Here is a 71,282-nt window from a genome sequence, read left to right on the forward strand (position 1 = left end):
CATGTTATATGCAACAACATGGATGAACTTCACAGACACATTGTTGAGTGAAAGAAGCTAGACACAAAAATGCACATACTATGTAATTCATCCACAACGAGTTCAAACATTGGTGATAGAGGTGAGAAGAGTGGTTACCTTTGTGGGACTCTGGATGAGAAGGGGCATGAGGAAGCTGGAGATGTTCTATGTCTTGATCTGGGTGGCAGCTACATGGGGATACACATACGTAGGAATTCATTGTTCTGTACACAAAGCACTTTACCGAATTTGTACCTCAAAAACAAAAAGTTTAAAAAAAATTAGACCATCTATCCTGATCCCTACAAGCGTTCACACCGATATCCTATCTCATTAATATTCCAGGGGACCTCCCTCTCCCCAGGGAAGGCATATACTTGAGAACTCTATCCTGGCAGACGTTGAGAACATTAATTTCAGGCAGGGATGGAAAGGGCTGGGTAGAGAAATACTTCATCTAGGAAGTAATCTTTCCTCCCACAACCTAATACAAGATCACTACAAGCTCAATAAACGTTTATTGATAAATAATAGCAACTACAACTTGATATAAATAACAGTCACCACACACTTTATATCAGGCACTGCACTAATAGCTTTCCATTATCTTACTACTTATATAACCCTAAAAAGCTGTCCATTTTTAGTCCCACCGTACAGGTGAGGAAACAGAGACTTATGGAGGGTTGGTTAAGTTACTTGCCCAAGCCCTTACAGATAGTTAGGTGGTGAATGTAGATTCCAACCCAGGTTAATCTGAATTTAGAACCAGGACTCGAAACCATTTGCTACGGAGTGATTGGACGGTGTCCAAGCCCCGCCTGCATGTTGTATAACATACACAACTGAGCTCTGTGACATTCCGAGTCGGGCTGAAGCTGTCACGGTTGCCAGACTTGGCGATGGATTCCTCACGGCTCTTAGTCCCACTAACTGCACACAGGTGGTAACTACGCCGGAGAACCAACGGTGCCTGCCCTTTCCCCAATGACCTCCAGCCAATTTGTTTGGGGAATCAGGAAGGCTCGACCCGCTCAGAAACCAAAAGTTTTTTCCGACTTCAAAACACACGTCGGAGGTAGGCTTGGAGATTTCACTCCCCACTCCTGGAGAGAGAACTAAAGCGAAAATCCCCAGAGGAGCAAAAGAAAAACAGGCCTGCGCGGGAGCGGAATAGAGACGGGAAAAACTTGGGCGGGATGTGGAGGGTGGTGGAGAAGTTATGTGATAGGAATGGCAGAAAAGAGCGTAGTGAAAAGCAGAAAGGAAGGGAGTCCCAGCAGCTCCAAAGTTAAGGGGGTGTCGACGCAGCCCCTCTCTATTGCGCCTGCGTAGTGCTACTCCCTTTGGCACCCCGGCCCCTTCTAGCCGCCGAAGATTTACTCGTCTCTCGGCAACCATTCACCCGAGGAGCCAATCAGAGGGCACCTTTCGCCCTGCCCCCGCCGTCAGCGCCCAGGCGGAAGGATCCCTTGGGCGACGGCTCCGCCCCGCCCCGCCCCTCGCTCCCCCGGGAGGGCAGGCTAAGGGGCGGGGGTTGGGGCGGTCGTGGCGGGCGGGGGCGTGGTCAGGTCGTTTAAGAACGGAGGGGGCGGCGGCAGGACGGTTCACTCTGTGCCGCTGCCTGGGGGCTGTAGTGAGCGCGCCGCTCCTGCTGGGGGCTGCCCACGCCAAGGACCTGCATCTGTGGTCTCCTCCGCTGCCGCCCGGGTGAGTCCACGGCCCCCTCCTCTAAAGGTGCGAGGATGCGCAGTTCCGGAGAGCCGCGAGTTCTGCCCTCGGGGTGGGGTGGGGGGGTTGGGAAATCTGCCCCGGCCGAGCGGAGCTCCAGTCTTCTCCAAGCCTGGTGGGGGCACGGCGGCCAGAGGCGAGGTGCGGACAGGTGCCGGGCCCCTGTGCTCCCTTCCCCTCCAGCCCCCGCGACGTCACCCCCGCCCCCTAAACAGCCCGCCCCCGAGGGCCAGGCGAGACGCTCCGAGAGGGAGCTACAACTTTCCAGAGACTTCGGCCGGGGCTGGCAAACTTCAGCGAGTTCCTGCTCCGCGCATCGCGCAGGCTGCGCTTTGGCCAGGCGCGGGCCGGGCGGCCGAAGAGTGTGTGATGGGGCCCTTCAGCACCTTCCCCGGGTCCGACGGCGCCCGCCCCACCCCTGCCTTGCGTGCGGTCTCTCGGGCTCGCCCCGGCGCTCCCGCGGGCGCGCACACCTCGGCCGGTCGGCCGGGCGCAAATTCGACGGCGGCGGTTTCGGAAGGCGCAGTTGGAGACGCGGCGGTCGGGGGCTGCATCTGGCCGGGGAGGGGAGGGGTGGTCCCCAGGCTCGGAACCTGGGCCGGGGTTTTGAGGAGAGGGCGGAGATCCCTAATTTTTCCTGCACTCGCACTAGACTGGGGACACCGAGAGCCGCAAAGTGATCCAAGCGAGTGACTCGTGCGCTGCGCTCCTCTCGGAAACTTCTCAGGAATACTGCGTCGGTGACCTGGTTCCTCCCCTTTGAGGAGTGAAACTTGCTTAACCTGTAGTCTGAAAGCCACGGCCGTTAAGTGGAGTCGGCTAGCGGGGCCGCGGGCGGCTTAGAGGCACGGTGCCCGGGAGGTGTCGCAGTCCAGATCGCGGCGGTGGGAGGGAGTCGGAGGAGGGGGACGAACCTGACGAGTACAGGTTGGTAGCCTGTACACCTAAACGCAGAACGCCCGGAGAAAACAAAACGACGCTGCCTCGAAGGAAGGGAGGACTTCCGGGGAAATGCCTGGCGAGTTTCTCTGGAGAACGCGACTTGAGCAGGGCTCACTAGAACCGAATATTAGAGCTGGACCCCGCGGCAACGATCAGCTCGGTCCCCTTCCGCTCCCCCCCCCCCCGCTTTTTTTTTTTGTCCGGAGGAAGACTTCTGCGGGGCTGACTAAATCTTTGTCTTAAGTAGGGACCTGCTGCCTTTTAACGTTTGTTTATCTGTTATGGAGTTATAACGTGCAAACCGTGGACTCTTCAAGTGCACTTATTACAGTAAGCGTTTATAAAGACTTTGTAATCATTTGTATTGTGACAGTTGGTATTCAGGATATTTGGTAGGTGGGTTGGGAGCCTGAACCTCCCCAGGAAATAAAGTGAAGATTATTAAATCCTCCTGAAGTAGACTTCTGGCTTGGCCCAGCTGCCCTGCAGGGGGGATGTGAGTGGCCGTTGTTGGCTACACTAACCTTTCAACGTGAGTAACTTGGCAGGGAAGCAAGCCAGGCAGCCGTCAGGGTGGTAGGAGCGCTTACCAGGAACTGTGCCTTCTTAAACCCCCAGAGGTGTTACTGGGGGAGTGAGACCCTGCCATCCAAGGGGTTGGGGTGGGGACTAGAGAACGCTGACTTTTCTCTTCCCTTTCAGGGAAGCTCTGAGCTGGACCAGCAGGGGTTCTGCCCTTTGACATTCTTGTTTGGGAAGATGGAGAGCTTAGTATCTCTGGAGTCAAGCTTTTACTTGAGATAACTGAAACCTTGTGTCTTAAGGTATACCCACATCTTTAGAGTCCATTTATTCTCAATAAAGAGTTTTTAGAAAGCAGATTTTGGTATATTATATATAATTTTTCAGGTAGCTATGGGTAAATTTAACCTCAAAGTGAAAAAAAAACTTTTTTCTCTGCCGGAAGGCCTCTAAATTGTTACCCCAAACAAAGGTCCCTAATTTCATAAGTTAGTGTGTGTCCACAGAGCGAACAGCAGCACTTTTTATGTTGAATTTCTTCCACAATACCTGCCTTGTATCCAGAGATTAAGTTGGGGTAACTGAAGGAAAGGACTGGCGTTTGGCCTGTTTGTCAGAATGACCGTGATTTGGTTGAGCACCTATGGCTCTGCCTACTAATGTGCTCAGCTCTCCTGTGCGTACAAGTAGCCACCGAAATCACATCCTGAGTTGCAGCAGCTCCCCTGCGCCGCCTCTCAGTGCCGCACTGGGCCTGCGTCCCGCAGTGTTCAAGGCCAGGCCAGATTGTGCACGTCTTGCACTGCCCATCAGAACAGAGAAGTCCTCACACTTCTGAGAGTCCGAGGAACTGCCCAGCAGTAAAGATAACTTAGAGTGGACTGTAGCGTCCTTGTTCTCCCAGTGCCAGAAACTGGGCACATTCGATACAAAATTAGAAAATGCCATTATTTTTTCAACCGCTCAACTAAGTAGTACCGTGTCTTCATTTTCACCTTTGATATGTTGTGTGCATGGTGTCAGTCACTAAAGAATGACAAGCCAAGAGCAGTGAACGGACGTGGTAAACCCTTGTTGTGTTGCCGAGAAAACATCTTATGGATGCCCGGGCCTAGTTTCATGAGTTGAGTTAAACTAGTGATGTTGTGTTTGGGTTTCTCGGTCTCACACGGGGCTCTGGGGTGTATCTGTTGTTGTTATTGGGGGGTGGGGGTGGGGCGGGGTTTAAGGGGAAGCAGTGCAGAGTCTGAGGTGTTACTTGGGATAAAATATTACTCTGGTTAGATAAGGTCCATTGCTTTTATGTGTTGTCACTGAGGTAAACAAGGCGATATAGAAAAATGCTTTCTGCCATCTTGGTGTTTTGACTGTAACATGTTAAATAAATGGGCATAAGCAGTATTATGATGAAGCAGACACCTCTGTGTTTAAAGAAGTGTTCATGTGTTTAAAGCCACTCGGGTACAGCAGTCGTGCTGATCTCTTGTGATGCTTCTGGAACTTCTGGTTTCAAACGTTTTTATCCTTTCACTACATGCATTAATAAGGACGCTTATATTTGGAATTTAAATGGTTTAGAGGAAGCATCTTTGTGTAGCCCAACTGTGTAAGGAAGCCTTATGAATTGTTTAGAATTAATAGATTTTGTACAGCTGGGCCCTGTAGCCTGTTCTAGAACTGTTTGCAGAAACTCTTGGAACAATAGGGGAAAACTAATGTGAAGAAATAATTGCTGATGTTAAGCAACTCTCTGTGTAGGATGTTTTTTAGTCTCAGAGCCTTTGGGAGTCTTGGTCACCCAACTGTGTAAAGTGTTTATTTCTTGGATAACAGTGACTGAGTCCGTAAGTGGTTAAGTGCTTCCTAGGTAGTAGTTTGTGCCAGGTGCTTGATGGTATGTGAAAAGGCCTGTGGAAATGCTCTGGATGCAAGAGGAGCTGGGTCCACCTCAGAATGTCCTTGAGGCACTTGGGTTTTGCCGGTTTGTCGCAGCCGCTGGCCTGTGAGCCCCAGGAAGGCAGGGGTCTGTGCTCATTGCTGAATGCCCAGTGCAGGACCTGGCACTCAGAAGGTGTGCCTGTTAACTGGATCCAGTGCTCTGCTGGCATCCGACTGCCATTCCTCTCAGAGAGGGAAGCACACTTCAGGAGATGGCGTCCTGATGGGCCAAGGTGCTGGCACACGTTTTTGGATCGCAAGCTCCGGGCCCAGAATGCTGAGTGGCTTCGGGGCCTTTTTAAAAACGGAGGCCTCTGGTGTAGGTTTGGAGCGAGGAGCAGTGAGGACTAATTGGCCGACAGCTGAAACCCCTCAGGCTGAGCTCCAGACCCGCCCCCTTCGAGCCCTTCCCCCTGCCCATCCACCCCAGCAGAGCCTCGCAACGCGCACTCAGCCTCTCTCTCTCCACATTCACTTGGGTGCTCGTTCTGCTGAGTCTTTCTCTTTTTAACTTTTTGTTTCCCGCTGCCATCGCTGACCTGGTTTAGGGCTGCAGACAGCAGCTCCATGAGAGCTCTGGCCCAGCGCCTCTCCCTGTCTCTGGCCAGCTCTCTGTCCGGGCACCTCCGACAAACACCTTAAGAACTCACGGGAACTGCCCCTCCCTCTAGAAGATGCGCTCCTTTGAGGACCTGTACCTTTCTGACCTTCTGTTCTTTCCTGACCTCCCTTCCTAACTGACCTACCTTGCCTCATGGAATACACACTCAAATATTTGAGCAAGTTAGTGCTCCTTCTTCCTCACCAAACTTTATTTTAATCCAGCTTTGGACCCTCTCAGAGGCGTCTGATCTTACCCCATCTGGGGATCCCCTTATCCCACACCTCTTCTCATCAGTACTTCTTTGCAGTTCTACCTTGTGCCTTATTTTCTAGTTTTTTTTCAAACCTTATCTTAAATTGGATGAGCGCAAAAAGTTCCATATCTGTCTCTCGATTTGCTCCCCGTAAACACATTTTGAGAAGAAAATTATCCATGAATCTTGAACTGCTCCCACCCTGTCGTGTTGTCATAAGCTCCTCTCACCTTGCATAGCCCTTACTAGGATGGGAGAAGGGGTAATCCTCTACCTCGCCTGGCTGGCTACCCCTTATCCTCCAGACACACCCTGTTTATCCCTGACCTGCGACGGCTGAGGAGGTGGGCATCAGGACCACCGCAGCCGGCTGACTCTGTGTGGGCTTGGCCAGTCCTGGGAAGGTTGCTGACCCACATGCAGAGATGAACCGGGTGCGAACTGGGCACCTGCCGTGTGTCCAGGTGCCGGCCCTGGGGGTGTTGGGTGGGGCACTGGCGCTGCTGCTATCTCCCTTGCCCAGACCCTTTGTTGTCTTCATCCTTACCCCCTCCCTGCTTCTGAGGCTGCTTTAGTTGTGAGGACACCTGGGTTCTGGTCCTGGAAGCGCCACTGCCTCTTTCTTTAGGTTCTACCTCTTCAGTTTCTTCACTGTAAGAAGGACAGTAGAAATATGAGTCACAATTAAGTTTCTAGTAGTCACATTAAAAAGTAAAAATAAGCAGGTGAACATAATTCTGTTTAACCCGTCATGTCAAATACTATCTTTTCAATTTGTAATCAATATAAAAATATTAATGAGTTATTTTACTTTTTTCCCCCTCGTACGGAATCCTCAAAATCCAGTGTGTATTTTACGTTCACAGCACATCTCAATTTGGACTTGTCCCATTTCAGGCGCCCAACAGCTTGTGGATACATTATTGTATCTAGACCAGATCTAGACCATCTGCAAAAATGTTTCACTGTTAAATCCTGATTCTCCTCGTGTGGGAGGCAAGAGGTTTTGGAGGAACTGTGTGAGCTAGGACCTATAGGCTCTAAGCTCTGCAGGGGCAGAGATCTTGGTCTCTTGCTTCCCGATAGACCGTAAGCTCCTAGAACAGTGCTTGGAATGTTGTGGGTACTCAGATATCTGAAGGAACGAAAGGAAGCTCAGTCGTTGTGGCCCCCTTGCTGATAATCGTTCACTGTGTGAGTCATACCTGACACCGAAACACAGGATGTTTGAGTCCTAGTCCAGTGCTTGTTCTCTTGTTTGTCTATAGTTTCTTAGAGAATCATCATAAGGTAGTAATAGAATTTCGAAGAACTGAAGATAAAATCTTCTGAGATTGGCAGGGGACCAGGACTCTAACAATTTATCGACAATTAAAATTTGAAAATGGTAGAGAAAATAACTTTCATGTAAAAGGTGTCCACAAGATGCCTGATAACAGCAGCACGTGACTTGGTAGATGCTAATTTGACGACAGGCATCCCAGTGGGCCACATGCAGGGCTTGTACAGCTCACACAGGTGAAGACACCAAAGACGAGGGGGTCTGGCCTCCTCCTGTGCAGTTGGTGCGGAAATAGCTACCACTCCATGGCCTTGCTCCTTCACTTTAATCCTACCCCTCCACTCCTTCCCCCCCTCCCCTGCCCTCCTACCCCGATTTCTGTTCTTAGCAGTATTTTTGATGATGTCAGAAGGACCCCTGAGCCTGGTGATGTTCGCTTGGGCTGCCACCATGCTTAGTACCTGGAGGTCAGGTACCTGCTGTGCGAAAGTTAACTCTGCAGGGAAGGATCTATGCAAAACTACGACTGGGGTGGAACTGGATGTGTAATTAGCATCCTCCCTGAAATGGGGGCGGCTCATGCTCAGGTATCCGTAAAGGGGGGTATATGTCCAAAGCAGGAGAAATGCTACATTTGAGCAACTGAGAGTGCTTGTCTCTTTCCTGATAAGGCCCACGGGTTGCTGCTGGTGATGAGGTGGGGCTTTTAGCTGACTGAGGCCCTCATTTTGGACAACTAACAACAGTTCAAAGCTCTGAACTAGAAAGTTAGATGGTAAATTCGTTTGTGGACACAGCCCTTGATAAAAACCTGGGGGCTGTCAGCCCTTAAACCCTACGGGTTGTATGTAAACTTGTTCATCTTTACAGTAAAGTCTCCTAGGAATTGTCCTATTTTCCTCAGCCTAGTCAGTCTCTAAAACTGTAGGGCCAGCTCTGGGGGTCTCTTTAAATGAGTTCAGACTAGTAACATCTCTGCCTTAGAAACAGGCATTTGGTAGGAGGGAGGGAGGTACCCAGGAGCAGCAAGGATTATTTCCAGTTCAAGTTGAGTACGCAGCGCTTAATCATGCTGACACCTTGGAAAAATCAAGGCTTCTATGCCTCTCTCCCATCCAGAGATATCTGTGTTCTGACCTTGTTAATACTTATATTTGCAACGATTCAGGGTATTCCTTTAAGCACTTGAACTTCTGTGGTGTCCCTGTTACAACATCCGGGACAGTGTTTTTATTCTGTCTCACGTTGTTTTGCTGCCACAGCGTGAGTTCTCCCAGCGTTATCTCTCCAACCACACTTACTTAAGCGTCCTATTTTGAAAGACAGGAAAGAGCTTTCTGTTTGGAGTCGTCTCAGGGCGGGTGTCTGTGGACGGGGCCCAGGCACTGATAACCGTGAAGACTGTATGTTGGCATCAGTGGGGAGGGAGCGCTTGTGAGGGCCCTCCCGCTGGGAAAGCCTGGGCAGAGCGACGGGGCACTGGCCTTTCTTCCCGCTTCTGCTTCCATCTGGGACACTCTTTGCCTTTGGCTCAGGCAGCATCCCTGTTGCCGTGGGAATTGAACCAAATTTTTAGACTCTAGTACACATGAGCGCTGAATGGCTAGGAGGATGCTGCTAACCCTGAGAAAATAGGTTGAGGCCTCTGGCTGAACGTGCTGGAGCTGAGTGAGAAAAGACCACCTGCGGGGTTTGTTGTGTCCCTGACCGAGAGCAGTTTTCCCCGGGCGCAGCTTTGTGGCATGGGGCACTTATATCTTTGGACTGAGGTAGAGTGTGTTTGTGGGTGTTTGAGTGAGCAGCTGTAAGCATAACTTCTTGTAAAAAGTTAACAAAGGATAAATTTTCTTGTCCTTTTAATAAGCGAGGCATTATTTTATCTGGTTATTTTATCTGGTTCTGTTGCTTTGGGCTGTCTACTAATGGAAATTCTTATTCAGGTACCTGAACCACAGGTGTGGTCTCAGTGATCTGTGACTTCATAGTGTGTTTGGGGGCAGCGGGGAGCGTCTCCAGAATGTGGCCTCCTCCCAGGTGGTGGGCTGGGGGCCCTGCCGAGGGGCTGGCAGCTGGCAGACAAAAGGCTTCCTCAGGCTTCCCTCTGGTCCTAGATGACTTTGACCTTCACCTCCCTAGGAATTCAAGGAGTAAGGGAGGATTTCTCTGCAGAAGGCTGAATCCCTGTTGACCCTGGTTTTTCTCCTTTTTGCCCCCTTATCTGCTGCAGCATATATCAAGTCCGTGGTCATTCCTGGCTCTCTCTCGAGGGTGAAAGGATCTCAGGGGTCAGACTGCACACAGGTGGGAAAAGGGGCAGGTGTCCAGTCTTAGGTTCAACGTGCAGGCCTTCGTCAGTCTGTTCCAGGCTGTTTCTGTTTCAAGTCTGTTCCAGCTCTCCTTCCTGTGCCAGCCCTTGGGGTCCTGATCACTTCTTGCCAATCTACCTACCTTCTCTCTGCAGCTCCCGTTGGGTTATTTGTTCTTGGATCTGATAAAGTTACCGTCTTGTCGGCAGGGAGTGTCTTGTTCTGTTGCTTCATCCGCAGATTCACAATCCTGATCTTCCAGCCACCAGAGTGACTCCCAGCAGCTGTTCCTTTATTCTGTGAGCAGGGCATGTGCCTTCGTTGCAGGTCCAGACCAGGATCAGCCCATTCCTAAAAGCTCTCTCCTGTGCTATTATTTTTTCCTCTTAATACTTGCCCAGTAAGCTGACTATCCCAGCTCCTTCCACTCCTGGCTCCTCTCTCCCTTCAGGACTTGCTTTCTCTGAAATCACCACTGCCTCCCAACCTGGCTGGTATCCTGGAGCTTCCTCAGAAATGAGGATCCTAGGCCTTCATCTTTCAGCCATTGTTCCTTTACAACAAACATTCGCATGACTACACTTAATTATGTTCATTCTGGTGGCTCCCATCAGGCTGGACACACGCCCAAATCCGTGACGGTTTTGAGGGAGGGAGTTTCTGTACTGACAGTTGTTAGTTACTTTCATTCTAAATGCTTCTGCCTGCTTGCAGCACTTGCCGTCTGGCCTTACTCCACGCCGGGGGCCTTAACACTTGTAGCCAACTTCTTTCCCACCCTCTGATAACAAAGCTTCATACCTTTCTTCTCTGTCTCCTTCCTACAACTACCTGAACAACCAGCTTACCTTCAAAGCCCTGCCCTCACCCCAACACGGATACCAAAGCTGCCTGCCACCTAGGAAGCCTCCTAAGTCCCACTTCTGCCACTTCCCAGCAGTGCGTCCTTGGACAGTTCACAACGTGTGTATCCTCTTTGTTCTCCAGTTTCCCCACCTGTGAAAGTAGTGAAATAGTATCTCCCGTACAGGCTTGTTGTAGGAACCGGATGGGTTGATCCAGGTGAACTTACAGCACTGTTTCGCCGCCTGTTTGGGACACTGTCAAATAGTTTGGTGGCTCATAGGGCACCTGGCCAAACATCTGGTCACACTTGGCGTCCCCTGGCTGTGGCCGTCTCTACAGGAAGAGCCTGCACTCAAGCAGGCAGTGAAGGCTGGTTGACTGAAGCTTTGCTGTCTTCAGCGTGTACAGTGGGGATAAGGGCCGATGGGAAGGTAAGGCGTCGCAGTCGTAGAGTTGGCAGAAGGTAGCTCCTTTTTTTGGGATAAGACCAGTACAATTTCTGTTTTAGAAAAGATCGCTTTGGTAGCAGTGAGCTCTGGTCATCCCAGTGCACGTGTGGGTTTGTAGCTTAAGAGCTTATTGCCTTCTCCCCGCCTGCTGCCCACCAGTGGCAGAACTTGACCTTGGTGGAAGTTGTTTCCAGTTCCAAGAGTCAGAACATTAGGTCCAGAGCTGAGGATCTGGGGTCAATTTGCTGAATCTTTCCTGATCCTTGTCCTTTGTGTAAAAGGGACAGTTGTCGCTTCCTCAGAGTGCTTGTGGGGATGAATGGGAGTGGACGTGAAGCGGCTTGTACTGAGTACTCTTCTGCCTGCTTGCCCACACACCTCTACGCCTTCATTTTAGAGGAGAAAAAGAAATAGGCCCAGAGCTGTGGTTTCCATTCCGTCAGCTAGATGAAGGAGGAGGTGGGATGGGATGTTACGACGAGTGTTGCCATCTACTTTCACTTCTGCTTAGATTCTCTAAGCTTCTATAGGCAAGGAAGTAGTTTCTTTTTGCTTAAAGTGCCCTCAGTTGTACACGGAGGAGAAGATGATGTGTGGGAGATCGCAGCCACGGGCACATGGGTCCCCCCCTGGGCCAGGAGCCGGGGACGGCAGGGGTCTTTGTGCCCCACACACACCTCCCTTGGAGTCTGTCACCAGTCCACCGCGCATGGCTGGGTCTCTGACCCTGAGCTGGAAAGGGTCACTAGGAAGATCCAGGCCGTTGGGGTAACATCCGGTTAACAGCACATTGTCATCAAAGGAATGCTGTAACGTGTTTGAGTTTCTTTTGTGTTCTTAAGCCCACGGCAGGGTCAGGGGAAGTGGGTGCCGTTCAGTTGTCTGTGGGCTAGATGGGCTGCCATAGCTGAGAGCGCCTCTTTCACGCTGCGGCACTTCCATGAAACCTTCTGGAGCTTCCATGTCAGATGTCACAGGCCTAGGCTTAAATATATACCGTCTTTAACTTCACGGATATACATCTCCACACATGCCAAGGAGACTCTGGGCATTTCTACAGCTAAGGCCGGGCACAAACAAATCAGTGTTGATTTGACCCAAGCCCTCGTCCATAAGGCCTAGACGTATTACAAGTGCTCTTAGCGTTCATCTCCAACCTGTCCATCTGCCTGTCCTCTTGCCTACCCGGAGTCCCCTCGTGCTCTCGTAGCCTCTGTCACTCTTGTTTCTGGGATCTAGATAAGGCAGGGAGCAGCAGTAGAAATAACTTTTTTTTTTTTTCTCTTTTCAATGAGGGCTCAAACTGGTTTTCAGATCAGCCTGCCCCGAGTGTGCCAGGCAGTGGGAAACAAAGGAAAGTTAGTGTGCTCAGGGAGCTTGGTTTACTCTTTGGGCTTAGTTCGTCTTTTCCTCTCACCTTCTGCTGCCATCTCTACAAACTCGTTTTCCACTCATGTGTGTATTTTATCCTTCTGCTGCAGCCAGATGCTAAAAGAAAAGGGAATTCAGGGGAACCTGAGATAGTCATTCATCACAAGTCAAACTTTTTAGAAGATTAAGTAGCTTAAACGGAGCAGGCAGCTGGTCGTCCTCACTTGTAAAAAGGTGCCTGAATTTTCAAATCAGTGAGAAATCACGGTTCCCACCTTTCCCAGTTTCTAGTGCAAAATACAAGGCATCTGCTTCTCAGACAAGTAAAGGGAAATCAAACACTTTAGTCTGAATTTACCAGGCTGCAAGTTAATTTTTTTTCTAGTTACTATTTCGTTAATTCTGCTAATTAGAATTTGCCTTTAACCAGAGCCTTTCATGAATTGAGACTGTGTGTTTCAAGTGATTCTTTTATACGGGGATTATATCAATGTTGATCTCAAGTGGTTAATTAAAACTAAAACCGTTACACGACGCTCTGGTGTGTTATCTAAGCACTAAGGGCCTATGACTTGGATTTATTCTGGTAATACGTTTGTCTAAGTAACCTGTAAATGTACTTTTGATATTTGAAATTGTTTGGATGGGTGAGGGAAAACAAAGGATTCATTTCTAATAGGCACCGATAACTTACGTTGGGCTCTTCTAATAAGCTAAACAACAAATATAACTCAGCCTAAATTTGAGCCTTCAACAGCTTCGAGAGCTGCTCCAGATCTATGGCACAGTAAATTGGGAGAATTAAAAACTATACCATGGACTGGGCACATGTTCTGCACTGTGCTTTTATATAGACTACTTTTTTCTAAGAGCTAACTCCATTATTGATATATGTGTCAGAAGTCGTTGACATGGAAGATGCCAACTATAGGCATCTTAGGTTTCTGAAAAAGTGTTTACTGCATTTATTAAGGTTCTTGCAACTGTAGCCAGTAACCAACAGCACCATGAGGGTAGCTGTAATACGTCTGAAATGAGACATAGTAATTCTTGTAAAACTACAGAAAACATTTTTGGATACTAAACATAGAATGACACTAGATGAGATGACTTATCCATCGTTTTGAAAGTTTTGGGTTTTTTTTTTTTTTGGATAAACAACAGACATCATCTTTTAAACACCGCAGAAGTAGAAAATTGACTAAAAGCCATTCCAGATAAACACTGTCCCTCCTCCTCTGCCTGCCCCTCTAGAGATCGGTTTTTAGGCTTGGAGGGGAAGCTTCTAAGTGTATTCGGTTTTGGCAGGTGGACACAGGGATGGTGGGGAGGGCTAGGAGGAAAGGAATTGAAGGAATTAAACAAGGTAGCAGATTAGACGGCTCAAAGGGGAGAGATTTTGGAATATGGCTCATAAGATTTTAACTTTTTTCAACTAATACATATGTAGGTTCCAAATTCAAAAGAGATAAAATAAGTCTTCTTTGTACCCTGTACCCCAGCCTAGAAGTGGTATTTGGTGTAAGCTGAACTACTTGGATATCCTTCCGGAGATCTTTGATTGTGTAAGCATAGACTTGTGCTTTTACACACGCAGTTTCACACTTGCTTTTTCTTAATCAATCTTGATAAGCGTTTCATATTCATACAGATAGAGCAGCCACCATTCTTTTGGACAACTGCAGGCATTTGTATCCTGTTGTATATATGCATCGAGTCAGTTAACTTCCTTTACCGATGACTCTTTGTAGCTTTATAAGTAATTCCTCAGCGAATATCCTTGCGCATACTTGCATGTATACTCACAGGATAAAATCCAAAGTGGACTTCCTAGAAGTAGAATTGCTATGCCCAAGAGTGTGTCCACTTAAACTGAGGGTCCCATGTTGTTCTTCAGAGAGAACCCGCGGGCAGTGTACCAGAAGTGTCTGCTTCTCGGTCTTTGCCAATCTGATAGGGAAAAATGATACACTGGAGTCTAAATTTGCTCACCCCTTAAGGTGAGTTTGAATATGTTAAGTGTCTGAGCCACTGTTAATGTCCTTTGCCCCTTCTTTTATGTTGGGGTTCTAGTATTCCTGATGTGTAGGAGCTCCTTATTCATTAAGGAAATGACTGCTTTGTCTAATGTGACAAGTATTTTCCTGGTTTTGTCTTCTCACGTCTTTATGGTGTTTTCACCATGTAGATGTTTTAATTTTTATATAGGCAAATGTATCAATTTTTTGCGACTTCTGTGTGATTTAGAAAGGAATACCCATTCTATGTAAATTTACATAAATTTCATGTTTTTCTGGTATTGTTAGGGTTTCATCCTTTTACACTTAAGTCTTTGATTCATCCATCTAGATCTTAGATTGGCACAAGCTAAGGAGCCATCCTTGCTTATTTTTAAAATCTAGAAAACTATCCAGATGTCTCAAAAATTTCCCTTTACTATTTCGAATGCCTCCTTTTTATACACTAAATCCCCTTATGTACTAGATTTTCATTCTAGATTTTAAAAATTCGGTTTCATCTCTTTGTCTGCCTTTTCCTGCCCATATCATTGCTGTTATCGGTTATTGTAGCTTTATAATATCTCTTACCAGAGGCTAGTAGACATCATTCCAATGTTTAATAACTTCTCTGGCTATTCCTGCCCCTCTTCCCATTAGAACCTTACAAATTTTCAGTCTAAAATAGATTCTAACTTTGAATCTACTACAATGTCAGAGATTTTAAAATATGTGAACATTTTCATGCATAGGTACTACACCTCCCAGCCTCCACCCCCGCCCCAAGAATGAGTGATAGCTTTCCTCAGATTCTCTCTGGTCTTAGATGTTCCGCTTCTAATGTTAAGAGCTACTGTTCTAGAGGTGGGAGTAGTCCTGACTTTAGATGACTCTTTTTTTTTTTAAACAAGTCCTTAAAAAAAGGCACGAGTCAAAAGTGATTCCTACAACTATTCTCCTCTACAACATTATCGAGTTTCTTCCTAGAGATTTTCTTAAAATTAATTGTTCCTTCTTTTCCAAGTACTGATTGAATTGCAGCTCCTCTGTGGCTGCGACTTCTTATGCCCACATCAGAAACCCGAGCCTTGGAAGCACGCTAACAACTGATACACAGGGTAAAGCAAGTTGTATTTTTATAGGTAAATCAACACACCTGGCAGAAATCTATGTCACTAAATCATAGTTTAAGAGTGTTTCAAAACAAAGCTGGACCCATACCTTTCTGTAACCATTTGAACTTAATCGTGTAGTGCCCTACACACTTGGCACAAGTGGAACGTGTGCTACGCTCGTCATTAAAGGGGCCACAAAGAACCAAGCGCATATAGAGCACGTTAAAAAGAGATCTCTACTGTCCCAGATCTGACTTGAAACCAAAGGACGGCCTCAGTAAACATCAGGTATTTCATCACAAATTTTGCCTGGTATCCGTAACTTAGAAGTGCTTTGGTAGGATAATCTAGATAGCCTAGGGCTTTCTAACGCTGTCCAAACAGGTTTGAAGGAAAACGTTTACCTTCCCTTTGGCAAGTATTCTTCAGTAGCAAGCAGAAGAGTGCCCATCCCCCATTGGCCTTCCTGGAGCCTGCTTTAATCACGTGATCTACTTTCCCATGGCCGACTAAGCGAATTCAGTCTCTTAACCTACATACTAAAGGGAGCCTGTGATCTGGCCTGAGAAGAGGCGCATGATGGCCGGACTGGACAACTTGTCAAGTCTCGGCTGTCTTCTGCCCCTCAAACCCCAGCTGAGAGCTCTTGTTACCTTTCTGTCAGCTGTGTCCCCGCCCCATAAATGAGCTCCTCTGTGGCCTTCCCGTTCGCCCCAATCAACTGACACTTCTTCTACCTTCATATTACGTTTTCTTTCGCCGACACACTGCCTCATATTGAGACATTGTGTTCTCACCCTCCTCCTTGACGGCCAGCTCCCAGAAAGCTCGTCTTGGTGTGTCCAATGGTGCCCCCAACATGGATCGACAACCATCCCATTGATCTGAGCTCTATAGATAAGGCGAGGGTCCCTGGCGCCAGTGCAGGATTAAAAACCCAAGCTGGAACCCCAGGACCACGCACGCTGGACGTGCTTTCAAAGGCAGCTGCTTCCAAACAATGAAGCTGCAGGTCATTGGGATGGATTCTGTGTGTCTAGCGAGTCAGAAAAGTGAAGGGGGGGCCAAACTTTCTGTTTGCAGTGAAGTCTGAGGGCAGCGCCTCAGCCTTTTACATCCATCTAGCTAATATGTGACCCATGTGGATCCAAAGCACCTGGGCTTTCTAATGTATCCGTTTTTGTTATTACATATTAGCATTTCCAGGGGATCTGCCGTTTCATTTTCTGAACAATATAACTTAGTTGAAAATTACTTTGGTAACCTTGTGGTTCTAGCCGGTGATGTGCGAGAAACATGTTTTGCTCCTAGTACTGAGTGCTAACTTTGTTCTCCTTGGGTAGACTGCAGGGATTCTTTTTCAAAACACAGTTGAAAAATCACACTGCCCTGAGGAGGTTTTCCATATCCTGTGTGGGGCCTCCTTGCTGGGCAGAGCGGTTCCACTGCTTGGCTGACCTAACCCTTTGTTACTCAGGAATTTTGTCATTCAGACACCTCCTTGGTCCTCCCCTGGGTAACAGGATTGTTTGTTACGGGGCAGACAGCTCCCGTAAGTGAAGAGGATATCGGCGTATTTGATTCTAGCAGGACTAAGCCCAGGGTTGAGAAGAGAAGGAAGCTTCTCTTGTGGATCCTGTGTTCTGTGTGGGCATTGTCCCGAGGTATCAACCAGCTCAGGCTGTAGTTAGGGAGCCCAAAGCAGGAGAGGTGATTTCCATGGAAAACAAGGAAAATCAGCAAAACCTATAGACCCTTTACTGAATCATGTTGTGTTTAGGTTACTCGGTTTAGTAAGTTTGTCTGCTTCCCTTCACACACAGACTCCACCCCCGACCCTACCCTCATGCAGACAAAACGGGCAAAACAAACAAACCCCACAGAAAACAAAAGTCCGAAGTTGTCAGATTTGGTGTAGAGTAAGTTTATGTGTATATCGTCCTTACTCCATGCAGGCACTGTTCTTAACGTGCTTAAACTTGCTTAATCCTCAGCAGCAGCACCGGGCAGCAGGTGCTCTTGGCCACTTTGCGGTAAGGAAGATGTTCAGAGAGAAACCAGCATCGTCTCTGAGTCCCTGGAGCTGCTTTGCCACATAGAAGTGAATCCTCACTCTGTTTCTCTTCCCTCTCTTTCAGTTTCCCCGGCAAGGACATCCCCCAAGATGGCAGAGGAGAGCCCCAGTACCAGCGACTGCGTGTCCTTCAGCGTGCTCACCTGGGACCAGGTGAGCCGGCTGCATGAGGTCCTGACCGAGGTCGTACCCATCCACGGACGAGGCAACTTCCCCACCTTGGAGATCACGCTGAAGGACATCGTGCAGACAGTCCGCGGCCGGCTGGAGGAGGCGGGCATCAAAGTGCAGGACGTCCGGCTGAACGGCTCCGCGGCCGGCCACGTCTTGGTCAAAGACAACGGGTTGGGTTGCAAAGACCTGGACCTCATCTTCCACGTGGCTCTGCCCACGGAGGCCGAGTTTCAGCTGGTCAGGGATGTGGTTCTGTGCTCCCTCCTGAACTTCCTGCCGGAGGGCGTGAACAAGCTGCGGATCAGCCCAGTCACCCTGAAGGAGGCGTACGTCCAGAAGCTAGTGAAGGTGCGCACGGACACCGACCGCTGGAGTCTGATCTCCCTCTCCAACAAGAACGGGCGGAACGTGGAGCTGAAGTTCGTGGACTCCATCCGGCGTCAGTTCGAGTTCAGTGTGGACTCTTTCCAGATCATCCTGGACTCCCTGCTCTTCTTCTATGACTGCTCCAGCCACCCCGTCTCCGAGCACCTGCACCCCACTGTCATCGGGGAGAGCGTGTACGGGGACTTCGAGGAAGCCTTGGACCACCTGCAGAACAGACTCATCGCCACCAAGAACCCCGAGGAGATCCGGGGCGGGGGGCTGCTCAAGTACAGCAACCTCCTGGTGCGGGACTTCAGGCCCACCGACCAGGACGAGATCAAGACCCTGGAGCGCTACATGTGTTCCCGCTTCTTCATCGACTTCCCCGACATCCTCGAGCAGCAGAGGAAGCTGGAGACATACCTGCAGAACCACTTCGCTGAGGAGGAGAGGAGCAAGTACGACTACCTCATGACCCTGCGCAGGGTAGTGAACGAGAGCACCGTGTGCCTCATGGGCCACGAGCGCAGGCAGACCCTGAACCTCATCTCCCTGCTGGCCCTGCGCGTGCTGGCCGAGCAGAACATCATCCCCAATGCCACCACTGTCACCTGTTACTACCAGCCCGCGCCGTACGTCAGTGACGGCAACTTCAACAATTACTACGTGGCCCACCCTCCGGTCACCTACAGCCAGCCCTACCCCACCTGGCTGCCCTGTAACTAACCTTGAGACCCGAGGGTTTCCGCAGGGGGGAACCCCCGTAGGGCGAGGGCTCTCAGGTAGGGGAGACTCCTTCTAGATGTAGATGTTTGGCTTTTAAAGGGGAACTCAGCTCTGATAATGCTTTTTTTTTTTTTTTTTCTTTGTGTGCCCATTGGAATGGGTCTCCAGTATATCATGAGCCAACCCTAAAGGGACCTGTTATTCCAGGGCCACTTTGGAAAATGCTATAGGAACTATGACCCATCCACATCTTTCCAAGACAGACACTAACATGCCGTGTTCCAAACGTCGGCACGGGGCCGTCCGAGCTCCGTGCGGTCATTGAGCTTGGGAAACACGTGGGCAGTGTAGAAGTCTCCAGCTGCTGGGCTTCTCACTGGAGCCTAGGGTAGGGGGTGTCGGCCCTCACTTGGAATCCTCAGCACTTACGTGAAAGTTGTGCGGATGGTCTATTTTCTTGTGTCCATTTTAGTCCTGCAGAAAATGGTAAACATGAGGGTGCTCTTGTGGCTTAATTTTTGTTCAAGGGACTAAATTGCTTATGTTTATTCTGTGTCAGCAGAGCTGAGGATTTCTCTCCTCAATAAACCAAAGCCGATAGCTGGAGAATTACTATCTGGTTGGAAGTGGTTTATGCTTTAGATGCCGTGCTATCACGAGGAGTTGTGAGATATTGCTGAGAAAAAAAAAAAAGAAAAAAAAAAGACCTTTTCTTGAAATGTAACTTGAAAACAAAATAAACTGTGCAACATAACGTTCAGTAGAATTGTGGTGGGGGATTGTAAATAGGAAACGTGAATGTTCAATTTTTCTTTTCTTAAAAGTGAGGAATTCTTATTGAACGACACTTTTTTGTTTCCCTCATCAGCTCATCACTTTTGTTTTGCTCTTCCCAAGACTAAGGATTGTGCCGAGTCTAGGGTCATTGCCGTAACTGATGTGAGGGTCTTCCCATGTTTTAATCGGAAACCCATTTTGGTCACATTCCAAGTATGACCGGCTGTTTTTTCTGGAGTACTTTGGCTGATTTCTGTTTTCGTTTTTTCAGAAATAGTGGTTTCCTTCTCCAGGCTTTTTGGACCGTGAACCAATCCAGGGACTTCAGTAGATCCGAGTGACCTGTGGAATGGTCCGCGCCTGCGGGCAGAGTTCTCTGGTTTAGAATTGCTTTAGATTCGCACCTGCTGTCCCCGTGCTGCGTGTGAGGCGGGCACTCCTTCCATCAGCGGGGCCTCGTGTGTGTCCGAGCCCCCGAGGCATCCTCAAGAGGATTCCTGCCGGTGTATTTGGGAAGAATTGAGAGGACGAAGAAGAAGAATCTCCCTTACGCTGGTAGATTGACCAGACTTGTTTCTACTCTGCACTTTAGAAGGCAAACAGTGTTACTCTCTAGTCTGAAGCAAGCTTAGCACATGGGAGAATTCTAGGCTACTGTTGCGTTCCCAGTAGAGGAAGGGACTTTGTGTTTCGAAGCTTTTCGTGGGATCTCTTAGAAAGCGTCACTTTAGGGTGTCAAGGGCAAAGAAACTCCATGTTGCCAGCCAGCTTCGTTTCTTGAGTGATTTAATTAAATCCATGCTCCTGGGTTTTACTTTCTCTTGTGGCCATAAAAATGCCAAGCCCTGAGTGATTGCTTTCTCCTTGCTTGAAGCAATGAAGTTACCTTAATGCTTAGTAGGAAAGGGGTGGTGTACCTTTTTCTGAAGATTATATTTTCAGGTTTTTCTCTGGAATATGTTGTCCTCTTGAAAGCAGATCGGGCATGACTGAAACCCGAGGCTTAGTTGGTATCCATGTTGTGGACTAGTTGAATAGAAGCCACTTCTTAGCGTAACCAGCTTCTGTTTCCCTGTGAACCAGTAGTTAGATTTGAATTCACTGGCTTTGAGTCAAGGCTGGTTCTACCTTGAGGCGGGTCCTGGGGTGCTTCAGTGTTAAAAAGGGCAGTGAGGAGTGAGCCCCAACTTTAAAAACTCTGTGGTCATCCATGACCTTAAAAGGCTGCCATTGTTGTCAGATGGCAACATGTTTGCACAAAGATGACAGATCTGTTTAACCAAAGCTCTGAAATGTGACAAAGCCGCCAGCATAAGCACTTGCTCTCAGAAGTCAATGTTGCTTCTACCAGAAGGCTTGTGGATCAGGGTAACGAGGGTCCGGATGAAGATGGGATCAGAACTGCATCAAGTCATTAAATTTCCGGTTTGTCTTTGGCGTTCTGTCTGCTATCTGGTACTAGTCCTCCTTTAAGGATGAAGGGAGGCACAGAAGTTGCTAGAAATCCCCAGCCCCCCCAGTTATTTACCACCATTGCACGATGGCCATCTCGATAGACTCCCTGCACCTGAAGTTCTTAGTCAGCCCAGCTGTTTTGAAGTTTGAGGGTAGACCTGTGTTCCAGCACCATCAGGGTAAAAAGCTACCCTCGCCCAAAGCTGCACTTTTAAATCCCACCCTGGTCTAGTGTTGTCTCCATCTGCTCTGTGAGCCTCTTGCCTGCCTCAGAACAGGTAACCTTGAATTTCAGGTGCCTGGAAATTCTAGCTGGAACCTGCCTTTTGTGCTGCTCACACAAGCACCAGGTACTCTGAACTTGTACTGAGTCCAGTGGTTCCTCTTCTTTGTGTGTTGAGTAATATGAAACTTGGCAGTGGCAAAGGGCACTAAAGTTCAAGTGCAAGTTCTAATATAAATGGAAGCAGCCTCATTTGCTTCAGGACTCTTAGCAGTTTTCGGATGCTTCCTGCGGGCATGTTACCCCAGCCTGCTTCTTGGAATCAGGCTGAGCAGCTGTGAGATTAAAGCTGTACCTTTTCCCCCACGCGTTGGCAGAAGAGGACACGCTCAATTCCTGGCCTCGAGCTTCATCTCACCTTTAAATCTTACCTTGGCAGTGAGACACTATTCCTCACTCAATAACTTCAACTCTGAAACTAAACTACATCACCGACACCTTCAAATCAGGGTTCCTGCTGACTGCACGTGGGAGGTGGCATGGCTCACAGCTGGGAGGGCCTCGCAGGTGGGGAGAGGCGGGTAGGAAAGATGCTGGGTTCCTGGTGTGTGGCAACAGATGTGGTTTGGCATTCAAGAGTTTGTTTTTTTTTTCCCCCAGTTTGATATTCTTCCCCCCGCCCCCCGCCCCGGGGATCTGAGTCACAGAGAACTGTGTGTGAACGTGTGTTTTGTGGTGATGCAATAATAATGAAATTGCTAAAGCCCCGAATGTGCTTGTCCTTCAGCCTGTCTGCTAGCGCTAGCCCCTTACCTTCATGGTAGATTAGGATTTTAACCTAGTCCTGCTTTGTTAACTTTGGGAAATGGTACCACTCAAAAGCAACTTCCTAACTTTAGGAATACCTCCTTTCTAGTTCACTTTCTGGTACCAGTGCCTTGTTTTAGGAGGCAGCTAGACTCTGAGCTCAAATGTCCTCTTCCAGAGAATAAATGATAGTGATCTAGTCGTGAGCAGAGACCCTAATGCTCCTTGGGGCCATTGCTTCCCGGGTATCTGATGGGCTCCACACTAGGGAAGAACCCTTGGGGTAGATTCTGTGAGGTGGAAGAACATCCAGGTGCCAAGGTTAGACTCGATTTTTAACCTGGCAGAGACCAGAATGTCACAGCTGACTTTGGAACATACTCCAGTTCGGCCAGTTCCATTCAGAGGACCAAGGGAGGGGTGTGTAGCAGGGGATGTGTTTAAAGAGACCTGGCAAGTTTTCAGGATTATTTGTGGAGACTTCCAAAGTGAGGATCAGGAAAGAAAATGCTTTTCTTCTGAGTTCAAGTTCTAAATCTTGTTTACCTATCCCTTAAAGAATAGTTTAAGTGGAAGCAAAAGAAAATGCTTGGAGTTTTGCCTGGGCTAGTGAGGGGTGGTGCAAATTGTCATGTGTGTTTGCATAGGAAGGTGAGAAGACCATCCGCTAAAGAGGAAGTCGTTAAATAATATGGATCTGTGGGTGTTTTAAAACTCAAGCAATCTGGTCTTTTTTTTTTTTCATGAATTTAAAATAAACTCACTGCTTTAGGAAAATTAGGTTTTCATCCATTAATTTCCAACTTACTATAGATGAAAAGATACAAATTAGACTAAATTGGAAGCTTTTTTGTTATTGTATACTTGCGTAGCCTTTCAAATACTAATTTCCTAGGATATGTGAGGTTTCCTCTTTGGTGTAATGGCCACTGACCTTCTTATGGGATGCAGGTGAAATCACTTGTCAATGCAAAATGTGTTAGAACTTGATGAAATAAAGCTTTGAGTTTGAGAAATAAAGCTATATTTAAAAAGACCATGTCAGTTCTGCGCATTTCTTTATGTCTCTTCCACGGCGAACTTGTTTTAGGTTTCAGGAAACACGTTGCACAGCGGTCAGCGGTTATCAGCCTTGGATACTTGTCGGAAAGGTGGTGCTTTTCTCTGTGTGGTTACCTCGGGGGCTGCAATTCCCTTGATATTTGGATTTAAACTGAGCTTTGTTATCGACCACAGCATCTCGGCTAACGTTTGCATTAGGTGGTGTGGTCTTGATAATCCACCTTCTCTGGCACCTTGTTCGATTCAGTGCTAAAGGCTAGATTCTCTTGAGCTTGACCTTGGCCCCAGACCTATTTCAATAAGAGAACCAAAATAACCTCAACTATACTGTATGCAACTGCTATCATGGTGTCTCCACATTGGAAAAGAAGTGTAGAAGGGACCAAGTGATGCCTGAGTGGTTGTCTTGTCTTTAAATGTGTAAAATCCTTCATCCCCTTGTCTTCAATCTGCCTGTTGCTCCTCCTCCTTAGACCTTCTGGTCTGAGGATGAGAATGACCTGCAGTCCAGTATGCGGAGTCCTTCCAGATCACTATGGCGTGTTTATCTGATGACACTTTCTCTGAAGCCCTGAGTCCCAGCCTGCACCACCTCTGTTGCTTCCTCACCCCGCCCTTTATCCTGGCGCCGTCAACATCCGAATCAGTGGCCTCTATCAGCCTTACGTTGACTACCCCCGTTCTGGCCACCTACTCAACACCGGCTATACTTTGTGTGGACCTAGAGCTGCTCCTGAAGTTTGGAGCAGCTCCCTCCATGGCCACAAGAATTAGGATCCACCAGAGAGCAATTTTACAATCTTTTATGTTTCCCTACGAGCCAATGCCAGGATCCTTTTCCTCCTCGTTTGTACTGCATGTTCCTTCTGAAATGTTTGATTCTGCCTGTTTTAGTGTGGCCTTCACCTCTTGCCTGGGTTATTTCATGAGTCAGATCATGTGTCTCCCCTCCGCTTTTCTCGACTCATCCGAGGGCTCTTTCTAAAACAGACTTGCCTGTGCTCCTTCCAGACATTAAAAACTGCTTAAGGCTCTGCTGTGCAAGGGCAGATGTCAGACTTAAACCCATGAGGAGTCCTTTGCAGGCAGCTCCAGCCTTATACCTCCCCTGCTAAGCAGCCCTCCTTCCAGTCCCGGGGCGCACAGGTCCTTCTGTGCAGCGAGCCCCTAAAGTCAGCCGGGCTGTCGCATCTACCCTGCTTCCCAGGCCACCTTCCCCGCTTCTGTTTCGACTCCTGTACTTACTGTGTTGCATCAGCGCTTCACCTAGATCATGAACACCTGCTTGTTTCGTTTTCCCCAGCCTGCCTCCCACACAACTGTCAGAGATTGAACTTGTGCAAATGTTGAACTTGGTGTTTTTGCCCATAGAGAACTTGGACTGGGGCCACTAGCAACCAGGAGGCTGAATCCTGAATACTAACATGGATGTGTTATCATGCCTCATTCTCGTGCTGGGAAACATTTTAGTCCAGGCATCGTCCAGACCAATATTTACAGAGCAACTGATGTGGGCAGCGGTGGTGCTCAGTTCCCCAGAATGAGTAGTTACCTCCCGGACGCTGGAGCACTGTTGACCGCAAGCTCTTGACCTCCTGAACAAGGTCAGTACTTAACGGCTGCAAACTTCACACTCTGTTGTATCCTCCCGAACTCCCCACCCACCTATTACCACCCCCCTCCCCCAGACTTTCCCTTCCGGTGTTTTAGTAGAACTCCTGAATCAACCTCCGAGGGTTAATTCCTTGGCATTGGAATACTGCTCCCAGCGCCACCCAGGATTTCCAGGAGCACACTTTCAATTAGTGGGGCATTTTTTTCTCCTTCACTGTCTAAGTAGTGACTTGGGTGGGAGAGTCACATACATGTAATTTGGGATTAACATCTGCTGGAAGATGCTGAGAACATGAACAGGACTTGCGAGGGTGTATTAAACAACCTCTGGGAGGAACACAGGCCAGAGCTTCCGCGTGACACACCCTCTACTGCCTTACCTGGCGTGGAGCCGTATCCTCTCCAGAGACCTTCAGCTCCTTGTGCACCTTACGGCAGGTAGAGTTGAGAGGCAGGTCAAGGTGGGACCTAGTAAAAGGAGCTGGAAGACACTATGGTGGGTGTCTGGTACCCCACACCTCCCAAAAGCTGAGGGGGAATTGATGAGGTCAAGTGACTTTCCTGCCCCGAGTGACAGCCCCAGAGCTGGGCCCACAGTGCTGGCTTCTTGCCTCCCGGCCCCATGCTTTCTCCTGTGCACGGGGCTGTGTCCCTCTCCCGAGGGTGAACGCTCTCTAGTAGGATGTGCTGGGCTGGCAGATGAACCACATGTCTCTCGGCTGCTTGAGGGGCACCCCTCTCTTGAGCAGGTTTCTGTGAGTGCCGCCAAAAAGCCAGGGGAGCTGGGCCACGGCGGGAGGCGCGGCTTCACGCCTGGGAAGGTGATTCCTCACCTAGCTCAGAGCAAGCCCGCCGACCTGTTCCGGCCAAAGCTGCAGCACAGATCTGTTTCATCAGAGTCACCACTCGCGCTGCCTTTTACTGTAGGAAGTTTCTTACAAGTGGTCCTAGGGGAAGGCCTGAGAAGCGAGTGTCACCTGCCTTCTTTTAGATGCTTACCTGGGAAGGAGGGGTCTGAAGCTGTACTGTGTGTGTGCATGTGAGACAGAGAGAGAGAGAAAGCAATGGAGACCGGCAGCCTAACAGTGACTCTCCTAAACATTTCGCATCTGTTCAATACGAATGGCGTCTGAGCCTCTGCCCAAGGGGTCTGTTGGAAGCTAAAGCCGTGAGCAAATGGAATGACAGTTGCTCACATTTGACTAAGGCTTTAGAGTTTACCGTGTCCACGTTACATGCGTGTCAGCTTGTGGATCTCAGAGACCTGGGAGATGGGGAGCACAGTTCCCATGTTACAGACAAGGGACCGGAAGCTCCCAGCACCCCAAGGTTTTCATATCTTAGGAGGGGCAGAGCCTGTGCAAAACGGCCAACTCCAAGGCCCCAGTCTTCCCAGTCTTATGCCCCCAAAGGCACTCAGTAAACCGTAAATCACCAGACGGTATTAGTTGTTATGCCAGCCTCTCGGGGCCCAAGGGCCGAAGAGGTGTTGAGTTGCTTGGTAATAGATCTGCTTCCACTTGTGCAGGAAAGGAATTCCTCGGGCAGGCCAGCAGCTTTTCTCAGACAACCCTCCCTTTGTGAATCAGGTGGGGAACGGTGAGGGGTACCTCCTGCAGGCTCACTGACATGTTCCGGGAACATCACCAAACGCCATGTCCTGTGTTGTGTTAGCATTGACTCTCCTGACAGCTCGGAGATAGGACGATTCCGTTTACAGAGGAAACCAGAATGTCGTACAGCCGGCAGAGCCAGGACTAGGCTATGGGGCGTCTAACTTTGGGGCTCAAGCTTTCAGCCCTTCTACGATACGCTGTTTTGCCTTCAACCTGTCTTTTACAGGATATCACGTGGAGGAGGTACAGGAGAACAGGTATCCCGCCCTCCAACAAGAGCGTTTGGAGAGCGAAGGGCACACGTCCCAAGTCTGTGGTTAGTAAGTGGTATTAAATGGAGGCCAAAGAGACCGACTAAACTGATCAGCTCCAAACAAAAATTAAACCAACTGACTAAGCTGAAATAAGGTGCCTCTATGGCATGGGGGTTGGCATATAATTTAACATCAGAATTAAAATGGAAACAGCATCTTTTTTTTCCCTTAAACAAGAAAAAAGTTACATGATACAGGAGTATGTAAACTACCTGCGAGATGGAGCAGAGGGCACGGGAGTGCGGGAAGACGGTGCAGAAGTCAGGAAACCAGCTTGCCCACAGCCATGGTGTAACGAAACCCACAAGGGAGGGGACTCAGAAAACTAATAGCAAAACCCGAAGCAGTTCCCGGAGGCAAACACCTGTCAATTTTCATGTGCTAAATATAGTGGTAGTTGGGTCACCTTATCCCTAAATAAACACTAGCTAGACAAAGACTTTTTAGAAAAGAATCTTGCCGTTGGCTCAGGCGAGCTGGAGGCTGGGAGAAGCGACCTCCTGGCAGCCTCTTACTCCTCTGCCGCCCCCGCTACTTCAGATTCCCTCTGTGCTTCTGCCCTTCTCTTAGGTTGGCTGCATGTACCTGATTCTCCTTGTGCCTTTTGTCCCTTCCCCCAAGGTGAGGGATCGGTTTCCTTGGCCTTCCCATGATCAGCACGGGGTGGGAGAAACCCCCCGTCTCTCCAGCGCAGGCCCACGGGCAGCTCTCCAGCAGAGGCTTATTTTCCATCCCACTTCAGATACTACTGAAAGGAACATGGTTCTTCCCTTGCTTTTGCCGTTTGAAGTTTGACTGCTGCTGAATTGGGCGCAGCCCCTGTGTCAGGAAACGTCAAACCAGAAGCTTGCTGTGTGTGTTGTGCTTCCAGCCTCTTGCCCGAGCGCCGCCAGGCCCGTACCCAGCAGGGTACAAGGGACCTGAGGTGAGGGACAACCTAGAAAGGCAGAAGGGCCAGAGCTCCAAACCCAGCACACCTCCCCTCCTCCCTGCATGCTCTCATCAACTGCTCGCAGCCCAACTTTCCTCGAGATGATGTCAATGAAGATGGTACACACTTTGGGGTTGCTGAGAATTAGAAAAGCAAGTTATTTGATACAAAGCCCCAAGCCCAATACCAGATGCTCAGAGATGGTATGTATTCCTTGATATCCTCTGCCTTCCAGGGGCTTATAATCTGTTTGGGGAGTGGAGACAGACTGCGTGAAAGCACTAACACGCGTGCCACAGATTCTTCAGCTCTGTTGGACATCAGGAAGTAAATAGTAACACTAGCTACAATTTATTGAAACCTACAAGGCCAATCAAGGGTGTCACCTATACTATCGATAATGCTTGGGACAGCCCTGCCAGGTAAGTGAGGATAGTCTTTCCCCCCATCCCACCTCCCACTTAGCTGATGAGGAGCCAAGGCTCAGAGAGGTTAAGCAACATGTCACAGCCCACACAACCGCAGAGGGGTTGATCAGCCTGGGCTGAACAGTTTCATACCTGGAGCCAAGGTGGTGTGGACCATGCCCAGCTGTTGGGCTGAGGCCTGGGGCGCCAGCCAGTGCTCTGTCCTGGCAGACCACCTCATTGCCCATTGACCCATGGGTGGCAATTCATCATAGTTCCTACTAGATAATCAATGAGCCTCACTTCCGACCTGTTGCCAACTCACACAGTTCCCCGGAACTTCAGACCTACTCCCCCCCACCCCTGTGCTGGGCGGTCAGCAGAGAATGAAAGATACTGTTCTGGACGACCACAGTGAACTCGCTGTACAATGAAGTCATTTTGTTCTTTCACTGAACCACTTCCCTGTACCAGGAATTAGAAACTACACGCTGAAAAAGCCCAGAAACCTCCTGCTCCAGTGTGGCAGGCTCTTTTGTAACTGTGTGACCCACTGGTTTTGCTGGGATGTGCACATTTCTAATAATGGTGATGATAAACAAAGAGGACTTTGCGTGGCAGGGGCGTTTCCTCTCTCCAAAGCTGCTGTCTCAGATGTTCCTCCACTGCCCGAGCCCCAGAGCCAGCCCCCTCGTCCCCCACCAGGGCCTGGTCCCCCCTGACCGGGGACCCAGCAGCTCAGAAAAATGGCAAAAAAAAAAACGGGACTGGAGGAAGCTGGGGCTTTCCCTGCCTGAGATTTCACACGAACGCTTTAACCCACCCTGCTCGATTGTGTTTTCTCTGCCAGACAAGGGCCTCCCCACCAGGGAGCAGTCAGTGGCTTCCAGCAGGGTCAGCAGTCAGGGCCTGTGGAAAAGGGCAGGTGGAGGGGGACACTGCACAGCCACGTGGGTTCAGCTGGGGTGAGTTTCTGATCCGGCCATTGTGGAAGCCAATTGGATAAATATCTTATTGGGGACAGTATAAGGATTTTTCTAGCTCAGGGGTCAGCAGTCTTTTACTGCAAAGAAGCATTTAGCAATAATTTAGGTTTTGTGGACCATACGGTTTCTGTCACAATTATTCTACTCTGCTGTTTTTATCACGAAAACAGCCAGAGATAATATGTAAATTAACCGTGTTCCAATAAAACTTTATTTCCGGACACTGGAATTTGAACTTCATATAATTTTCATGTATCGTGAAATACCATTATTTTTATTTTCCCCAACCATTTAAAATGTAAAATGTGTTCTTACTTGCCAGCTGTAAGCAAACAGGCAGCAGGACAGATGCGGCCAATGACTAGTTTGCCGGCTCTTATTCTAGATGAGACGCTGCTTCACAGAAAAGCACTTCTCGGTTTTGTCCCCCTTCCAACCATGTCCCTCAACCGGGTGGAACTGCAGACTGCCAGTCCTGTCACCCACGTATCACATTCTCCTCATGAGCTCCCTGCTCAGGGTCTCGTTGTGGTGGCCCGCTGTACCTGCCAGTGTGAGTTTCTGTCACCACGGCTCTGAACTTGAGCCCAGAGATTCTAGCTACGTGGGCATCACTGCCCTCTGGCCCCAGATGGGCCTCTTGGCCCACCTTCCACCATACCTCTCGCTCAGCGGGGGAAGCTCCTATCCCCACGCGGGTCACAATTTCTTCCATGTTCCCAGAAAGGCTGGACTCTCTCCCTCGGTTCTTCATAGAGCCCTCAAATATTACAACTCCTATTAGGCAGGCTGGTTCTACTCCTTACAATTCCTCTCAGAGACCTTGGGACGCTTTGCTTGAGACTTTCAAGTTGTACCCCTCAGCATTGAGTCAAATGAATCCTTCCTGCCCACATCCCCCAGAATCCTGAGACACTCGCTTAAGGCTAAAGTGAGCCCTTTGTTCTGGCATCCTGGGGGGTAACTCCCAGACTCCAGAGACCTTTACCACTTCTCTCGGGGGTCTCTGGGGCTGCTTGAAAGTGTAGTAGCTGACTGTACCCCCAGGCTGGGCATACAGCAGGGTCTGTCCCACCTGGCTCAGACCTCCCCGCCCCAGGAGCTCAGCCTGCACTTTCGCAACAGGCACGTGGGTTGTCAGAGATTTGGAGAAACAATGGCCTGACATACAAAATGCTCAAGAAAGATGGAGGTTCCAAACGGGAAAACTATTGACCTTCTCCTTGATGGAGGGGGAAGGCGCTAATGCCATCAGCGACTCTACGGGGCCATTCAGGTGTTCAAGGGACAGAGTGATGGAGGGGTCATGATGAGAGACCGGGGCTCAACCCTGCCAAGATAAGAGGGCTCAAAGACGTGAAGAGAGTATCTGAGAGACACTGGGCTTCGCTAAGAAGAACGTGGAGGACACACGCCCGGGGAAGGAGAGAATGGAGTGATGGGTGATGCTATGCAGGCAGCCCACACGCTCTGTTCCTCCTGGGCGCCTGTCTTTTCCCATTCAAGAGGGAACAGGCAGTGAGAGTGAGAAGTGGGTGGGGGCTGAGGAGATGGATGGACTTTGCACTGCCGTTTCCCAACTCTGTGTCCTTTGGTCAGTTTTTTAACCTCTTTGTTTCCTTGGCTCTAAAAATGGGGATGCTTACCTGCTATGGTTAGTATAAAGATTAAAGGAGCTAAAGTTAGTAAAGACCCTAGCAGTAAATAGATAGTTAATAAATGATAGCCTGTGTGCGTAGACATGTCTATTTTGTGTTTAAACTGGGCGATTCTTCAGTAAAGTTGTGGCTTTCATTTTGGTCCTCAGATTATCTGATAAAATCACCTGGAGTGCTAGTTAAAAATTCAGTTTCCCCAGATCCCATCCCAAGATTCTGATTCAGTAGGTCTGGCTTAGGGGCAGGGAATCATCCCCAGATAATTCTCACGTGCTTGGAGTTTGGACAGCACAGCCTTAAAGGTTGAGGAGATGTACCACAGGAGCTGGGATGGCCGGAGGGTCCTTAGAAGCTGGAAAAACGGGAGCCCAGTCCCCGAATATGACATCCCAGGGCGCAGAAAACACTTGGAAATGGAATCCCATGTCACAGTTCTCAACAAGAAAAAAAGGCAACCAGAAACATCAAACCGATAAACTAGATGTCCACACCCTCAGAATTAGTTTGAATTTTTAAACGGTTGCCCACACAGATTCAATAAGAGAGACCAATCTGCCTGTCTTTTTCTTAGGCTTCCAGATCAGATGCAAAAAGACTGTTTTGTTTTTGTGGTTTTAGTTGACTATTGTTAATACATTGCATTTCAACTTCAGATTCTGAAAAAAAAATCATTGTTCCTGGTGAGGAACTGTGTACTGTGTTCCTGGTGAGGTAATAAAATCAAGGGGATTTATGATTTGCAGAACAAAACTGAGTCCAAGAATTGAAATCCACTCAGAGGGTGATGGTAAGAGGTTTTCGCTTCCCATGATAAAATCCCCGGTCTTTTTTTTTTTTTTAAATAAATTTATTTATTTATTTTTTTGGCTGCGTTGGTTCTTTGTTGCTGTGCGTGGGCTTTCTCTAGTTGTAGAGAGTGGGGGCTATTCTTTGTGTGGTGCGTGGGCTTCTCATTGCAGTGGCTTCTCTTGCTGCAGACCACGGGCTCTAGGCGCGTGGGCTTCAGTAGTTGTGGCACGAGGGCTCAGTAGTCATGGCTCGCAGGCTCAGTAGTTGTGGCACATGGGCTTCGTTGCTCTGCGGCATGTGGGATCTTCCAGGACCAGGGATCGAACCCGTGTCCCCTGCATTGGCAGGCAGATTCTTAACCATTGCGCTGCCAGGGAAGTCCCCAAATCCCTGGTCTTGAAGATTTAACTCTGCAAGGAGAATGTTCCCGTGGGCAGAGCAAGTGACCAGCAGCTCTTCCTACCCCTCTGGAGCCTTCACTCTAGTGGTCTGGGGAGCTGCCCCCACCCCCGCCCCTGCATGGGCACCACCAACACCCTTGGTTCCCTGGAGCCAGCTGAGACAGTCTGGATGTTTTAAAACAACATGTTACTACATTTTAAAAGAGACCAAAAAGAAAATAAATACAGAAAGAGCAAGGAGTATAACCATAGGACAAGGAGAAGAGCATCGCTTCTGGTGCTCCCCGAGGTCAGCTGGTCCTCGGGGCTCCAGCCCACACCATCCCTGGCTGGCCAGTCCTGTGCTCCAGCGCCTAGGGGCTGGCTCCCAGTTTCAGCCTTCACTGGTGGAACCCACAGTTACTGTCACTGCTACTCCAAGGCCACATCCTTGACCTCTTGACACTTCCTGGGTCCAGACTACAGAATCCAGGGACAGATTCCCTGCTGCACTTTACCGAGGATCTTCTCTTCTGATTATGACATCTTCCGAGCTGAGAGAGTTTCCAGCGAAGACCTCACTGTGCAGGTGAGACACAGCCTGCCTCTTTCCTGTGCACCTCTAGCCGTGGCATCCATAAATCAGGACCAATCACTTCTGGTAACTTCACTGGTCCCTGGTAGACTGCATTTCCCACCTCTTTTCAGTGGGAAGCCCTGTTCCAATCAAGTCAGTCTGTTCTCAAAAGCCTTCACTTGTTTCTCATTGCCTGTAGAAAGCCTCTAGATCCTCCACCGTTGGTCTCGAGTCACCTTCCGGTCCCTCTCCCATCCCCCCCATTCCCACGCCCTCCACTCAAGCTTCCCCACTGGTGAGAAGGGAAGACAGGCTGGTGAAGCCTTCACTTTATCTATACAATACTCACCAGTTCCCCACTGGTCCCATCGAACCTGGTGTGAGAGCTGGCAGGACACTGGCCTGGAGGCCAGGAGACCATGTCCTAATCTGGCTTGTGAGGCCATGTTTCTTCAGGTCAGGCACTGGGCCTCGCTAGGCCGCAGTTTCTTCATCTGCAAAATGCAGATGTTGGACTAGCCCATCCGTAGAGGCCTTAGCCCACGGGTCTAAGCTGAGCCTGATGCCACAGTGACCTTGTGACTCAGAAAAGCTGTGAAGGACTCGGGTGCTCAGAGGAGGCCTGACATGATGTAGGGCCCTTGCTCATGTCGGTCACAGAAGTGCCCTTGGGACCCTTCTTTGAGCTCAGCCTTCCCATGAGGAAGGAATGGGCCAACGCTACTTAGTAGATGCGTGAGGAGTGCTTGCCCCATGCCAGACTTGGTGCTGGGCACTGGAGATCCAAGGACAGATGAGAAGCAGTCCCTGCCCTTGAGGAGCTTGTGGACTCCTGGGAAACACTGTATAAAAGCACCCAAGAGTCACACTGTGGCTCATACTAAAATGGAGGGGTACAGTGTTAGGGTCTCATTAGAAGGAAGGACTGGGGAAAGCCCTCCAACCTTGGAGCTGGGTCTTACAGGATGAGTCAGTGTGTCTACACGTGCTCTGGGGACCGGGGAGGCATTGGGAAACCACTGAAAGTTTTTGAGCCGGTGAATGACACCATCAGATTTGCGTTTGAGAAAGATCACTGTGGTCACTGTGCAGCAGATGGAGGGGCCGAGGTGAGACTGGAAATGAGGAGAGCCACGGCGAGCTCAGCAGCGGTCCAGGTGACACAGGATGAGGGGGCGTTGATGTGAACTTGGGCGCAGAACAATTACAGAGACCTTTACTAATGTAAGCATCCCCCAAAATAGCTTTATAGAATTTGTTCTGTGGACCCACGGGCATGTGGCACACTTGTTTATGTTAATCAGTCATTGTATTTTATCCCCTGGAATGTTCTCACTTGTCTCCATTCTCCCCAAATCAGCTGTCTTCTCTCCCTCACCCGACACCCCCGCCTCTGAAAGCTCATGACTCCCTCTGAGCCCCACTTCAAGCATAATCAGTCTCCTAGCAAAAGCCAAAGAGAGTGTCTAAGTCACTATTTCTCAGGGATGTGCTTTCTGGATTATGGGGAGGGCAGTTCTTTGTTGAGGGACTAACCCACGCACTGCAGGACACTTAATGTCCTGGCCTTTGGGGAACTAGATGACTGTAGCAGCCCCTAATAATTATGACAGCCAATGTCCCCCTATACTTCCAATCTCCCCTTAGGGGGACAGTACTTGACTGATGACTGTTCATGCTGCCACACATGGTCCTGTCTCCCAGACAGCTGCTGTATACAGGTGTGTCCCTTGTCTGCCATCCCCGGAAAGATTGGCTTCCGGAGGCATCATTAATCATCCCAACCCCTCCAGTCAGGTCAGCTAAGAGGACAGAGTTCCCACCCAACCTGCTTGCATGCCTGAGATATCTTTATTCTACCCTCATATTTGGTTGAATTTAGCTGGACATAAACTTCTAGGCTGCAAGTCATATTCCTTTAGAATGTTGAGACATTTTTTCATTGCTTTTTGCCTTCTAGTATTGCTGTTGAGAAGTCTGATGCCACACTAGCCCCTTATCCTTTGTATGTGACCTGTTCCCATTACCTGCCCTCTTAGGGTCTTCTCTTCGGAGATTCTGAAATTTCTATTTTATTATTTCTTTTAAAAAAATGTCCTCATTTTCTCCTCCTGGATTTTGATTATTCAGATGTTGGACCTTCTGGTCTAATTCTCTAATGTTACTGTTTCCCTCTGGTTTTCAATCAAATTCTCTGTCTCTGTCTCAATATATATCTATATCTATATATTTTCCTTAACTTTCCGAGTGGTATCCTGAATATCCTGAGCATACTTTCTAAATTTTCTGTTGAATTAAACATTTTTGCTATCAAGTTTTTAACTTTCAAAGTTTCTTTTTTCTTTTTCTTTTTTTTCTTTTTTTTTTTTTTTGCGGTACGCGGGCCTCTCACTGTTGTGGCCTCTCCCGTTGCGGAGCACAGGCTCCGGATGAGCAGGCTCAGTGGCCATGGCTCACGGGCCCAGCCGCTCCGCGGCATGTGGGATCTTCCCGGACCGGGGCACGAACCCGTGTGCCCTGCATCGGCAGGCGGACTCTCAACCACTGCGCCACCAGGGAAGACCTCAAAGGTTCTTTTCTAATACTCTTTTTTTTTTTTTTTTAGCTTTCTACTCTATTTCACGGACGCAATAGCTTCTCTTATCACCCCAAGAATAGTATTTATACATTTTGCTGATATTTTCTCATGCTTCTTTACTCTCTTTTCTCCAAGTTCCTTTTCTCTGTTTACATATTTTACCCCGTCTTTCATTTAGAGACTTTCTTCAGAAGGTAGAAAACCCTTGGCTGTTCTTTTTTTGGGGGGAATGAGTCACTTTAATATTAATTAGAAGCTCTAGTCAGTGCACGAGGCATACTTATAGTTTCCAGCCTTCTCTGTAGCGAGATGGGCAGGTACTCAGCCATGTTTTGTTGGGAGACCCCCAATGTGGATGCTTGTAGGTATTTTCTCTTGAGCTGGTCAGTTTTTCCCAAGAGGAATCTTTTAGCCATACATATATCTGAAGGCACAAGCCTGACTTACAGTCAAGTGTGTGGACTTTCACCTAATCTTCACTTTCAGAATAGTGTCTCAACCATCCCTTAGCTAGTGTTGATATCCCCCAATCCAGAGCCTTTTCAATTCAGCTCTGCAGAGTAAACCTCCCATCTTCTACCAATGTCTAATCTGCTTTGTTTCCATCCAGGGTGTTTTTCATTTCATATACTATAGTTGTCATCTCTGGAAGTTCAATTTGGGTCTTTTTATGTCTTCCACTTCTTTACTTACATATTCAATCTTTCGTCTTTTTGAAAATATGGAATAGAGTTATCGTAACATTTTTGTACTTTATGTAGTTTTTTTCTAATTAAAAGACTTTTTAGGGCTTCCCTGGTGGCACAATTGTTAAGATTCCTCCTGCCAATGCAGGGGACACGGGTTCGAGCCCTGGTTTGGTAAGATCCCACATGCTGTGGAGCAACTAAGTCCGTGCACCACAACTACTGAGCCTGCACTCTAGAGCCCACAAGCCACAACTACTGAGCCCACATGCTACAACTACTGAAGCCCACGCGCCTAGAGACCATGCTCCGCAGCAAGAGAAGCCACCGTAATGAGAAGCCCACGCACCGCAACGAAGAGTAGCCCCAGCTCACCACAACTAGAGAAAGCCTGCTCACAGCAATGAAGACCCAATGCAGCCAAAAATAAATAAATAAATTTAAAAAGAAGACTTTTTAACAGCAGTTTTAGATTTATAGAAAAAATCAAGCAGAAGGTCCGAAGAGTTTCCATATATCCCCTCTCTCTCTCTCTCCCCTGCCGTCCCCCACTCATAGTTTCCCTATTATTAGCATCTTGCCTTAGTGTGGCACATTTGTTACAATTGATGAGTCAATATTGATAGATTATTAATTATTATTATTAACTAAAGTTCATAGTTTACATGAGGGTTCACTCTCTGTTATACATTCTATGGGTTTTGACAAATGAGTTGCAGGATCATATGGTAAGAGTATGTTCAGCTTTGTCATAAGCTGACAAACTGTCTTCTAGACTGGCTGGACCATTTTGCATTGTTACCAGCAATGAATGAGAGCTCCTGTTGCTTCACATCCTCATTAGATTTTGGCTTTGTCAGTCTTTCATATTTTAGCCATTCTAATAGTATGATAACTTTTTTAATGTTCTTGTCTACTAATCCTATCATCTATGTCAGTTCTCCACCTAATGCCCCACAATGTCCCATGGCTGGTGAGAGAAGGAACAGTTCCTGGATCTGTGGAACACCGGGGGTTGTTCCCTCTAGTCCTTTAGGGTGGTTCTTTCTCCAACCCCGAGTAGTTTTCTCTACTTGTATGTGCTGGTCAGGGCTCAGCTGAAGGTCTGCAGGAGACCCTCTGCAGATCTCTGGAGTTCCCTCCTTACGCAGTTCCCTCCTCTCTGGTCCTCTGCTCTGCACACTCCCAGATTCCCAGTTCCATTTCCAAAACTCAGCTCCCCTTGGCTTCCTCCTCCCTACCTCAGAAACCTGCAAACTCTCTCTAGCCAGTGAGCTGAGCCAATCAGAGGGCTCAATTCCTTGGTTTCCCATCTCTCAGGAATCACTACCTTTCACTGCCTGACACCCAATGTCTTTCCTTCATTTTGTTTGGTTTCAAGTTTTTTCAGGCAAAATGGTAAGAATGGCTAGAAGTGAAAGCCTAAAGATTTCTTTTGAATTGAACCAATTATTAATTTAAAAAAATCTTAATTCCTGCCATGTTCAGCATAGGTAGAATCCACAGCAGTGGTCAGGAGAGAAATAAAATCCACCAAGTACAGCTCTTTAGCTTGTGGTCGGGTTCAGCTTTGTTGGAACCACTCGGGAGGCCCATGTCCTCCACCCACCTCTTCCTCAAGAATTGGACCTGCAGCGATGGGAGCCAGTGAATCAGCAGTGGAGGCTGTGCCTGATTTCACCCAAAGGCCAGAAGGCCAGTCTCTGTCTTTGCAAAGTACAGCAAAGGGATGGGGGTGGGGAGCAATGAAACTATCAGAGAAAGAGATCATAACAGCAATGCTGTTTTGCTGATTAAAAAGCTTCCTCTAACTGGTTGTCGTTCAGTCTCTTTAAGACACTGGAGGGAGGGGTATTGCTTATTAAGGAATCTATTTTGGCAATTTGAGAAAGATCAAACAAACCCAGTGACTCCCTGGTCCTTTATCTCTCACCTCAAGTGGCCTTACGGTGCCACACCTCTGGGTTATCCTGTCCCCCAGGCGATGGGAGTGCTGGGCCAGCCGGTTTCTCACATACCCAGAGATTAGCCCTTGAGTGCCAGCATTTCAAAAAATTTACCTCCTTGACTGAACTATTTCTAAAACTCACTGCATACTTTTCTGCCTTAGTAAGAGTAATAAAATGACAACACCAATAATAATAATAGCACAATGAGTTTGGCAGAGTTGTTTTTTTTTTTTTTTTTGCGGTACACGGGCCTCTCACCATTGTGGCCTCTCCCATTGTGGAGCACAGGCTCCGGACGCGCAGGCTCAGCGACCATGGCTCACGGGCCCAGCCGTTCCGCGGCATGTGGGATCTTCCCGGACCGGGGCACGAACCCGTGTCCCTTGCATCGGCAGGCGGACTCTCAACCACTGCCCCACCAGGGAAGCCCTTGGCAGAGTTTTAAGTGCTTTACGTATATTAATTAACATAACCCTCACAACAACGCTGTGAGGTATGTACCAGTGTTATCACCATTTTGTAGTTGAGGAAACATACACAGGAGATTCAGTATTTGTCTGAGGCATACAGATCACCAAACACAGCTGTATCTGTTCTTGGCAACTCAGCAATATTGCCAGGATCATCTCATATTGGACTGTAGCCATGAATGTAGACACACATATAGAAGGTCTAGAAGTTTGAGAACTGACCTGGGGTCCCCCAAATGAGGTTCCTAGGGGGCTCAGTGAGGACCCTAGGCATTGGCAGCATTTCCTCTACCTGGGGCCCTGCAGAGAAACAAGCCATGGGGACGTCCCTAGGAAATGAAGGTCAGGGGACCCTAATGGGGATGGGTGGAGGGGGAACTGGGAACAACATTGTGAGGGAAGAGTGGAGAGGCGTTGGGAGATAATGAGGCCCGCAGATGGCGGCCACGGTGGGCTTGCCCCGTGCGTGCAGCAGCGTGATGGCTGTTGACACTTCAGTGGATTGGATGGGGGTCATCAGACCTGGGTTCACCTGTATTGACTCAGTAATCCTGACAGCTACCAAACCTCTCCATGGACTAGTTCCTGCATCAATAAAATGAGAAAAAATACTTAACATGTAGGGAGGATTGACTCGGATTGACCCAGATAGGTACCTAAAACACTTAACAGAATGCCTGGAATGTAGTAATAACTCAGTAAATGGTCTTAGCTCTTTTTAATAATGAAGTTCTGGAGTGAGTCCGAGATGAACAGTTGCCTTTGGTTACATAATACATCCTGTCCATGACTTTGAATGTAGCCTTGGAGCCACAATGGGCAAGTTCCTCTGGAGGAAGCTTGTTCTCTGAATGGCAAGTGGCTGGGCTGGTGCTCTGTCTGGCAACCTTCCAGCCCATGTCACTACCCTCCTGGGCAGGCTTTCTGAGCACAGCCCCTTCCGTTCTGGCTCCCTGGGCCTCGGCTCTGGGTAGTCATATGACTGGTTCTCACTGTGCTCAGCTCGCTCTAGCAGGGATCAGGCAGCCTGCAAGGTTAAGGACTCCTATGTCAGCAGCTCTAGAAGCCGGCAGGTCAGAGGGGAGGCCAGAGGTCTTATGCTGGAGGCTCCTGGAGGCCTAGCAGCGGACAAGTCTAGACAGAGACATTAGACCTGGCAGCACCTGGCTTCGCCCCATGGAATCCAGACTGTAGTGGCTGGAACTGGTCTGCAACTCCCTTCTCCTGTGGCCCAGCTGTGCACCCTGCCCAGTGTGGACTGGGGGACTCCACCTCCTAGAAACCCCGCCTTCCCTGGAGAAGACCACTGGGTGAGGCAGCATTGCTGAAATTGGCCCACCGACCCCAAGGAAGCAGCATTTTCCTCAGCACAGAAATTGGAGAGAGTGTAGCTGGAAAGAGTGAGGTGGGGAGCTAGGGAGCAGAAGCCGGGACCTCAGGGCCCAGGGGCCAGGGGCGAAGCCTGAGGATATTTTCTTAGTGAATAATCTGGAAGGGAGTTTTTTTTTTTAAAAAAAAGAAAAGTAATTTTAGGATTTCTAAATAGTATGTCTATTACTGAAGGGAGAACTGATACCCCAGAGATTTTCTACATTTTTCTTTTGACATCAAAACCCATTTTTAAAATGAAATCCTTGTGGATGCCCAATAGGTAAAGCAGCTGGAAGGAGGGCAGCTGTGCTGCAGCTGGTCTGGGGCCTAGAGTCCTGCTCGGGTGCTGACCACTCCCTCAGGAGCCCTGACTCACCTCCACAGAGCCCCCCAAGGACAACACCTTGAAACCCCAATAAAATAAGAGGAAGATGAACTGAGGCACCGCCAGAAGAAGCAGAGCCCCATAATAGCCCATGTCCCACTGTACCTCCAACGCCACAGCTCGAAGTTTCAACTCTCAGGAAAATGACCTGCTCCACCTAGGAACACCCACTGATTCTGGACTGGTGCATCCTAATAACTGAGCTTTTGAAAAAAGTAATGTTTGAATCAATGAGATGAGAAGATGTATACCTCGCTTGTCCTTATGTGTATAACTACCACCCAGTTTAACCAACAAAACCTTGCTGGTCCCTCAGAAGTCCCACCAGAGCTCTGCATTACCTCACTCTCCCTGCTCCCCAAGGGTGCTGCTCTACTGACCTTTGTGACACTGTTTTTTCCTTTTCCTTATAGTTTTATCACGTGTGTATGTACCTCTAGGTGCTATCATTTAGGTTCGCCTGCTTTTGAACTTGATAGAAGTGAATTTCTAATTTCGTTCTTTGAGAACATGTTTCGTTCATTCAACAGGATGTTTGTACGATTCAACTATGTTAGTGAATAGAATATTTTCTTTGCAGGGGATTTTGAACATGTCATTTTCATGTCTTTGGACAAGTCATTTACCTTTTTTGAGCCTCAGCTGCCTCATCACACACTAGGGTTCAGAAATGGTTCAAGAGCTTCGTCCAAATTCCTGTCTTATTGGAGAAGAGATAAGATAAATATAACACAGGGGTCATAAATCACTAATGGGATGAGAGAAAAGAGAAGTAAACAAGTTTCTGTGAGGAAAAACCACCTCTTCATTGCACAGGGAAGTGAACATATCTTTGGGAGCAAGGTGATTTCAAAAGGAGAGAGAGATTTTCCCATATAATTGGAAATTTTATTTTTAAAATTCCAGAAGTGACTTTCTCACTTCAGCAAGTCAGGAGGACACCTAATAACAGACCCTAAGTGGACAGCCCTGATGGATAATAACACCACATCTTCTACCACATTCCTTTTTTTTTTTTTATTAAGTTGTCATATAAAAACTGTGAAAATCACATATAGAAATCACAAACACAATTTGTTGGTTCTCTACAGTCACTTGAATTTTGTAGAATGGGAATTTGGCTGTAATGACCACCTTTTACCCACCATATTCTGTCTACCCCGGCCTGAATGCTCCAACCTTTTCTGTTGAGCATGACCCCAATACCTCCCATCAGTACCCCCCCCCCCCCCCGCCCATACCTCCTTTTCCCCATGCATTCAGTCCGGGCGATTGTAAGCTGCTTCTAGTTGTCACAGACCTTTGTTGGATTTGGTGGGAAACCATCATGAATACACAGAACGCCCAGACTGCCCCCAGACCACATCCTGCGGTCCAGCAGCTCCCTGATGTCCCCACTGAACTCTCCCAGGGTTAACTCGCAATCACTGGAACCCAATGTGATTTTATCGTGTATAGATTGTGATAGAATCCCAACAGGTTTTCTGCTGTGTTTGGAGAACGTTTTGGGTAGGAGGAGGTTGGGGGCTGCGTGCACTGGTCTCACTTAGACTCGTTTTATTGAAACCAGCATAGACATGACAAATTACAACTTTTTTTCTAGAGCAGCTCTGTCCAATAGACTGTTTTGCAATGATGGATATGTTCTCTATCTGCTCTGGGCAATATGGTAGCCGTTTAACACTTGATTAGTCACTTAGCGCAGTAGCCACTTAGCAGCTGTGATTAAGGAGCTGCATTTTTAATTAATTTCCATTTAAATGGCCACATGTGGCTAGTGGTTCTCTTATTGGACAGTGCGGTAATAGAGCATGCCTCTCCTGTATCATCTCTTCTGGGCACTTATTGAACTTCCATGTTTTCAGTGCAAACAAAACAAATACCTCTCAGTCTCCACTGGCATTTGTCTCATCTCCATTTACCTCTGCAGCCTGGCTTCTGCTCCGCCAGTGCACAGAAATCTCAGAGATAAGGCCATACATGCTCTCAGTACTGCCAAATCAGTGATCTGACACGGTGATTCTCTTCTCTCTTACCCGCTACCTTCATTCCTTCATTCAGGATGCTTTTACTGAGTGCCTATGTGCTGACATTTTGGGTGATGATAAGAAAAAGGACACGGTCCCAGTTCCCATGTGCCATGTTATGGTCTGTGGTGCTCATTTTATAAATTGGTGACATTGAAACTAATTGGACCACAACTCAGAAATATGTTTTACCTTGCAACCTAGTTCACATATAAGTATGTAGATATATTCATAACAAAAGTTTCAGGGAAAGATTTTTACCTAAATAACATGCACCAACAGCATATAATCATACAAGGAGCAGTACTAATTGTAGACTTGACTGAAAATTTACAGGAGGAGGTAGTTACATCACAGCAAATATCTATCCAAATAATATCCAGGACACCCAGTTAAATCTGAATTTCAGATAAACATGCCCCAAATATTTTTTTTAAACCTTTCAACCCTAACAGCAATGCTGACAACTTCAAATTGAACATCAGAAGTTCTATCCTTGGCCTTTCCCCGACTGGGGGTTTCTGGTGGCCTGTGTCACCTCTGTGGTCCCCAGCTGCCACATCCCACGGGCTCCTGTGCTCTCCACTGTTCCCTACCTCCACCCTTTGCTCTACTGCAGGTCAGATTACATATCCCAAACCGTTCTGGCTCTGCGCGCAACAAAAAGGCCCTTCATTCGCCCAGATCTGCTCTCCTGTGAAGGTAGTTCTCCCCACTTACATAAATATCATATGATAGCACTCTTAAAGTGGGCCACTATGGTGACAGCAAGGCCTTGTCTTCTACTCAAGGTGGCTACAGACTCCCTCGCTGGCTGTGGTGTTCGTGGGGGAGGAGGTGAGCTGCACTGAGCTATGCACGCATTCGGCACGCGTTTATTGCATCCCTGTGACATCATAGGCCCTGGGTGTACAATGATAAATGAGATGGGGGGCGCTATGTGGCGGGTGAGACCTCAGCACAGGCAGCCACAGGACATGGGTGGAGGGATAGATAGCAAGCTGTGAAATCACACAGCAGGGGTCAATCTCAGAGGGTTTCATGGAGGAGGTGTCATTTCAGTTAGTCCAGGGATAAGTGGGAGATCACAAGTCAAGAAAAGGGGCAGATATCCTAGGCAGAGAAAGCATGGATGCAGGAAATGATAGAAAAGTAGGTATGGGGGACGGTGTGCGGGAGAAGCTAGTGACATGGGCTGGTCCCGTGGGCTTGGGGCACCTCTGTTGGGTGTACACCCTGCTTACAGCAGAGGAAGCTCACCTCCATTTGTTCAAACAGGCGAAGAGTCTGTAAATGTATTCATTTCCTACTGCCGTGTGCTAAACTGTCGCCAACTTAACACCTTAAGACAACACACATTATTATCTCACAGTTTCTGAGGGTAGGCAATCAGAGCACAGCTCACTTGGGTGCTCTGCCTCAGGGCATCTGACAAGGTGGCAGTCCAGTCAGGGTGGCCAGGGCCGGTGTCTCATCTGGGGCTGGACTGGGGAGGAAGCCACTTCCAAGCTCACACTGCTGGTAGAATTCAGTTTCTTGCAGGGTATTGGACTGAGGGCAGTCGAGAGGCAGGTATAGAATTAGGAGAACCAGAGAGTGTGATGTCCCAGGAGCCAAGGCGGGGGAGAGGGGGCAGTTGGCAGCGTCAGAGGTTGGCATGGATTAGATAATGGACATAGCACATCACTGTGACTGCAGCGGGAGGTGCAGCGACCAGAGGGGGACAAAGCCCTATTGTACGGGGCTGAACGGCAAATGGGAGGTAAGGACCACCAAGTGCAGATGCTGTCTTTAAAGAAAAGGCAGTAAGGCTTAGTAGGCAAGAGCATGGGCTTGGAATGCTGGCTCCACAGCTCACCAGCTGGGTGGCCTCCAGGCAAACTGCAACCTCTCTGAGTCTTGTTTCTTCGAGGCTACCCAGGCCCAGAAGAACAAGGGTAATAGCAGCCACCTCATAAGGGTGTCGTGAGATTTAAGTGAACTGTTGCAATAACAGCACATCGAGAAGCAGCTCAGAGCCTAACTTTCAGTTTCTGCCCCTGCTCCCGTCAGCCTATTCTCCGAAAATCTCCTTTTAAAAGTATCTTGCTCCCCAGCCCAAATGTTCTCCCTGGATGTAGGATAACATTCAAAACCCCCGTGTGGGTTGGCTCCTTTTTATCTCTCCGTCCCCACTGAGTGCCTCTCACACCCTCGAACATGCGAAGCTCCTTCAAACCTCAGGGCCCGTCCGTGTGGGGTCTCTGCTGCCTGGGACACACCTCCCACCCACCATCACCTGGCTGTCTCCTCTCCAACCACCCTTCAGGTAAGTGATCGCTTCTTTACTCTCACCCTCTGGGGCGGTCCTGTCTCAAAAGACAGAGCTGTACATTCATGCCTTTGCTCTGAGGTCAGAAACAGGGCTAGGAAGGGAAAATGACCTAAATGACTCTCCAGGTGTCCAGCTATTTGCATCTTCACAGTCTAAGGGGCTAAGAAAAACTAGGTCTCGTCACTAGAAACTTGGTGGCGTGCAGGTGCAGCTTTCAAGACAACCGGAGAGTGGTGACGTGTGTTGATGCTGCAGGCACACGATGCCTAAATGGGCTCACCCGGAGCTCATTTAACCCCTAAGGCAATTCTGTATGGGAGTGTTTACAGATGACTAAACTGTAGACATGCAAAGGGACCTGTCCCCGGGCTTGCAGCTGTTATGGGCAGGTGTGGGCTCCGACTGGGCCCCGGAAGGCCCTGATTCCAAAGCCACATCCTCTGCCACCCGTACCAGTCTGCCTCCTGCCTTTGGCTCCGGGCCCCCTGCCGCTGGGGGCTCCACTTCCAGGCTACAGGTGCTCACCTCCCTCAAACACCGCCTTCAGCACCCCTGGCCCGTGCTGAGAGAGGCTGGGAAGATGGAGAGTTTTCTAGAAACTAGAGGAAGCACAGCCTGCGACGGCTGATGGGATGCTCCAGCTGCAGGTCCCGGCCTAGCACTCTTTTCGGACGGGGCAGCTCTCTGGGGGAAAGCAAAACGGGAGTCAGAGGACAGAGACAAACAGGTCCCATCTGCATATCGGCTGCCTGGGCAGCACAGTGATCGTGTGGTGACTGATTCTCGAAAGCTGACAACCTAAAATCTTTTCGAATAATGCCCAGTTGACAGTTTCATGAGCCCGAAGACACACCTCCCCTCCCCACACACACTTGCCTGGGCTGTGGGATTGGAGCGCAGAAGGTAGGCCTCTTCGAGCCCCGTGTTTCCCAAAGCACCTGGTTGTCAAGAATCATCTGGGGTATTTGTTTCAATGACTAATTCCAACCTGGATCCCACGCCAGGCCTCCAGAGCCAGAACCCTTAAGGGAGGAGCCAGGGAAGCTGGACGTTTTACAAGGTTTCCAAGAGATTTTTATCACCAGGAGAGTTTGGAAACCATCTGGACAAACCCCTTCGTTTTACAAGCCAGGTTCTAGCCATCTAGAGAGGCCCTGTGGCTGCCCAAAGTCACGAGCAACTGTTTAGCAGCGTGAGCCGTGAACCCCCAGCGCTGGGTCCTGCCACGTGCAGGAGGTAGGCTGGAAAGGAATCACAGTTCTCGAGCACCCGCCACAGATTGAGGTCTGGGCTGGACAATTCCGCAGTAAAAGCAAAGACCTCCTGGTGCCAGGGTCTCTGCTGGGTGCTTGCCTGCATGTGCCGTTGTTCGGTCCTACGGCAGTGCCCTGCTCGACCCGTGGCCTCCTCGTGTAAGGGATGAGGTAGCAGGCACACAAGGGCCAAGTGTTTCCCAGGAACCCAGAGTTATAAGAGGCAGAGTCACGATTCCGACCTGGGGCTGGGAGAACTCAGCACCATATTGGCTCTCAGAGTCACTTTATCCGTCTTATTTCATCTGCTTCTCACCAAAACCTTGTGAGGTAAGCAGTTTCTCTTTGAAACGTGAAGAAGTTGAAGGTCAGGACGGTGAGGCAAGCTGCTTAAGGTTCAAGCGGCAGTAAACCACGACGGCAGGATCCAGCCCAGCTCTGTCTTACACCAAAGCCCACACAATTCTCAGCCCACCGGGGTTGCAGAAGCTCCTCCTGGGGCTCTGACCACCTCTGCCTCCACTGCACCTTCACCCTCTCCTGGGGGGGGGGGGGTGCCTCTATGTCACCACCCCCTCTCTCACCCCTGTGCTGCCTGTTCCTCCACTTCTGCTTGTCCGTGAATCCTCTTCTGATCCCCATCTGCTCCGAGGTCCTAGAGCAATGCTCGGCACACTTCCTACAGAGGGCTGGATAGTGAACCATTAAGGTGTCGCCGGCACTGCTGCAACCGCGCAATTCCGCAGGTGCGGTGTAGAAGGAGCCGCAGACGGTGCGTGAATGGATGAGCGAGGCTCCGTATAATTCGATCCTGTGGGCTGGAGTTTGCCCACCCCTGTTCTGGAAGAGTGCTGGGGCTACATGTTGGGGCAGATTCACATTTCTTTCTGCTTGGTATGGAGAGAAAATGTGTCTGCGTGAGAAGAGCCCCCATGTGTCTGGCCATCGAGAGCCTCATGCCTGAAAAGTGAGGAGAGTGTGGGGGCCTCAAGGTCTGTCCCTTGCTCACTCATTCATTCATTCATTCACTCATAGAAGGTTTTTCTAACACCTGCCATGTGGTGTAGACATTGTGCTGAGTCTTGGCAAGACAGGCAGATAAGTCCCTGCCCTCCCAGGACATAGAGCTAGTGGAACCCGGGACTCCCCTCATGTGAGGAATGATGGCCAGGAGGGTAAAGCAGGGACACGATGGCCAGGGAAGACTTCCCGGAAGGAACACCATTTAAGCTGAGACCTGAAGTATGGCTGGGAATTACCCAACGGAGGGCAGGGTCTAATCAGGGTGAAATCGACACAGGGAAAGACAGCTCAAGTGACAGGCTTCTAAGGCCATTTGTGGAGAGTGTGTGCACTGCTGAGTTGACCCTTTGGGGGATGGGATTCTTTCAGACAGCGGGAGCATCTGAGTTTCCCACAGGCAGATGGACCTGACTGTTTTTTGATCCTGTTCAAAATGGTGCAGTCTCCGTACTGGGAGAAAGACGGGGTGTAGCTGATGTGTTGTGTGAGTCGGTGAGTTGACACAGATGTGGACACAACCATGCAAAATTTCCATTTGTTTCTTCAGTTTAACCCCTGACCTGAATCTCTCCCGCCATTCCAAAAAATTCCAGATCACAGACTCGGTTAGGTAGAATGTTATTTCTAAGGCAAATGCTTAAAAACTTGCCATTTGTAAAGTCATCATTATTTAAAATAGAAAATGATTTACTGCCTTTTTACAGAAACGTTGAAAAACCTTGCCTAGTAATTCCTTGTTCCCTGGGTCCAAAAGATTCAACTTAGTTTTTTTAAGGAATCTGAAAGGAATGCCAACTATATAAGTAAGTTAAACTGATATTTGATTCAGACACTGATCTTATTTTTATTTTTTAATATGCGTTTCAGAACCTGTGTAGTCTTGTTTGTGTCTGTGCTGCCGACTCGGCTCTGAGCACAGGAGCTGTTGGATGGTATATGTCACTTTATGTGGATAGCCTCTTTCCCAAAGCAGGACTGTCACTGCTGAAAAATAGAAGCTGTGTGCCCCAGGCAGGGGCTTACCGCAGGTTTGGGGATGATGACAAAGATAATAAAAAGTGTTTGGGGCAGTGCTGACAGCACAGCAGAAGTGAAGATAATGTAGCACCTGGCCTCCTCCTTGTACCCATGCTCCAGGCTCCCCGCTGGTCATGAAAGATCCCCTGGAAGGATGCTCTTGGCAAGTGTCCCCCCGGGCTGCTGGCTGTTGACATCGCCCCTCAGCCCTGAAACGCACACCCCAGGAACCGAAGAGACTGCTGAGGGCACGGTGTTCCGAGCACACAACAGTGTCCCGGGAAGCTGAGCTTTACCAGTGAGAAGAGTGGCTGAAAGTCAGTCCCTGGAGCAGCTTGGTGTGGAGTTTCCAAGCAATCTCACATCCAGCAGCTTTCAGGAATGTCATTGAAACCTGGCCCTTTCTAGCGTGAGGGGGGGAGAGGGTGGGCACCGAGGCAAGGGGGGCGGGGGCTGCTGGTATGGGGACGGGGAGGGTCACAGCCTGCAGCCTAGAATGACAGGGACCACTAGAGGAGGGACTCAGGGTCCTGATGTGAGAAGGAGCTGAACCCCAGTGTGGGGAATGGGCGGGGGGGCCTGGATTGGAACCTCAGTGTCTCCTGTGCTCCTGTGGGCATGATTGGTTTCCTGAGCTGAAAAGCATCTCATTCTCAACACTGGGCAACAGGGGGCCCGAGTCAGTGAGGCGGGCAGGAAGGGGCCCCTCAGCCCCAGGTGTTTGTTTTTCTCCCAGTTACAGGTTTCTAGCATTCAGGAGCTTTTGTTCATGCCTTCTTCTTTTTTTTTTTTTTTTTTAATTAATTAATTTATTTATGGCTTTGTTGGGTCTTCGTTTCTGTGCGAGGGCTTTCTCTAGTTGCGGCGAGCGGGGGCCACTCTTCATCGCGGTGCGCGGGCCTCTCACTGTCGCGGCCTCTCTTGTCGCGGAGCACAGGCTCCAGACGCGCAGGCTCAGTAGCTGTGGCTCACGGGCCTAGTTGCTCCGCGGCATGTGGGATCTTCCCGGACCAGGGCTCGAACCCATGTCCCCTGCATTGGCAGGCAGATTCTCAACCACTGCGCCACCAGGGAAGCCCAGTTCATGCCTTCTTTACCAAACTTAGTACCTAAGCCCAGCCAGAGCACCCACCCACGATCAGGACGGCAGACGGGTTCCATCCCGAGTGCCAGTTCTGGTCCCAGGTAGGGGCTGTCTGGACGGCTTTGCTGAGACAGTCCTGAGGCTGTGGTGGGTGGTTGATGACTGCCGCGGGTGTGCCGTAGCCTCACCGCCTCTACAACTCAGTTGTGTTTGCTCCCTAGACTCACACGTGCAGTGCTGGGGGGTTTCATTCATGTTGAATTAAGTTGAATCCACCTAGAACTTCTCTCCACTTGAGCGGCTAGTACATCCACACTTCCTTTGATGGCTCTGCAGGTTAAAAGGGACAATTGCCCATTAGTTATCCCAGGAAACCTTGTTGTTCGGGCAAAGCAGGAAGGAGGGGGTAAAGGTCTTCATAGATTCAGCAGCCGACGGTTGAGTTTCCACCGTGGGCTGAGCAATGTGCTGCGGGCTGAGGATGCTCCGCTTGCACTGGAGCTGGGGGCAGCATTGAGGCCGCCTCTCTGCCAAGACGCCTTCCCGCTCAGGAGAGTCAGAGAACTTCTGCTACAGGTCAGAAGCCTACTTCCTTGTGGCTGAGGGGTTGCGTGAGAACGTCCTCGGCCAGAGGCCCTCTGGCTCAGCCCTTCGCAGAAATCTTTACCCCAGTCTGCCGGTCCTGACACGTGGCCGTTCTTCCCACTCTTGATTCCCTCTGGGGACGCTGGCAGCATCAGCTTGGGACGGTAAGCTCTTCTCTTCACGCCTGCATACACTGGCAGAGGACTTGAAGCTCTTCCTAAAAATAAACTGCTTGCCCCTGGGTCCCACTGGGTTCTTGCAGTTCCAGAAGAAGCAGATAAAGAATGCTGGTCTTCTGGCTTGAAATATACCAGCCTGTCTCCTCTCCCTTCAGCCAGCCAGGCCCTCCCTAAGCATGCTGGGAAGGTCTGTTTTTCCTGGCCTCAACACATGCATGCAACCCCTAGATAAGAATTTCCAGAGAACCTGACCAGCAAGAGTTTAATTACTGCTCCCTTGAGTAAGTTATGATGTATGTTTCCTTGCAATTGGTTCCTAGGAACTCAGAATTTGCCACTTTGTACACTTTTAACGATTAAATACATAGTACGAAACCCCAGAAAAAGTTAAAATTACAAGTCACACCCATCTTTGAAGGCCACCTTGTAAACAAAAGCAGGGGCTTTTTTTGGTTTGATTTTGTTTTCTGTGCTTTGAAAAATGAAATAAACGAATTGTTTACCCGTGGATACATGCTTCCTGGTCTGTTCATACACGTGCTGATGCTCACGTCCATGCCTGAGCAGACACACACGCTCACATACACACGTACAACCACACACACACCCCCTCAGCTTCTCTTCCGGTTTCTGATCTTCTGCCATGATTAGTTTGTAAAGATTTGAATATCCCACAACATGTGGGTCAGAAATACACAGGGATTAGCGGCTACTTCTCATTAACATATTTTTGTTTTTCCAGACCTCCTCCCATTACATCAAGTATATGTCATGAGTACTCTCAGTTACAAATTCACAGGGACCCAAAAGCTTCCCCACGTGTGTGTCCCCTCTTTCTAGTTTTTTTTTTTTTTTTTTTTTTTGCGGTACGCGGGCCTCTCACTGTTGTGGCCTCTCCCGTTGCGGAGCACAGGCTCCGGACGTGCAAGCTCAGCGGCCATGGCTCACGGGCCCAGCCGCTCCGCGGCACGTGGGATCTTCCCAGACCGGGGCACGAACCCGTGTCCCCTGCATTGGCAGGCGGACTCTCAACCACTGCGCCACCAGGGAAGCCCCCTCTTTGTAGTTTTGAAGGCAGTGTGATGTGGCAGACAGAACACCGCCTTTATCTAGACATGGGTGATGAGCTGCACGACCTTGGGCAAAGACTTGATCTCTGGAGACTAGGTTTCCTGATTAATGAAAACAGTGGGTATGAGGATGCCTGCTTTATGGTGTGGCATTTAGGATTCAATTAGATGATGTGTATAAAACCAACACCACCTGCCTGGCCTGGAGGGTAGTCAGGAAAGGGTAATCGATAGGAGAATTCCATCTATCGTGAGTAAGAAGGAGCCTTAGAGCTCACGGCCAATCCCCACCAGAGCTACTCTGGTCCCCTTAGCACCCCACCCTGAGCACCAGCTCCAAGTCTCAGCCAATAGCAAACCCTCAGGGAAGGATTGAAATCCCCGGTTGTGCAGCCCTAGGAACGGGGAAGGAACTTACTTCTGCAGGAGGGAGCCCATTATCGTCAGACATGTGAAGTACTTGGAAAGCACTTCTGGAGAGATTGGACCAGAGCAGCCCAGGGATGGGTTGGGCGAGGGGCGGCTGTCTTGGGAGGAAAACGTCCTGCAGAACCACTGTGGATGCCTTGTGTTTGAGCCCAGGATCAGGAAGGGGCCATGATGCATCCACTGCTATCCCTCACTTGCTGCGTGTGTTGCCAACAACCTCTTTGCGGGTGCAAATTGAGGTCACAGAATGTACTCTCCTTTTCCCCTGGATGCTATGAACTGGTTACTACTGTGGATCAAAGCCGAAGTCTCCGCCTCCTCATGTTGCTTCTGGGCAGCAACTAAACAGAGTCAAATGTGAACTTCAAGTACACACATTTCTGGAAATCTAGTCTCGGAAGACTCAGCTCTCAACTACTCATGCGAATGGGCATTAGTGTCTGGTTTATGGTGACTTTATGTTGCTATCTGATGGCTTACTAGAAACCTGCTTATTCTGTGTGGGAGAAGGAAGAAGAAATGACACTTCTGTGTTGTCTTAGAAACTATGGCCGGGACTTCTCCCGATAAGAACACACATGAGTCATCTCAGAGGGCCTGTTTTAGCACGAGGCAGTCATAAGGAGGCCATGTGATACGGGAAAGTTATGGAGCTTGGGTTCTAATCCAGGTTCATCTTTGAAATGGCTGTGGGATCTTAGGGAAATCACTTCTCTGAGTCCTGCTTCCCTCACATGTAATGTGAGGGGGGAGATAGAAAGTCACATAAGATTTTTTTCAGCTCTGACATTTTGTAATCATAGTGCAAACACAAAACTCACAGATCTGCAGGACCTTTATCTGTCTATATCTTCATCATCTTCCTGCAGAGCCACTAGGACATTCTGCTAACAGGACTCGCTGTCTCCTGCTAGGCCAGTCCTTTCTCAGTGGTCCTTAGGTCACTGGCTACCTGAGTGGTCCTTCTGAAATACACAACTAATGCCTTTTCCCCCTATTTAAAAATTTCCATTGGGAACCATTCACTGCTTTTCCTCTTGTCCACAGGTTGCATGTTTCTGTTTCTTCACATGTCTAGTGATTTTCTATCATGCACTAGACTTTGTGATTGATCCTTTGTAGGGAGCCTGGATTTTCTGATCTTCCTTGAAAGGGTACTGAGTTTTGTTCTCTAAACAAAAGGAGACGGTGAGCTCCACTCCCCCGGGCTTGTGTTTGGCAGGCAGGGTGCCAGCAGCGTTACAGCCTTGCCCCATCCCTTGGAGTCTCACCTCCTGTGCATTTGCTCTCTTCATCTGTCTCTCTATGTGTCTCATAAATTCATTCAGTTTTGTTGTAGAGAATCCAAGAAACAAAAATGCTCAGTAGTTTACTCAATTTTTTTTTGCGGTACATGGGCCTCTCACTGTTGTGGCCTCTCCCGTTACGGAGCACAGGCTCCGGACGCGCAGGCTCAGCAGCCACGGCTTACGGGCCCAGCCGCTCCGCCGCATGTGGGATCTTCCCGGACCGGGGCACGAACCCGCATCCCCTGCATTGGCAGGCAGACTCCCAACCACTGCGCCACCAGGGAAGCCCAGTTTACTCAATTTTTAACAAATATTTCTGGTAGAAAAAAAATCTAAACAAAATCAAAGCGATAATGGCAAAAATTATACTTGGTAAAATTGTTTTTTAACTGAAAAATAAATAAAATTAAAAAAATCCTGGAACATCTGGAGACTGTGAGCCCTTAGAAGGTAAAAATGCACTTCCACCCACCTTGACACTGGTTCTGGATCCCCAGGTCCAGTAGAGCTTTTGGTTCAACACATATTTGTTGAATATTAAACACGTTTGTATGAAGTCCTTGTCTGGGCGCTAGAAGGAGAGAGAGATGCACAAAGGTGAAGAGACCCAGCCCCTGCCTCAGGGAGTGTGCTGTCTGGAAGCAGATGGCAGAGTAAGTAAGAGAAAGAGCAATGGTGAGGCCACGACAGCCACCAGCCACCGTGCCTGGTGGGGGAGGAGTGCAGGACCAGCTGAGAAGATCTAGGATTTCTTTCTTAAAACTACAGTGGAGGGCTTCCCTGGTGGCGCAGTGATTGAGAGTCCACCTGCCGATGCAGGGGACATGGGTTCGTGCCCCGGTCCGGGAAGATCCCACATGCCGCGGAGCGGCTAGGCCCGTGAGCCATGCCGCTGAGCCTGCGTGTCCGGAGCCTGTGCTCCACAACAGGAGAGGCCACAACAGTGAGAGGCCCGCGTACTGCAAAAAAAAAAAAAAACAAAAAAACAAAAAAAAAACTACAGTGGATATTTCCCCTGCATTATAACATGAAAATGGAAAAAAATTCAAAAAAAGGAAGAAAACCACCCATATTTCAATCATGTAATAATAGCCTTTATTTTCAGGATTTTTAATTTTTTTATTTTTCAGGATGTTCATTTTTTTTCTGTGTAAGTTTTGGAGCTTTTTAAAAAAATGTCTTGTTTTGAAATAATTATAAATTCATGGGAGGTTGAAAAAATAGAACAGAGAGGTCCCAAATATCCTTCAACTAGTTTCTCCCAATAATAATATCTTACATAAATATAATATAATATCAAACTCAGGAAATTGGCATTGGTACAATCCACAGACCTGATTCGGATTTCATCAGTTTCACGTGTTATGGTTATTTTGTTAACATAGGTTTGTATGTGTGGTCTAAATTTTATTTTTTCAATTAACTTGATCTCACGGGGCTTTTTAGAAAATATTATTGCATAGTCTTCATAGCCATCATTTATAATGTCTGTATAATGAACATCCACCCACTACGTATAGCAGATTGCCAAATTCTTCCTCCTCTTTTGAAGCTCACGTTGCCCCCAGTTTTGCTCTTATGAATAGCACCATTCTATATTTTATATTCTTTTTGTACTATATACACACTTTCTTCTTTCTTATTCTTCCTTCTTGGATACATTTCCTAGAGAATGGAGGCAGGGAGATATAGGGTGATAAATGCTTAAGGGACTACATAATACTTTTGTCTTAAGACAGGAAAGATTTAAATATATTTTGGGTTGGGGTTTGGTCAAGTAGAGAGGGAGCAGCTGAAGACACAGGAGGGAAGGTCTGATGACCACACAGGGTACAGGAGAATTTGGGGGGGTGGTAGGTTAATTTTATCAAGGCCCCAATTCTTCTTTTTCTTTTTTTTAAATCTTCTATATCCCTATTGATTTTTTTAAAATTAATTAATTAATTTATTTTTGGCTGCATTGGGTCTACGTTGCTGCGCACGGGCTTTCTCTAGGTGCGGCGAGTGGGGCTACTCTTTGTTGCGGTGCGCAGGCTTCTCATTGCGGTGGCTTCTCTTGTTGCAGAGCACAGGCTCTAGGTGCACGGGCTTCAGTAGTTGTGGCTCACGGGCTCTAGAGCGCGGGCTCAGTAGTTGTGGTGCACGGACTTAGTTGCTCCGTGACATGTGGGATCTTCCCAGACCAGGGCTCGAATGCGTGTCCCCTGCATTGGCAGGTGGATTCTTAACCACTGCGCAACCAGGGAAGCCCCCAAGGCCCGAATTCTTTACCCAACCTGTATCCGGGCCCTTTGCCATGTAACTCTGGAGTTCCTCCCCTTAGAGCACATTGTCCCCTGCTCCACGTGGCAAACTTTGGCCTGTAGAATGAGGCAGAAGTGACAGGGTGCCAGCCCTGAGCCCAGGCTCCGAGGGGCCTTGAGTATGTCACTGAGGTATTCTGGTTGTTTGTTAACTCACAATTTTGTAACAAGACCTAACTGATAAAGGGTCCCCAGAATAGAGGTAGAGGGAAAGAAGGGAAAGAGGGTTCACGTCCAGGGATGTCCAGATATTCCAGGAAGAGCTGCATGAATTTGGTGCTGTGCTTCACAGAACCCATTTCTCTTCTGCTTCAGGTGCTGGGTAAGCAGAGGTTGACGACATATCCCGAATGAACCACTTGACTTTATATACGGAATTCAATTATTAAAGGTTCCCGTCTCAGCTGTCAGGGCTGAGAAGTCACAAGAAAAGAGAAGCTAGACTTTTGTTTGAGGAAGCATGAGACAGGCTACTCTAAAGACCACGGACAGTAATGCAGGCTGTGCCCTGAGTGGGGGACTGACCGTGACAGTGTGAGGTGCACATGAGAACCATGGAGCCTGTACATGAATAGAGAAGAGACCCCACTCCCCACCCCCTTCTTTCAAACTCAAGAACAGATCTGCAAGGTCAAAGTGCAGCTTACATCTGGGGTAGGAAGAAGAGTTTCAGTGACAAGCAGGAGGGGGAAAAGAGTGCACAGAACTAGATACGGAATGTCCTCAGCATCAAAAAACCAAGTGGTTTCTTTACTGAGGCCCTTGAGATGCAATAAAAACTAATTATTCACCCACAGAGAAAGTTGGTTTAATTCTGGTTAGCTTAGTGCCACCATGAGCTGAGGGTTCCTTAGGTAACGCAATGGGAGAAAGTGAACAGAAAGGCACTTCTTACAGAATGGCTTTCCTCTCTGTATGGTGGAGTCATTCTTCATCTTCACACTCTGGGGACGAGGATTCCCATGATTAAAAACTCCAAGGTCAGAGCCACAGCGGAAGCCACGTAAGGAAAGGGTCCCTGGCAGGGAGGGCATGGGCAAGTCTTCCTTGAGTTCGTGTGAGTCAGAGAGTCCAGGCGCTGGAAGGACCTCAGGGTTCATGCAGGTGACCCTTTCCTGTCACATATGAGGAAAAGGAGGCCCAGAGAGGTGAAGAGACCAGCCCAAGGTCACACAGCTCATGCACAGCACAGCTGGAATGAAACCCAGGGATTTTTACTTCTCTTCCTTTGTCCTTTTTGTTCCCATCAAACCCCAGGAGCAGGATGGATGGTTGTTATAATATTGGGCCTGGGGGAGGGGCTTTAAATCAGTGGCCAGGGCAAACTGCTCCTTTTGGGAAACGACTTGTGCGAGGGGCCTCCTGCAGCACCACCTGCCCAGTGCAGCTGCCCTGCTCCGGCGGCCTCTTCCCAGAAGGCCTCGGGTGCTCTGGTTGTGTCTCGGACCTCCCTGACCGGGGACAGTCAGAGGCTGGTCACATCCTGCCTGTGTCCCCCCCAGACCGTGGTTAGGATTCAGTAGGTGCAGAGTTGCACGTTGCCATCCCCTAACAGCAGTTGCACACAGGGTTTGGACCTATTTTTGGATCAGGATCGACTGGGTTTAAGCTTGCAGAATGCCATCGGAAGAGTTGCCTTTCTATCGTGACCGCGAGCAGCGTGTGTGGGGGAGGGGCGAAGACCGTGCCCCCCCCCCCCCCAGGCGCGCTCCCACGCGAAGTCAGCGAGCCCAGCTCTGCCGTGTCTCTATGCAGCTGTACAGCTTTGGGCGGCTCCCTCCCCGCCCTGGGCCGTGGGTTCCCCATCTGTGACGTAAGGGGGTGCACCGTATGGTCACCGAAGCCCCTTCCAGCTCGGCCAGACTTCCAGCCTTGAGCCATATTGAGACTCAGAGCAACCAGCCAGAGCAGAGCGCTCTGCAGACACTTCCTCTTGCTCTACCCTGCCCTGCATCTGCTTCCTCTCCTGGCATTTTTAATTTTCTTCTCCGTCTGGCTTGTTTGCCTCTGTTTCCCAGCCTCCCCTAGGAAACTGCCTTTGCCCGGAGCACATTGCCCGGCTGCCTCTCGGCTCTGGGCCACAGTCTCCCGAGGCCACAGAAAAACCGGGGTGAATGAGAACCTCCCTGTTAAAGTCTTGGGCGGCTGCCAGGCAGACGGGAGGGGCAGGGGTTGGCCCTGTCCCCAGGGTCACAGTGTCATGACCCTCTCCTTCATAGCTGTCCTCCTCCACCATCCCTGGGGGCAGGAGAAAACCCTGGATGCAGCTGCCTCGGAGCAGAGGGGGAAGCGGGACAGCGGGGCTGATCCCAGGAGGGGGAAGAGTGGCTCTTCACCCGAGAGGTCTGGAGACTGAGCAGGAAGCCCAGAGGACAGAGAGAGAACAGGGCGAGGCGGTCAGCAGGCCGGAGGGCAGCGCCGCTCAGATCCCTTTCCCCAGGAGGATCGCGGATACACACTCCGGAGTGTGGGCACCTCACAGGAGTGGCCTGCCCCAAACAAGGAATCGTCGTGGCCCACCCCCCGCGCATTTTACCTTATTTATCTATCTATCTATCTATTTAGTTAGTTAGTTATGGCTGCGTTGGGTCTTTGTTGCTGCGCGCGGTCTTTCTCTACTTGCAGTGAGCGGGGGCTACTCTTCGTTGCGGTGCGCGGGCTGCTCATTGCGGTGGCTTCTCTTGTTGCGGAGCTCGGGCTCTAGGCGCGAGGGCTTCAGTAGTTGTGGCACTCGGGCTCTAGAGCGCAGGCTCAGTAGTTGTGGCACACGGGCTTAGTTGCTCCGTGGCATGTGGGATCTTCCAGGACCAGAGCTCGAACCTATGTCCCCTGAGTTGGCAGGCGGATTCTTAACCACTGCGCCACCAGGGAAGTCCCGCATTTTACCTTAAAAAGCCAGCGCCTGGCACATGATAGATGCTCAGTAAATGTTTACTGAATTAATTTGAACTCTGCACGCTACCGGATCATCTGTGTGATCCCCCATTTTGGAGGCAAACATGCTCCATGGCGATCCAGGGCTTCCGGCATCCCTGCTCATGGCTCATGCCCCGTCAGGAACACGGCTAGGCTGAAAGCCTCTGGGCGCACTATCAGGCACCTCGCCCTGTTGACCGGGTTCCAGAGGGCCTGGAGTAAGTCTGTTCTCCTTGCCGGGCCTCAGTTTCCCCTGTGTGAGATGGATGCAGAGGCAAGGGTCAGAGGGTCCCAGCCAAGCTCTGGGATGTCAGCTGCTGACTGTGTTATCCACCTGGAGTGTCTGGGAGAACGTGGTGAAGTGAGCATTGGGGAGATGCTGGGGAGAGAAACCAAACCTCTTTAGGGCAAAGCTCATTGTGCGAAAGGAACAGGAATGAGAGAGGGCTCAATACTTTGTGCCACTTCTGACCATCTCCTGAGAATTCCATCCTTATGTGTCTGGCTATGAACAGAGGCTTAGAAAACAAGTTTCTGTGCACTGAGATTCATGTGTTATCTGCGTTGAAAAAATATAAAGCCAAAGTCTGCATCGTGCTTTTCGGATGTGTCAATTCATTTGTTCACTCCTTCATTCAAAAAACACTCACTGAGCACTGCAGTGTGGCAGGTTGTGGGGCAGATCAGGAGACACCCAGTGAAGTGAGCGGGAAATCATGCCACAAGGTCAAAAGGGCATGGTGATGGCACGAGCAAAGTGTTTGGGGCGGTTGGCAATGGGACTCACTACCTGTCCCTCTGGTACACACGCTGTGTCCTATGCTCGTCACCATTTCCCTAAAGAGTGTTCAGGTCTGTGGAGGAGGACACTGAGGCCCAGTGAGGGTAAGTGACTTGCCCAAGGTCACACAACCCATATCTTCTGACCCCAAATCCAGGGCTGCCTCCATTACCCCACAGCCATAGATATAATGTCATGAGTCGCCTCCCTGTAGGGTTCTTTTAGTGAATCACTTTCACTTTGCTAAGCCTCTTTTATTCCCACTTAAAATAATAATAATAATAATAAAAGTAGTTGCTTACCTGCTTTCTGTACAAAGCTGAGTGGTTTCATGGGCTTGTATTATCCTTTAAGAAAATGAAATATTTGAAGATTTTCACCCTTGGTCCTACACTGAGGTGATCAATCATTCCCATCACTCCACAAAGAGCCATGGACTTTGGCCATTCAGGAATAGACATTTGCCCATGTTTGTAAGCTGTCAGGATCATCCTGACCACTACAGGGTTCTTTCTCAGACTCCCAGATATCAATTTGCTTTGCTTCCCTTTTGGTCTTTCGGAAATAAGATGCTTCCCCTCAAAACAGAAAGCTGGGTCCCATAAAACAAGGCAGAGACAGAGGCTGGTTAGACCCTTTACCCTCTTCAGGATTCTTGAGAGCAGGTGGATACACTCAAATTGAACCCTGGCTTTGCTGTGTGACTCTGGCCCAGTCACTTAACCACTCTGAGCTCCATGAGTTTGTCTGTCTTACAAATATATCAATGGCACATCTCACAAAAGGGTGCCAGGATTTACAAAGCAGTTTGTAAACAGTGACCTCCTTTATGAATGGAAGGTGCATATCAGGCTTTTCTGGGGTGTGTGGGCAAGGTGGCATGACTTTTGGAAAGAGATTGGACTTTGGAGTTAGAAGATCCAATTTCAAACCCTCAATGTGCCTCTTAAAAGCTGAGTGACCTTGAGCCAGTCTCCAACAGCCCTGAGACTCAGCAGCAAAGCCGGGATAGCTCACCTCACCACAGGGCTGTTAGGAGAGCCAGAGAGGCTGAGGCACTGCCCACCAGGTGTTCTGGGACCAATGGACATTGGTCAATGTCACAACCAAGGTTGGTTTCCCTTTCCGCAGCGGAAGTTCTTCAAGGGGCAGAGATCTTGTGAGCTACAGGCCATAAGATCTTGCCCAGACGAGGAAGGGAAGCTAGCAAGCCCTCCCTGCCTTGGCCTCTCTCCTGGGCTCAGTCCACAGGCCACATTCCCCTGCCTAGGCTTCTGTGCTTTCAAACGCCTCTCACAAGGGCCTGACCCCTTCCTGCTGGAGAGGCAGCCATCCCGCCGTCTAGACTGGGGACAGGTTTCATGCTTCACCTTCTCTCGGAAATACAGGGGCCGTTGGCTGGCATTGGCACCCACACCAGGGCCCCTCTTTTCCACGTCACACAGCTCCTCCAACCAGGCCTGGTTCTCTGGTTTTGGGTCTCTTCCACCAGGCGGGCTCAGTCCAGGCGGAGTCACCGGGAAGCAGCCTGGTTCCTGACCAGCTTGGAGGTCCTGTGGGGGGGAAGGCCAGCCTGGGCTGCTCTTTGAGTTGAAGTGTTCAGGTGGACTCTGTTCTGCCCTCAGGGCTCGCCAGCCCACAAGGACCGATTCACCTGCTGGAAAGTAGCCGGCTCTCTCCAGGTGGCCAGCGAGGGTGTGGCAACTTCACAAATAAGGAAAACCAGGATAAGAGGTAATGTTTGCCCCTGTGAAACAAGTTTGTGATAGTTTTGTGATAATCCTGATTAGGCTGCTCCCAAACCATTGTTTCATCCGCAGCAGCTCTCCTCCATTTTTTCTAGAAATCAAAGGCCACGACTGTTGCCTTCGCTTTGAAGTATTACGTCTGTTTGCTTATTTGATTTAGACAGATTGAGAACCATATAACTCTGCTTTTCATGTAAAATTTTCCTCCTTTAAGCCACAGCTCCATAGGGAACAAATGTCTATGGAATAAAAGAGTATATATAGAGTAAATATTGACTAAATAGAAACTATGTGTTCAGATTAGAAGGCAAGATATATAATCTGTGTCAGTAATTATTGACTATAAGCCACCTGTTAACATGACCTGAGGTGGTAAATGCCGGGTCAATACTAATTGTTTCTGGAAATTCCAGCATCAGGTCTTCTAGGAGAAGGAGATTTTCCATGTGGTGTGCCTTTCTTAAAAATATTTAACCTATTAAAATTGCATAATCATAATTCATGTTTTTCTTGCATATATTTCAAAAATATTTTTTGGAGAAGATCTAGAAGCATTTCACATAATACCGCATAGAATACGGTTGATAAAAGCTGCCTAAAACAGTACAAACAAAGACAGATTCTGTGGTTCCCAGGTACCAGGGCACAGATCCAGCCTAGCACAGGCCAGCAGGATAAAGTCCAGAATGTTCAGCCCCTGCCCAGCTCTTGCCGACTTGAGCTCTGAGGTTCTACAACCCTGTTGAAGATGTCCTCTTCCAATGAGGGGCATGAAAAAAGCCAATAAGCAATCAGTTCAGATAGTTTCCCACACCTAGGGTCTCTCCCTATAATTCAAAGGTACGCTCAACTTTTTCTCCTTCCTTACATTTTCATCTGAGCAGGCATCAGAAGCCACGCCTTCCTTCAGTCACTCCAGTTGAGAGCTGGACCAGACCCACGAGGCCATCAGTCCATCTTGTACCCCAACACCATGGACAGCCCCCGATTGAATGCTTCAGTGATGAAGAATGCACCATTTGGGGCAACTTTTATTTTCCATCACTCGACTAATTGGTCCTTCCTGAAATTGGCCAGTGAGCTGAAATTGAGCTGAAATTGAGCTGAAATTGGCCTCCTGGAGATTTTACCATTGGTTTCAGTTCCTTCCTGGGAAGCCACACAGCATTTGCCTTCTTTCACAGGACTGCCTTTCAAATATATGAGAACAATTCTCCAGGCAAAACATACCAGTTCCTTCAACTTTGGCAACACAGTGGCTATTAATAATTTGGAAGCTTTGGACCCTACTCCAGAATCCCATGAAAACTGTGGATCGTCTTCCCAGAAAACCATGCACACACGTGTGCTTACACTGCTCCCCCCTTGTGAGCCCATCCACGGATCCCTTAAGAACCCATGGACGCAAGGTAGGAAGCTTGCACTGGCATTCCAAAGCCAGATGCCACCGGAGGTGGAAGGGAGGTCACAGGTAAAGACTCTGAGGCTCTCGATGTACCTGGCTTGCTGGACCAGACAGAGACACAGGGAGACAGACAGAGAGAAAGCACATACTAGGAGCGGGGAGGCAAGGATCAGAGAAGGAGTGGGCTTGGGCATGGGTGGCCCTGGGGTACTCTGCTGCCCCTTCCATACACAGACATGTAGCACATTTGGTGGGTTCCTGAGGGCCACACTGGGGGGCTGCTCAGTCTGATAAGCCCAGGGGCTGATCTGACTCTCCGGGGAGAAGCACACATTCATGGAGGGTTGGCAAGGTAACCAGACACAGAACCAGTGCCCATTGCCTCTCTGATGTGAGCTGGCCTCTTGACCCTTTAGCATCCTGGTTACCCTCCAGGGATGCGAACCATTTTGGCAGTGACCTCATAGAATGGGATTTAATCTTTAAACCTCTGTAGATTTTTCAATTTAAACATTTTTCATTCCTGTTTTACCAAAATGTCCTAAACGTGACTCCGGCACCATCCCTTCTTGATACACTTCCCCTGCCCCAGACCCCTCATCCCCAGTGGGGAGGCAGCCCCTCTCCTCTGCTCCTGTAGCATCCAGGCACCCTCTGTCTCGGTCCCACATCACCACATGTTAACAGGATCTGACAGCTCATTGCTGGCAGGGCCTGGGTGCTACTCATCTCTGTCTCTCTGGAGCCCAGATGGCAAATGATCTGATCAGGTGATTGTCCAGCTGTGCCAAACTGTGCTGTGAGGAGCTGGGAAGGAGGAGATGGCTTGGGGACCTTGGGTGAGACTCCAGCTACCTCCCCGCCCCCCTCCACTGCCACACTTCCATTTTAGTAAGAGCACCTCTGCTTGTTCTTGTTCAAGTATTGGGTTTCCAAGCGAGATTTCACTTTAAAAAGAGGTTCCTCAGCTTTAAAACAAAAGGTCTGTGACTCTCCAATCTCGTCTGGTTCCTCAGGTTATATGTACTTCACATATTCAGGACAACGGAAAGGAGATAAATTTAACATCTGAACGCCAACCTGCTTCCCTTCTCCTTCTCTAGTCTTTGTCTTATGTTTAATACTCTCTGCCCCCAGCCCTTCCCTCTCAGAAAAGGATCGAATACCTGTTGTAGATTAACAATGTTTGAATTAAGAGTTAATACAGGTAAAGTGCTTAAAAGCACTGTGTAAGTGTGCACAATTAGTATTACTTCTAACTCAAAAATTAAGAGAACTAAGAATTTTTTGAAGGTGCTGAGAATATTTTACTATATATTTGAATACTCATACAGCACAGGTATTTCCACAACAGTGTCAGGAAACACCACACATTTCAATAACATTTCATACTTCTGACTCAACCGAGAGTGGGGCAGACAGATGTACGGCAGGAAGCTGTACTCAAGCCAACTAAGATTCATCTTGGTTAATTACATTTTCTGACAACGAGTGTGACGTCACAGCATCCAAAATGGAAACTCATTTCACAGGGACTGTAATAATATCCAATCCGCAGATACTAAGGAACTCCCCTCAAATACCTACAACATCTATATCTAAAAGAAATATGCATTCTTAGAGATATCTTACAAAGAAAGATGTCTAAAGTATTTCCCCTCTTAGTCAGTATCCCTCTAAAGTTTATTGTGGTAGGTGGGTATCATAATATAGAAGATAGCCAGTTACAACAGAATGAAATAGACCCTGTTTCAACAACCAGAGAAATCTGATTATAGTCTGGGTATTAGGAGAAAGCAAAGAAGTACTGTTCTTTCTGTTAGGTGTGATATTGACATTATGGTCATGTGAGAACATACATATATTTAAGAGAAGCACACTGAAATATGTAGCAGTGAGTTGAAATAATTCCTAGAAGTAAAAAAATAATTCAGAGGAAAAGAGAGAAGGGATAGTGCAGTAAAATCGTACGAATTGTTAAACCTAAGTGAGGGAAATATGAAGGTTTATTGTTCTACTCTATTCACTTTTGTGTGAGTTAAAAAGTTTACATAATAAAGCATTTTTTTAAAGAAATAAATAAAATAAAAATGTTTGTCCTCTGTTCAAGGAGCTTCATCAGTGATGAAAAAGTGAAAGATGTTTCTAAGAACAGGAAATCTTTATGGCCAAAGCTCTCCACCTTTATTCTCTTAAATCAAAAACAAATCAACAAGCATTTGTGTGTGAGTGTTCTAGGTGACTCCAAGATGCATCCGGGTATCTTACAGTTAAGCTGGGAAGTTAATACCTGAACATCTGGGATTGTAAGTATTCTGAAGGCAGGGCCAGCTACAAAACTTCCCTGTACATTGTGCAACTGAAAACAGCACTTGTGGTGGGAAGAACAAGGGCTCTGGGTCCAAACGTCTGGATTTTGGTCCCTGCTGTCCGCTTTATAACTGTGCTTTCAGGTACATTATTAACCTCTGTGACTTGGGTTCTTTTTATCAGAGTTCTTTATTCTGATTATAAAATAAGATAATATATGTGAACATCTTTTATAAACTATAAAGACTTATTTTAAAATGCTGACTATTATTGATCTTACCAGTGGCAGAGGGAAACTTGTCCTGGAGAGATGAGGCCCTAGGGATTTCAGAAATTTCCTTTGCCAGGTGACATTGGCCCTATTCCCAGCCTTGAAAAGAAGGAGGTTCTCCTATTTCTAACCCCAGGTCTGGGGAATCGCTGGTCTGAGGGATCTGCATACGCCAGGCGTGCTGATGGGAAAGGATAGTCCAAGCAAGTGTGGGCCAGCTTGGCTTCTTCCCAGGAAGGGCTTGCCATGCTCTGGTGCTTAATTGCCCTGAACCCCTACTAATGGACTCACTGGAGAGTGACCAATGGCTTAATTGGAGGAGGGTGCTGGGGGCCGGCAGCCGCCAGACAGGTCAGGTCTGTCTGTCGGGCAGTTCTGTGCAGTCGAAGGCCGTTTCCCACTGGGACACCCTCTTGTCCCCCAGCAGCCCCTGACCCTCCAGCTTGGGGAAGCAGCCAAGAGGGATGCCGGGTAAGAAGAAGCTTACTGAGCAGCCTGAATTTAGAAGCAGGAGCCGACGTGCCAAAGAAGCTGCAGACTGGACCCCATTCCTTCTGGTCCCAAGTCCCAAAGTCCTCCCATGGCATCAGTGGCCTCTACCTCTTCCAGAGAGGACACATCCTAGCTTCACATTGCAGCCTTCCCGTCCCGTCTTCCCCGACTGAGTGCCATGATGTCTCACCCAGGCTTAAGTTCGATCACATTGTAACGTAAGTTACAAGAAAAGAAGTTTCACCGCCTACTTGTGTTGACTTACTTTTTATAATGTTACTTAAATATGTATATATATAAAACTAGATATCAACCACTAAATTATACAACCCAAAAACTAAATGTACAGATTGAATATCATCAAAAGAATACAACAAATAAAGTTCAACTTGCCTAATGGAATGCAATAAGGATTTTGCCAAAAGCTGATTGCTCTGGTGGGATGACAACCGTGGTTCAGGTTCATTCCCTTGGATGACAACCGTGGTTCAGGTTCTTTGGCATCTGGCTTGCCCTAAACTGCATACAGCTGCTCTATTCGAATAACTGCAAAACCTCGGTGTGATGGTATCCCATGGCCTTCACCCAGAACAAACACATTATTTCCATAATGCATCTGCCTCCGATCTTTCCTGGTTTGTTTATGCCAATTAAAGTGCTGCTGCATATTGCTAAATGTCAAGGACAGCCTCCAAGTGCTCAGTTTTAAGTGTAATCAGGGGATTCAGAATATGCTTACACTTTAACTTACACTTCAAATAAAAACAACGTATGTAAAAGTTCCCCATGCAAAGCTCGTGGATCCCCTGGAATACGTCCACTGGTGGCTCTTTGGTCCTGGGGCCTTGAGGAAGGAAAAACAAGCCCTTGGTGAGATGGTAGATGGGGACTATGCTCCACACTGCCCCCTCGTGGTAGGCTCCTTCTCCACACCTTGCCGAGAGTCCTCACCTTCCCAGCACCTTTCTTTATTTTTTTTGAATTTTATTTTATTTATTTTTTTATACAGCAGGTTCTTATTAGTTATCCATTTTATACATATTAGTGTATATATGTCAATCCCAGTCTCCCAATTCATCACACCACCACCCCTCTCTGCTGCTTTCCCCCCTTGATGTCCAAACGTTTGTTCTCTACATCTGTGTCTCTATTTCTGCCCTGCAAACTGGTTCAACTGTACCATTTTTCTAGGTTCCACATGCATGAGTTAATATATGATATTTGTTTTTCTCTTTCTGACTTCACTCTGTATGGTAGTCTCTAGATCCATCCACGTCTCTACAAATGACCCAATTTTGTTCCTTTTTATGGCTGAGTAATATTCCACTGTATATATGTACCATATCTTACTTATCCATTCGTCTGTCAATGGGCATTTACATTGCTTCCATGATCTGGCTATTGTAAATAGTGTTGCAATGAACATTGGGGTGCATGTGTCTTTTTGAATTATGGTTTTCTCTGGGTATATGCCCAGTAGTGGGATTGCTGGATCATATGGTAATTCTATTTTTAGTTTTTTAAGGAACCTCCATACTGTTCTCCATAGTGGCTGTATCAATTTACATTCCCACCAACAGTGCTAGAGGGTTCCCTTTTCTCCACACCCTCTCCAGCATTTGTTGTTTGTAGATTTTCTGATGATGTCCATTCTAACCAGTGTGAGGTGATACCTCATTGTAGTTTTGATTTGCATTTCTCTAATAATGAGTGATGTTGAGCAGCTTTTCATGTGCCTCTTGGCCATCTGCATGTCTTCTTTGGAGAAATGTCTATTTAGGTCTTCTGCCCATTTTGGATTGGGTTGTTTGTTTTTTTAACATTGCATGAGCTGTTTATATATTTTGGAGATTAATCTTTTGTCCATTGATTTGTTTGCAAATATTTTCTCCCATTCTGAGGGTTATCTTTTCATCTTCTTGTAGTTTCCTTTCCTTTGCAAAAGCTTTTAAGTATCATTAGGTCCCATTAGTTTATTTTTGTTTTTATTTCCATTACTCTAGGAGGTAGACCAAAAAAGATCTTGCTGTGATTTACATCAAAGAGTGTTCTTCCTATGTTTTCCTCTAAAAGTTTTATAGTATCCGGTCTTACATTTAGGTCTCTAATCCATTTTGAGTTTGTTTTTGTGTATAGTGTTAGGGAGTGTTCTAATTTCATTCTTTTACATGTAGCTGTCCAGCTTTCCCAGCACCACTTATTGAAAAAGCTGTCATTTCTCTATTGTATATCCTTGCCTCCTTTGTCATAGATTAGTTGACCATAGGTGAGTGGGTTTATCTCTGGGCTTTCTATCCTGTTCCATTGATCTATATTTCTGTTTTTGTGCCAGTACCATATTGTCTTGATTACTGTAGCTTTGTAGTATAGTCTGAAGTCAGGGAGTCTGATTCCTCCGGCTCCATTTTTTTCCCTCAAGACTGCTTTGGCTATTCTGGATCTTTTTTGTCTCCATACAAAGTTTAAGATTTTTTTGTTCTAGTTCTGTAAAAAATGCCATTGGTAATTTGATAGGAATTGCACTGAATCTGTAGATTGCTTTCAGTAGTCATTTTCACAATATTTATTCCTCCAATCCAAGAACATGGAATATCTCTCCATCTCTTGGTATCATTTTTAATTTCTTTCATCAGTGTCTTATAGTTTTCTGCATATAGGTCTTTTGTCTCCCTAGGTAGGTTTATTCCTAGGTATTTTATTCTTTTTGTTGCAGTGGTAAATGGGAGTGTTTCCTTAATTGCTCATTCAGATTTTTCATCAGTAGTGTATAGGGATGCAAGAGATTTCTGTGCATTAATTTTGTATCCTGCAACTTTACCAAATTTATTGATTACCTCTAGTAGTTTTCTGGTGGCATCTTTAGGATTCTCTATGTATAGTATCATGTCATCTGCAAACAGTGACAACTTTACTTCTTCTTTTCCAATTTGTATTCCTTTTATTTCTTTTTCCTCTCTCATTGCCGTGCCTAGGACTTCCAAAACTATGTTGAATAATAGTGGTGACAGTGGACATCCTTGTCTTGTTCCTGATCTTAGAGAAAATGCTTTCAGTTTTTCACCATTGAGAATGATGTTTGCTGTGGCTTTGTCGTATATGGCCTTTATTATGTTGAGGTAGGTTCCCTCTATGCCCACTTTCTGGAGAGTTTTTACCATAAATGGGTGTTGAATTTTGTCAAAAGCTTTTTCTGCATCTATTGAGATGATCATATGGTTTTTATTCTTCAATTTGTTAATATGGTGTATCACATTGATTGATTTGCGTACATTGAAGAATCCTTGCATCCCTGGGATAAATCTCACTTGATCATGGTGTCTGTCCTTTTAATGTGTTGCTGGATTCTCTTTGTTAGTATTTTGTTGAGGATTTTGCATCTATATTCATTAGTGATATTAGTCTGTAGTTTTCTTTTTTTGTAGTATCTTTGTCTGATTTTGGTATCATGGTGATGGTGGCCTCATAGAATGAGTTTGGGAGTGTTCCTTCCTCTGCAAGTTTTTGGAAGAGTTTTAGGAGGATGGATGTTAGCTCTTCTCTAAATGTTTGATAGAATTCCCCTGTGAAGCCATCTGGTCCTGGACTTTTGTTTGTTGGAAGATTTTAAATCACAGTTTCAATTTCCTTATTTGTGATTGGTCTGTTCATTTTTCTGTTTCTTCTTGCTTCAGTCTTGGAAGGTTATAGCTTTCTAAGAATTTGTCCATTTCTTCCAGATTTTCCAATTTATTGGCTTAGAGTTGCTTGTAGTAGTCTCTTAGGATGTTCTGTATTTCTGCGGTGTCTGTTGTAACTTCTCCTTTTTTATTTCTAATTTTATTGATTTGAGTCCTCTCCCTCTTTTTCTTGATGGGTCTGCCTAATGGTTTATGAATTTTGTTTATCTTCTTAAAGAACCAACTTTTAGTTTTATTGATCTTTGCTATTGTTTTCTTTGTTTCTATTTCATTTATTTCTGCCTGATCTTTATGATTTCTTTCCTTCTACTAACTTTGGATTTTGTTTGTTTTTCTTTCTCTAGTTCCTTTAGGTGTAAGGTTAGATTGTTTATTTGAGATTTTTCTTGTTTCTTGAGGTAGGCTTGTATTGCTATAAACTTCCCTCTTAGAACTGCTTTTGCTGCATCCCATAGGTTTTGGATCATCGTGTTTTCATTGTCATTTATCTCTAGGTATTTTTTGATTTCCTCTTTGATTTCTTCAGTGATCTCTTGATTATTAGTAATGTATTGTTTAGCCTTCATGTGTTTGTGTTTTTTACATTTTTTCCCTGTAATTGATTTCTAATCTCATAGCATTGTAGTCAGAAAAGATGCTTGATATGATTTGAATTTTTAAAATTTACTGAGGCTAGATTTGTGACCCAAGATGTGATCTATCCTGGAGAATGTTCCATGTGCACTTGAGAAGAAAGTGTAATCTGATGTTTTTGGATGGAATGTCCTATAAATAGCAATTAAATCTATCTTGTCTATTGTGTCATTTAAAGCTTCTGTTTCCGTATTAATTTTCTGTTTGGATGGTGTAAGTGAGGTGTTAAAGTCCCCCACTATTATTGTGTTACTGTCGATTTCCTCTTTTATAGCTGCTAGCAGTTGTCTTATGTATTGAGGTGCTCCTATGTTGGGTGCATATATATTTATAATTGTTATATCTTCTTCTTGGATTGATCCCTTGATCATTATGTAGTGCCCTCCTTGTCTCTTGTAACATTTTTTATTTTAAAGTCTATTTTATCTGATATGATTATTGCTACTCTTCTTTCTTTTGATTTCCATTTGCATGGAATATTGTTTTCTATCCCCTCACTTTCAGTCTGTATGTGTGCCTAAGTCTGAAGTGGGTGTCTTGTAGACAGCATATATATGGGTCTTGTTTTTGTATCCATTCAGCGAACCTGTGTCTTTTGGTTGGAGCATTTAATCCATTCACGTGTGGTAATTATTGATACGTATGTTCCTATTACCATTTTCTTAATTGTTTTGGGTTTGTTTTTGTAGGTCCTTTTCTTATCTTGTGTTTCCCACTTAGAGAGGTTTGTTTAGCATTTGTTGTAGAGCTGTTTCGGTGGTGCTGAATTCTCTTATCTTTTGCTTGTCTGTAAAGCTTTTGATTTCTCCATCGAATCTGTATGAGATCCTTGCTGGATAGAGTAATCTTGGTTGTAGGTTCTTCCCTTTCATCACTTTAAATATGTCATGCCACTCCCTTCTGGCTTGTAGAGTTTCTGCTGAGAAATCAGCTGTTAACCTTATGGGAGTTCCATTGTATGTTATTTGTCATTTTTCCCTTGTTGCTTTCAATAATTATTTTTTGTCTTTAATTTTTGTCAATTTGATTACTGTGTGTTTCAGTGTGTTTCTTCTTGGGTTTATCCTGCCTGGGACTCTGCATTTCCTGGACTTGGGTGGCTATTTCCTTTCCCATATTAGGGAAGTTTTTGACTATAATCTCTTCAAATATTTTCTCGGGTCTTTTCTCTCTCTCTTCTTCTGGGACCCCTATAATGCAAATGTTGTTGCATTTAATGTTTTCCCAGAGGTCTCTTAGGCTGTCTTCATTTCTTTTCATTCTTCTTTCCTTATTCTGTTATGTGGCAGTGAATTCCACCCTTGTGTCTTCCAGATCACTTATCCCTTCTTCTTCTGCTTCAGTTATTCTGGTATTGATTCCTTCTAGTGTATTTTTCATTTCCGTTATTGTATTGTTCATCTCTGTTTGTTTGTTCTTTAATTCTTCTAGGTGTTTTTTCTTTAATTCTTCTAGGTCTTTGTTAAACTTTTCTTGCATCTTCTCAATCTTGGCCTCCATTCCTTTTCCAAGGTCCTCGATCATTTTCACTAGCAATAATCTGAATTCTTTTTCTGGGAGGTTTCCTGTCTCCACTTCATTTAGTTGTTTTTCTGGGATTTTACCTTGTTCCTTCATCTGGTACATAGCCCTCTGCCTATTCATGTTGTCTATCTTTCTGTGAATATGGTTTTTGTTCCACAGGCTGCAGGATTGTAGTTCTTTTTGCTTCTGCTGTCTGCCCTCTGGTGGTTGAGGCTATCTAAGAGGCTTGAGCAAGTTTCCTGATGGGAGCAACTGGTGGTGGGTAAAGCTGGGTGTTGCTCTGGTGGGCAGAGCTCAGTAAAACTTTAATCCGCTTGTCTTCTGATGGGTGGGGCTGGGTTCCCTCCCTGTTGGTTGTTTGGCCTACCAGGCTGTTTGGTAGGGCTAATGGCGGACTCTGGGAGTCTCTTGGCTCACACCAAGGAGTACTTCCCAGAACTTTTGCTGCCAGTGTCCTTGTCCTCACAGTGAGGCACAGCAAACCCCCACCTCTGCAGGAGACCCTCCAACACTAGCAGGTAGGTCTGGTTCAGTCTCCTTTGAGGTCACTGCTCCTTCCCCTGGGTCCCGATGTGCACACTACTTTGTGTGTGCCCTCCAGGAGTGGAGTCTCTCTTTCCCCCAGTCCTGTTGAAGTCCTGCAATCAAATCCCGCTAGCCTTCAAAGTCTGATTCTCTAAGAATTCCTCCTCCCATTTCTGGTCCCCCAGGTTGGGAAGCCTGATGTGGGGCTCAGAACCTTCACTCCAGTGGGTGGACTTCTGTGGCATAAGTATTCTCCAGTTTGTGAGTCAACCACCCAGCAGTTATGGGATGTGATTTTATTGTGATTGTGCCCCTCCTACCATCTCACTGTGGCTTCTCCTTTGTCTTTGGATGAGGGGTATTGTTTTTGGTGAGTTCCAGTGTCTTCCTGTCGATGATTGTTCAGCAGTTAGTTGTGATTCAGGTGCTCTTGCAAGAGGGAGTGAGTGCACGTCCTTCTATTCTGCCATCTTGAACCAATCTCCACCTTTCTTTCTTTCTCTCTGTCTCCTGTTTTTCTTTTGGTCGTGCCTCGCAGCATGTGGGATCTTAGTTCCCTGGAGGACCAGGGATCTAACCTGAGCCCCCTGCATTGGGAGTGTGGAGTCTTAACCACTGGACTGCCAGGGAATTTCCCCCAGACCTTTCTAAAGGCAAGTCTCTGCCTGAGAGGGA

At 47.8% G+C, this 71,282-nt stretch overlaps 1 protein-coding gene across 2 annotated transcripts; it reads left to right on the forward strand.

Moving 5' to 3' along the window:
* Window positions 1–1,645: 1,645 nt before the first annotated feature.
* On the forward strand, window positions 1,646–23,015 carry TENT5C (terminal nucleotidyltransferase 5C). Of its 2 annotated transcripts, none has more exons than XM_060027883.1 (2): window positions 1,646–1,758; window positions 17,516–23,015. In XM_060027883.1, exon 2 carries the CDS (start codon window positions 17,542–17,544, stop codon window positions 18,715–18,717), a length of 1,176 nt encoding a protein of 391 aa, XP_059883866.1. In that variant the 5' UTR covers window positions 1,646–1,758; window positions 17,516–17,541; the 3' UTR covers window positions 18,718–23,015. The 2 variants fall into 2 exon arrangements, with proteins under 2 accessions (XP_059883866.1, XP_059883857.1); XM_060027874.1 differs by having other exon boundaries at window positions 1,646–1,731.
* Window positions 23,016–71,282: the final 48,267 nt, after the last annotated feature.

Source organism: Delphinus delphis, chromosome 1 (assembly GCF_949987515.2).
Source record: "Delphinus delphis chromosome 1, mDelDel1.2, whole genome shotgun sequence".
NCBI lineage: Eukaryota > Metazoa > Chordata > Mammalia > Artiodactyla > Delphinidae > Delphinus > Delphinus delphis.

Bases quoted from the DNA above. Each gene is read 5' to 3' on its own strand.
- TENT5C (XM_060027883.1), top strand. From the start codon at position 17,542: ATGGCAGAGGAGAGCCCCAGTACCAGCGACTGCGTGTCCTTCAGCGTG.